This window comes from Netta rufina, assembly GCF_964035555.1.
Source record: "Netta rufina genome assembly, chromosome: Z".
NCBI lineage: Eukaryota > Metazoa > Chordata > Aves > Anseriformes > Anatidae > Netta > Netta rufina.
The window spans coordinates 650,367-722,205 of NC_140126.1; the positions used below are offsets into that span (position 1 = coordinate 650,367).

General features: G+C 44.2%; 1 protein-coding gene across 1 annotated transcript; it reads right to left on the bottom strand.

The window, feature by feature from the left end:
- Nucleotides 1-887: 887 nt before the first annotated feature.
- LOC311221244 (urea transporter 2-like) lies at nucleotides 888-37,982 on the bottom strand (the record flags this gene model as incomplete). The annotated part of the gene is made up of 18 exons (XM_084305110.1): nucleotides 888-1,064; nucleotides 1,727-1,776; nucleotides 2,623-2,757; nucleotides 3,353-3,500; nucleotides 4,433-4,625; nucleotides 5,555-5,683; nucleotides 6,197-6,386; nucleotides 7,108-7,270; nucleotides 12,911-12,969; nucleotides 14,563-14,658; nucleotides 27,262-27,520; nucleotides 28,431-28,480; nucleotides 29,056-29,190; nucleotides 30,779-30,926; nucleotides 31,771-31,963; nucleotides 34,919-35,047; nucleotides 35,333-35,522; nucleotides 37,817-37,982. The coding sequence occupies 18 exons, from the start codon at nucleotides 37,980-37,982 to the stop codon at nucleotides 888-890; spliced, it is 2,610 nt and encodes an 869-aa protein (XP_084161236.1).
- Nucleotides 37,983-71,839: the final 33,857 nt, after the last annotated feature.

The window sequence follows — 71,839 nt, forward strand, 5'->3', positions numbered from 1 at the left end:
CAGTTTGCTGCTGTCCCCTCCTTTGCTAGCCTGTGACCAAGTTTGGGTAATTCAGAAAAAATTCAGAAAACCATGAGATAACCATAAAACCATGACTTTTTTTTTTTTTTTTTTTTTTTTTTTTTTTAATAGAAAAAGATTATTTTAACTGGTATCACCTTTCTTTGCCTTGAGCTTACAGACTTTCCTCTGCAATGGTGTGGGTCTGAAACATTTTTTTCATGAAGTGTTAGAACCCAGTGCAAACTTCAACACCCAAAAGCTGGGGCTTATAGCTACCCTCTCCACCATTATTGTGATTTTACCACAAGTCTTGCAAGTGTTAGCAACACTGACTGCACTTCATCTGTGTCCATTCTGCATGTGATGATTGTTAATTCACATATTTCTCCACCACGCTCGAGATCCTCCAGGCACATTTCTTCATCACCTATTTTCTACTTAGCAAACTGTACTCTTTATTCCAGTTCTCCGCTACTATGAAGCTCCCTAAGATGCATCCTATTGCTGTGGTAAGCTGGGTTTAGCCATTGATTAGGAGTCCCATCAGATGCCGAGAGATGCTCTGCTCTTTATTGCTTTATGTTTGATTGCTGTAACTTGTATTTCACAAACAGATTTTTCTTTTTGACTGCTAAGTCATTTCCCCGCTGTTTAAAATTCAAGCATCTTTTCAGGCATATGTGCTTTTAAATCACTACAGATTAGCCTTGGGAAAGGTCCCTCCAACACAGCACAGCCCTATCTAATCAGGATAGAACAAAAGATTGCGATGCAAAAAGTCTTTTCATTCAAAGGTGGTGGGTTTTTCTGGTCTTTTGACTTTATAGGGGGAATACCTTGTGCTCTTGCCTTACAATCTGCGAAGTATCTCTCTTCTTGGGTCTTTATACATCACAGCAAGACATCTGATGTTTCTTCACCCTCAGGTAATATGCTCGGTTAGCTTCTGGATAGGTGACTTTGGAGAGTGGTAGCTTGTAGATGGCAGAGTGGTTTGTGGTTATTAACAGGAAGGTCAGTGCAGATAAGCAGAAAGACCAGGTTCCTGATGGCACCCCAAACTGAAAATTAAAACCAAAACCCATATTTACTATATATTTGTCTTTTGTTTGGCCCATCAGCAGTCCTGAAAAAAAAAAGACTCAGAACCAGGCAGCTTGGAATAAATAAGCTTTCTCAAGGAATTCTGGAATTGGTTTTGCAAAGAGGATCTCCCTGGAGAAGCAGCATTTGGGATCTTGACATTATGCATTAACCTGTAATGTCTACTGGCTCTGGCGAGAAGGATGCCTCCTGTTTGTGCATCTGCAGAGATTTTGGATGGAGCTGAGGTGGGAGTGGATACAAAAACATTTATCTTTACCCTGGGCTGTTGCTCTGACTGCCTTTTAACACTTCAGCAAAGGAATTAAACCAAATTTGAGGCTTTGTTTCCCATGTGGAGGGATCTTTTCTCAATCACTTCAGGCAGAAAGTATAGCCATGTAATTATTTCAGAGCTGTTGAGGGTAGATCTATGGAAGTTTGTGCAGGCTCATAGGATAAGGAGTAGTAAGTAATGACTGCAAGTGCCATGTTTCAGTGGTAACCACACCACCCCCTGGGCAGATTGCGTTCCCTCACCCAGCTCTGCCCTGCCTTTGGCTGAGTTGTGCTCTGAGTCTCAATGTTTTGCCTCAAAGCGTGTTCAGTGAAACAAGCCTTTAGCTAATAAACTACTTACCACAGACAACATGTTTGTCATTGTTGCTCCCAGATAGGCACTGAAGAGTGCTGTGAAAAAGAAAGATAATTCTTGGTGAGTTCTGTTGCTCTCAGCATGGAGGAGAAACACCTCTCACACAGCCTTGGGTAGGTCAGGCACCACTTGTGACAATGCCTGGTCAGGCCCCTCTTAAAGATCTGTCCTTTGCACAGTGTACCCTCCAACACCTGGAGCCCACGGAAAGGGCAAAACAAAAAAGATTGAGTGGTAAAAAGTGTGACTATAGAAATATAGGCTCTTGAAACATGTATGGAAAGTAAGTAGGTTGATGGATGGAGTTAAACGGGAAAATAACCCTTCCATCTCTCCTGCCTCTAGGGCTAGAAGGGGGGTCAATGAGATACAAAGCTAAATCTTTTTTATATGCACACTGAATGAGCAATAGTTTCACTCCCAGCTCCCTGTGATATTGAAATTTCATATGGAATTGCCTTATAAATAATTCTTCAATCATTCTGCATTGCTTAGCTCATGCCTCTGGTATCCATTTCCACAGGCTGGGGAAGCTGTATTTTCTATTTCCAGGTTCTGATTCATCTTGAGCTCCAGTTTTCTTAATGTACACAATTAATTTCAAAGCTAAGTACCTGATTTCAAATATGTTAGTTAATCCACTGGTCGCTTCTTTTGTTTTGAGCACAGCTCTTGGCTGGAAGTCAAGTCACTGCTTTTATTTTGTCAGGGTGCGTTAGAGCAATAGCTCCAACATCTGCCTCAGTCCTTCGTCAGTCTCACCCGAGTCCATCTGCCTGCCTAGAGTTGGCCATCTGGCTTCAGCCCACCTCTAGCAGCAACACATCTTATCTCATTTCAAAGGGAAGTATGGCAGCAGGGAAAATCCATAGGGTACGTACCACAGGCAATTGCCAGCAAATGTGTCTGCCAGGTGAACGCGTAGAACATGCCTCCGATGGCGATACAGGAGAGAGAGCTGTTGTAGCTCCACAAGCCAGAGTAGATTTTGCTAAAAGGTGTTGCTAAGCTCAGCGCTGCAAAATAAGTCAAAGATGTGTCATTCCTTGGCCCAAGAGATAAAAGCAGCTGAGAAATGGCACAAACCCAAGTTTTGAGGGCTGAAGCCTGCATGTGTACGCTGAGTTCCTGCTTGTGGTCATGTTGCCATGGTCTAGGAATAAAGCTTTTCAGTCTAATGCAATCACTGCAGACTTTCCCTGGTGCTGCTGAGCTGAGTTTGGCCTCACGGTTTCACCAGAAGACATATGAGTGAGCAAGTGTACATTTGAACTCTGAATGCGTCCCTGAGGCCTGCACATTCAGACTCGTGGCAATGGCTTTTATTAAGCTGCTCCTAAAAGCATCCGAATATATCCAGAAATTAAGTATTTCAGGATAGAAATTCATTTCAGCCAAAAATGCATTACTTTCCTCTGAAGGTTTCCGCTGTCATAAAATGAGGTAAGAGAATGCGGAAGTCAATCAAAAGAATTCTTAAAACAGAAGTGGGTATTTTTTTTCAAGCAGCCATTCTCCAATGGAAAACAGATTTGTGACTGTAAATGTTCGAGTCCCTCCACTTCCTCCTTTATTCTCTGTAGAAAGCTGTGACACAAATCAAATCCTTACCTGCCAGCATCCCCACTGCTGATCCAATTGCCGCGTGCAGACAGATGAGTGGAGATGAGATAAATACAGCAAGCAGGAAAATTCCCCCAGTCCAGGGGTTATCGCAGCCATAAACCTGACCCACCCCGACTGGAATGGATTGCAGTAGCTGTGTGAATGGGGAGGAAAAAAAAAAAAAGGCAATTTGTTATCCACTTTGGTGTTTCATTTTGTTTTAAACCTAGTTTTGTTGGCTGCTTTCAACCTAATTTGACTGAGTTATAGAAGTTGTGCTTGTTTCAGGAGGTTTTGTAAAACTAGTGGCTTGGATGGGAGGAAACAGATGGACTAGAGTGGTCCATACCAGAGGGCTGTGCCTTCCCCTTAGACAGGTGAGAAGAGCCCAATTTTATTGCAGCTATAGAGATGGTTTTGAGATACTTTTCCCCAAAATATTCTGTCCCACCCATATGGAACTGTTCATTTTTGGTCCCCATAAAACTTTGTGTCATGGTAAAGGTTCTTTTGGAAATGCTACCAGAGTGGATTGCTATTCAGTGTCAGTTAACTTCCTTAATCACACCTGGGAACCCTTTAAAATAGTCCACCGAGCCTTAGGGGAAAGCGCTTACTGTAGTGTCTGTGCCACTTACTGTGCTACACAGGAGAATAAAGTGTTTCTTTGGAAAGGTCCCACCTGAATATTAACTGAAAGTATGTGAACATATGCCTGCACCCAAGTTTATAACAATTTTGTTGTGATAATACCTGCTTGCTCATTCCTTATCTGAAAGACTGTGCTTTGATGCATTTTTAAAAACCCTTTCTGTGTGGAAAATTGCAAATAACCTATGAGTCAACTGGTAGCCTCAGCGTAGCCTTAGCTATGGAGTGGTGAGCAATATACCCACCGCAATGGAAAATTAGGCTGCAGAGGCTTTTTGAAGTTGGTAATATACACATTTAGATACAGCTGTAAACAAAAGATACCAAAACAATTCTCATTTTCAAGCAATCCAAAATATAAATACCTGGAATAAACCCTTATAGATTGAATAATAGCTGTTTTATAAATGCAATGTTTTATAAATGCAATTCTACCATTGACATTTCAGCTTCTGTCCAGGTGATGTTTGGTGTTGCTGTTGCAGGCTGAATGATGGTTGTAGGGAAGAAGAGGTTATAGGGTCCTGATGCAGCCAGATAGAGGGTCAAGGCCAAGTTGAAAGGCAAGGTGAAAACAGGCAGATCCCACTTACAGAAGACTGAGCCTAAAGCGCTGGTGAAAACAGGGCTGAAAGAAGAACAGAATGGTCTCACTAGGAGCTCAGCAAACTCCCTGCCCTCCACACACCAGTTAGCACTATACTGATTCCTGCTGACTTATTCCATATGATACATAGTGAATTTGGTGACCCTAAGGGGTCCAAAGCGTGGAGGATCCAGAGATGGAGTTATTCCCATGCCTATCTCAGTGACTTATTAGTACTTAGTGACTGAATATAGGACACCAGTGCCAGGTCTAAGTGACCTGGAAGGAAGGCTGCGTGTCCTTGTTCAAGCTTATGGATCATCAGAAGTAAAGGCTGACATCAAAGGAATGATTATTAAAATGAATATATCAGTACATGGACTTCAGACAGACAGATGATATGCATGGTCTAGCAATCTCCAACTAGATATTAGGGGACCAAAGACCAGCATTCAAAAATTTCAAGTGTCCAAATACCTAGCAGATTACGGTGTTGTATGAGTAAAGTATTATTGCTTGTTTGTTTTCATTAGCATCAACCATCATGTCTTGAGATCACTGAGCAGCTTTTGTGCCCAGAGAGGTAAATTTTTGTGACACTTTTATATGGTGGCTTAAATAGATGAAATGCTTGTGGTTGATGATGGCAGGGAATGCTTCTCTTGAGAAAAACATGAATTAATGCGTCACAGCAATATGGCTAACATTAAGGGCATTGAATTACATATGATCAACCATCAATTTTCCTTTTATCCATTTGGTTTGTTTGTGTGATTATGTGAGTGTTTTATTTGTTTTGGGGTTACGTTCAAGTTTAAAAGTGCAAATAATTATCCAGATTTAGAAGCATGGATATGCCAGTTATGTTTCTTTTTTATTGTAGTCTGTATAGCACAGAAAAATACAGTGGCTCAGTCTCAGTGAGGAAACACTGGGATTGGAGTAAGAAGCAGTAGAGATGTCTCGCTTACCACATCATGGATACCAGTGCTACTGGCAGTAGAAGCCACCAGTGATAGTCTCCCTTAGCAGAGAAGACTGCCATGAGCAGTCCCACCAAGACTCCGTTGTAGCCATGCAGACCTGCTGCTATGGCTGCTCTGTGGGAAGAAAACAACTGTCTTGAAATCTTCTCCCCTGCAAGTGCCTTGCGTGCATCATCTCCTCCCTCCCTCCCTCCCCATGCAGATGTGACTTTGTGTGATGATGACCTACCAAGTCGTGCACTGACCGACCTCCAGTTTCACACTGGCTAGAGTCCTGTGTCCCCTCAGAACCAACTACTTTTTCTGCAGTTATCACAGAACGGCTTGGGTTGCAAGGGACCTTAAAGGTCACCCATTTCCAACCCCCCGTCATAGGCAGGAATGCCATCCCCTAGTTCATGTTGCCCAGGGCTGCATCCAATCTGACCTTGTTTCCCTCCAGGAACAGGGCATATGTTTAGTGGTGGGGTTATGTTCAGTGTCCCTACGGACCAGATGCAGCTGGTGCTGGTGGGAAGACCTGTCTGGCCCTAACAGCTCTAGCTAGGGCTAAATTCATGCTTTTCATCACTGCTGCTTATTTAACATATGGCAGTTTTGTTTTGAAGGGGCAAAGGATGGACTTACCTGTCCTGGCCCAGAATAAGTGCTGTTAATGTTGAGACCACTGTACCTAAACAGCCTGTGAGTGTCCACCAGGGGTTCTGTACCAGGAAGCCAGCTACTACAACAAGCCCACTGAGGGGATTATTGACAAACATCACCTGGGATATCCCACGCAGCACCCAGTCGATAAATTGGATCACAGTAGGCTTGTCTGGAAGAGATCAAAGTAAGCAATAAGTATAACTAAAAATGCACAGATGCGACTGATTTGGGATAGTTTTTTTTTTTTTTTTTGAAACTCAAAAACAATTTTGGCAGTGGAACTTGGCAGCATGACTGAAGCAATGAATCAACAAGACTGTAAAACCCGACTGGGATTTATTATGGCCTATATTGAAGTCTTGCAGCTGGAAAGCTGAGATGAACAGTGTGGTTGCCAGAGTCCCCTGTTGTAAAGTACCCCAGACCAGCTTCATATGAACTGGCTAATTTATGACGTCTGTGCCTCAGATGGCAAATTGTGTGTGTATCCTGTTGTTGATTTATTATGGGGACCAAACACACTTACCTGTGTGTAATTTAGCTTCACAGTGGCATTAGGCTTGACAGAAACTGCTCAGCTGATAGGGGAGGGAACATTACGAGGAATGGCAGAGCACGGAATAACCATCCCAGGCTACGTTCTGTGGGCCTAAATTCAGTTTGTACATGGTGTGTTGGGAGGTAAATATCACCTCAGCCATCCTCAGGATTTAAGCAGTATGTGGCTCTGCAAAAAAGCTGAACTTTACTCACTAAAAAGACATAAATCAAGGCAGATGTTGTTTCTGTTCTACTCCAACTTAAATCCCATTACTGAGAAGTTAGTTATTACTCCTCTGGTATAATTCTTCTTTGGAATCCCCTTATTAATTATGGCGAAGCAGCTTTACCTCTTAGCCAGGCTCCAAATTCCTTCATGTCTCCTGTGATGTACCCAACAGCTCTGCAGATTCTCTTCCCACCTTTGCTCAAGGGACTTTGTTTTCTTGGTTTTCTTTCCCCGTTATTTTCTATCTTGACATCAACACTGTTTTCCATGGTGAGGTTTTGACCCTGTGGTGGAATTCAAGAAAAAACAAACACGTTCATTACGATGCCTCTTACTCATCCCTGCTTATTCTCCCTACCACATATTATTGCTCATTGCCTGTTATGCTGGAGCCTGAAAGAGGAAAATCCTTAGTGTTAAAGCCTGATTCTTGTGTCTCCATGAGCACATCCTCTCTTCGTGCTCTCTTGGGGCCCTGTGCTGTCCTTCCAGATGTTCATGCAGCAGTAGATTTGAACACCAGGAGGAACACCCGAGCCTTGTGTCATAGTGGTGGTTCACCTGGTTTTAACACCCTGATCAGCTGTATCACATTTTCCAGAAATCAAGCAGTTCTTGATGTAAGGGCTGAATTCAAGAGCAGGGTGGCATTACCAGACACTGGCTTCACAAAAGTGGAAGCACACCTCAAAATTCAGCTTGGTCAGAGATTTTCCCACACCTGAGAAGCTGCTTCAGTGATTGATTACATTTTCCTTGCTGCTTAACCTGTACTTCCAGTCTGAACTTTTCCATCAGCCATCGACAATGGGTCCCTAACGTTAGGTTTATGGGGTTTATGCCTCTATATAGGCACGATGGTGATCAGTTCAACCTTTCTCATGGGTATGGGCTCAGCTTATGGGTTGTTCATGGAGCCTTACTCTGTTATGCATAGGCTTACATGCATCGTTTTCTGCTCCACTGAATTTTACTTTTAGCTGCTCTGTCTTCAGAAGTACCCAGCATTGATTTAAGAAATTAGAGACCATGCTGAGAGTGCTTGCTCTCTGATCTGCTTTCTCTCTGCCCCATGACGTGCTAGGTAGTCTGCACCAATCTTTCTTCATCAACATAAGACAAGATAGGTGAGCACAGCCTGCAATAAGAAACCCTCAGGGAGTAATGAAAAGACTTATTAAATTTAGTACACATTGTATCAAGCCCTAGATAAGGCAGGAGAGCACTGTATAGAGGTGCTTTGGCCTAGATGAGGAGTTTGGGGCATCCTCATGGGGCTGGCAGATATGGGGTGCCATATGGGAGGTGTCTTTCAGATCAGGAGCTGCTGCAATGCACTGTGGCACATCTTACAGCTCTAGACAGCTTCATTCAGGTACGTGGATCAGAAACTTGCATCTAACTGAAAACATTGTTGTGTTTTGTTTTTTAAAAAAAGACTTGTGGCTGGCTTGTTATTTGTTTAAGTGCCATTTCTCAATATGAAGGCAGCAAATTAAAAACGGTAAAACCTTTCCCTGGAGTGTACTCAGTTTTCTGAAGAGTAGGACTAAATCTGGGTAGTTATCAAGACAAAGAAAACACAAGACGAGGTACTGCTGTTGAATGAATAGAGAACCAGAGCTGTTTTGGTTCTCCCCAGTGAGTAACAGCTTGTGCAAGAAGTAAAGCATTTAGGCTGTGGGTTAGTAGCCTAAATAAGATGATACCAGCACGTAAGTCTTGCAGTTAGTCCTCGACTCGCTTGTGACTTCTTGGCAGCTGGGGAAGAGAATTCACACCTCAGAAATGAAGGTGCTGAGTAGTTAGGCTGAAACAGCCTCTCCCCTGGGCATTACCCTGCAGACCTCAGTGTGTGGTGAAGCAGCTCGGAGTCTGGCTGTGGGAATGGGTGCACCCCGGCCAGTCCCTTGCTGTGTGATGCTGGAGGGCTGATAGCGACATTTCACCAACTAGTAAATATTTGCAGAACTAATACATAAAAATAAGCATTTTATGTCTTCTGGGAAGGCCCAGCTCATGCAAGGATGTGTGAAAGTGGCTGAAGGCAGGACCAGTATGTAGAAGAGTGTGGAATCTGCACTGGGACAGGGCACAAAGGCAAGGAGTTTAGCTAGAGGAGAAAGAAGAAAAGGATGAGAGCATTGTTAGGGACAGTGTCTTGGTGCTGGAGGGCTTTTTCCCAGCTCAGTTATAATTCATTACCTTGATTCATTAACCTTCACTTTTCTCATATTTTATTCTGAAATAATGGAATAAGTGAATTGGATGCACTTTCAGTTAAATCAAAATTTCTAGCCAAGATAAATGCTCTTCATTTGGTGAAAGTGCATTTACATTTTCAATTTAGAGTCTTTCTCTTTGTGGAATTTTGGCTTTCTCTGTAGCTGATTCCTAAAAGCAAGGCTGTTACAATTGCATTTGTAGAGAGCTGCTGTGTGTCCAGTGCTAGCATTCCTGAAATGCTTCTCTGCATGCTGAGCAAGGAGGTTTTTTGCACCACAGTAGTCTGGAGATGTTCTGGGACATAATGTGTGTGCACAAGAAGTGTTGGAGCCACTGTCTGCTCTGTTCACACAGTGGAAAAGGGGGTTGTGTTGCAGACCCTAGTTCATCAAAACACATACCCCATAGGAATGCACTTAAATGCCTGTTTAACTTCCCAGAGGAGCTACATGAATTCAATGCTTTACTGTGTCAGGGCCAGAATGAATGGGAATGAAAAGGACTTCTCCTGCAGTGAGTGTCTGAGTAGAGCTTCATTCCTTTCTTATGCAAAGGAATTTTTACCCTTGGATATATAATAATTGTGTGCTCTGAGCCCCTCTGAGAAGCAAAGCCTTCTATCTGTTATCGAGACTATTTGGCATTGACGTGGGCTGAGCAGCTGGTGTGGATACAGTGTAAGGCAGCACTGCGTGGTGCAAATCTGAGCCTGGGGACTCCTTCGCTCTGGGTTTTCATGGGCAGAAATGAATTCAGCTCAATGCGCTGAATGGCAAAAAGGCCAGGTGAGTCACTCCCACCATCCTGGCCTGATCTGCACCCTTGATGAAGGCTGTGTGCAAGCCCTGTGTATTTGTTCTTCCAGAATATTTACAACTGGAATGCTCTGCGGGTGATCACGGGCATCTCTTGGTCAAAATCATGTCATTTTGTCCCTGTCTACCAAGTGATGTGTCTCTCAAGAGTGGGCTATTGGAGGGATAACATGGACATTGATTCATCTTCCCTGTCACATAATATATGCTACAGTGGAAGAAAATCACTATGAAACCCCACCATCACCTGCAGAGCAGCTCGATATGTAATCACTAGCACACTGGTTGATGGGTGGGGTCTTTGTGACAGCATAAAGTTCCAGATCCAGGCCCATTGGCCTCACTGCTATCCTGACTCACACCCCAGGCACAGTGTGCTGGCTGCCTCCTGCTGCATCAGCTCGTTTTGCCCACCCCTCCTGGATGATTTGCATTTTCCCTTCACACAATTAATGGCAAGATGGTCACAAATTAGGAAGTGTGCACAGGTATGCCTGTCCTTCCCTGGGAACTCCCTTCTGTCCTGAAACTCAGAGCATGAGGTGCTTACACTACTCCTACTTAGTCATCCAAAGAAAGTACAAATCATCAGTGAAACACGTGGAGACTGGCACCGGCTGAGGTAGAAGAGTATTTCTGGAGCCACTTTAATTACTTGTGTCACTATAAGAAGCACTTGCTGCCCTGTGTGTCTTGACTAAGGGTCTGTTAATGAGTTACCTTTTTTTATAGAGTAGGCAAAAGCAGCTCTTTAAGAAAGGATAAACGTGTCTCATCCCAGAATCGTGGGGATGTTCAAGGAATTTTAAGACAGTGATGTCCGAATTTTAATTTCAGATTAAAAGTGTGTGTTCTGATGGGGATTGCAAGAAATCCAGTCTGCAGCAGGTCTTTTGAAGACCTGCCATTGGAGTTAACATGTGGTTTCTAGTCAGGGATCTTTTTTTCTTAGTGCACAAAGAAGGAAAATGGAAATAACTGTGAAAGGACTGTTCTGCTGGAAGAGTGCTTAACTTCTGCGGGGGGGAGGACTTTTTATTGCTGTTTTTTTCATGGCTTATTTTCATTAGTCTGGGAAAATGGTTTTTGATCCCAGATTCTTAAGACCATAGGTTCTGCTCTCAAATGCACAGCATGAAGTGCACTGTGTGCTCTCATGAGCTCCGGAGGGAGAGGTGCTCCAGACATGCATTTGGTAGGAAATTCAGTGTGGGCTCCCGGTGCTGGTGTGTAACAGCAAGTACTGATTTGTGCTCTGTTATAAGTGCAGAGTAACTGTCTAAAACTCTTTTCCCATGGTGTACTGCGCTGGGTGAGAGCTGGATTTGGGGCATTTATGCTTCTCCCCAGTGACTTGAGATGTTTGCTGCCCAACCTTGCCTAGAGGTCTTTGTGCTGCTGGGTAAAGGTCTCACTGCCATTCTCACTGTACAAATTTTGCAGCTGAAAGCATCTAAGTACTTTTGTATTGGCTATGAAGTGAACCCCTGAGATTAGGAAAAAAAAATCTTTTGCATGAAAATGAAGTCATCAGAGGGCCAGGAAACATTTATTTATTTATTTTTAATAATTTGAGAGTTAACGAATCTCCCGTAGCAAAACACTGATGTTATGCAACTTCATGTCTCCCTAAATCAATTTCTCTTCCCCTTGTGTGTATTCCTTCCATGCCACGCCACACCTGCGGCATCTCAGCAATGCCTCATTAAAACTGCAGCACAGCAGACTCCTTGCTGGCGCTGCCTTCCTGCAACATCTGGCCTGCAAACAGGTTTCTATTCACTTGCTGACACGGTCACTATGTGTTATGCGTGGTAATAGTGGTGCTGTGCGTGCAGCTGGGAAAGGGACAGAGGTTTTTATTTGGCTTAATTGTTTTTGGACTCACAGGTAATAGTTATTTCCAAATTGGTGCCTGTGTTGCTAGGCGTTGGGTTTTATCTCGGAAAATGCAGCAAAATTATCTGCTGTTTTCTCCTCTTTCTGTGCTTTTCCTTTCTCCCTGACAAAATTCAAGTTCCTTTGTAAATCAAAGGGATTTAAATTGCTGAGTGGTATTTGTGTGTCTAAGGAGCTGCTACTGCACAATTACAGTCATTGTATCTTGCATTCACCAAATTGGTGCCTTGCAGTGTGCAGGCAGCCAGCTCTGTGTGCAGCATGTTTTTAAAGGGATTCCTGCACCCGAGCACAATAGGAGGAAAGGGCCAGATCCTCAGCAGCCCTGATTCCAGCCTAGCCTGAGTAATGTTACCAGGGGTTTAATAAAGCTGGGTAAGTGTTGTGTTATGTATAGGGACACATGACTGCACAGGCACACTCCCTGAACCAGAGAGATTATAATGCACTTGACCCTCACTGAAAAAAGTTCAGGTTTTCCCACAGAAGACACATTTCAAAGCAATAGTTCAAAAGGAAACTCATCCCTCAGATTCAAATATTCATTAAGCGCATTCCCAATTCAATTTTCAGAGATCTGTCTCTCTGGCACAGAGAGATCCAGAGATACTATCACATTAACTACATATTATTGCTATCTGGGCATTTTTCATTTTGTGGAAGGGAAAGGCAGGAAAAGGAGATGCTAAAGAGTTACTTTTTTTTTTTTTTTTTTTACCCCCTCAAAGTTTTCAGCCAAACGTGCTAGGAAGTACTAATAAATCCTCAGCCTGCTAGAAAGTTGTCAATAATTGAAATTCCTGTGACATTCCCTAGCCTCTGCTTTCTTCTTGAGCCTTAGCTGCTCTGATTCAGGAGGACTTCTTAAAAGCTCTTTGTTCAGGGGTTTGGGGAGAAAGATCTAGGTAAGCTGGTCAGTAAGGCACTTTTTTTTTTTTTTTTTCTTTTTCTATGCGATAAAAGGAAGGAGCAATACAGTCTTACCTTTTGGCTGAGCTCGGGGTAGCTGTTGCTTTGCTGGCTGGTACAGAGGGAAAGCAGGGCTAAGAGAGTGGGGAAAAGAAAATGCCCCACCAGCTTATATAGGCTAGCATGGCTCCTGTCCTGATATTACTAATTAGTTTGTTTCTCCTCCCACTTTGTGAGCTCCAAACAAACATCAAGAAGGTTCCCTCTTGAATTCTCCACCTTTCCTCTTGTTCTGTCCTTGGTCTCCTGCCAGTAGCCTCTCCAAATGTCCTCTTCCCTGCTGCTTTTGTTGTTGTTGTTGTTTTGATTTGGCTTTCGTTGATGTTTTCTTTTAACTAAATCTCCCTTAACTCTGTCCTTTCCCCTCCTTCATCACTTAGAAGGACTCCAGGCTTCAAATTGGACTCTCAGCCTACCTGATCCAGTCCTCTCTGCTGTTAATCTCCTCATTCAGGACCACTCAGCATCTCTCCCTCCCTCCCTCCCAAAACGTTGTTGGCTCTACAGCGGAGAAGGAACCCAACAGCAGAAGCGTTGCTTGAGATGTCCCCTCTGTGGAGGCTTCAGACACCACAACAATTTGCAGCCTGTTGAGTTCAGCTGTTTCTGGGTGGGTTTTGGAGCCACTATTCTGCTAATGCACTGGAGCGAAGGACCTGGCTCCATTGTTTAATATATGATTCTTTTTACCTTTTTTTTTTTTTTTTTTTTTTTTTTTAGAAATTCATGTTTTTGTTATTTTCCAATCTTTCTTTTTTAACCTGGCCTCCCTGGCTCTCTGGAGGAATCTGGACTATCAGAAGTGGCATATTTGAGAGGTTTATAAGGCTGTGAAATAGCCATGAAAGGCAGAGAGGAGGCTGGAGAGGGAAGTCTTGGGAGGATGAGTTATAGGAGAAAGGGCAGAGAAAAAGCTTGTGAACTTAAGGAACCTGCTAGGCTAATTTCAACCACAGCTCAGTTCACTTTAAGACCCTAGAAGAGTGACAGCTTAGAGAAGTGCCCTTGCAACTTCCCCTGAGTGCAGGGGCCAGTGGTTTGCTATTGAACCAAAAAAGCCCTCCAGCCTTACAGCTTTGCTTCCAGCTCAGTGGAAATACAGCATCTGCTGCGAGAGCTGAAGTGATGTTATTCTCATTGCATTCATTCCCAGGGTGTCTCTCTTTTGATGGAGGTGTTTTTAACAGGAGACTGGATGCCTTTTTATGCCTTTTCCCTCCCTAAGAGCAGGCTGTCAGTTTAGCACTGCTGCACGAAAAAGTGTGTCTGATCTCCCAGGCACCGGTGGATGTGAGAGCCAGATGCTGCCATCCACCGACTTTGTACCCAGCAGAACATTTTACATGAGGCAAGAAAACATTTCCTTGCAGGGGAAGATGCTTCTCTCCACTTCAGTAAAGTTTTTTCCCTTTACTGTTCATTACTCCCTGGGCTGCCTCAGCTTTCTCTCTAGTAGAATGAATCCATGCATCTCGAAAGGAGGGAGATTCAGGGGGTAATTCAGCTGGGAGAGCCTTATGGACAGGCTGGTAGGATTGAGCTTTAGATTTCACATTTCTCTTGTTTCAGGCCTGGCCTCAGTGTCATTAAACACAGCATTTTGTCTGCTCTTGGTGAAAGGGCTGCAGCTCAGGGGGCAGGCAGGGATGGCTGTCGGGCTCTGTTACCTCCACCTGCAGAGCAGTGAGGTGGATCTGCAGGCTTGGCAGCCACTTTTGTCCTCCAGAAGACCAGGTTCAAGGCCACCATGTCCAATTCTGGCACTTTAAAGAGGTCAACACACTGGAGGAGATTCACAAAGAAGCCAAAGTATTGCAGGTGTGGGGTGGTTGTCTTGGGCTGAGGCTTTGTTCAGCTTATCAAACAGCTGGTTAATAGCTGACAGGATCAGTCTGCCGATACCTACGTGGGAATGAGGTCTCTGGCACAGCCTGCACCGAGAACTGGGGGCAGAGCAGTGATGAGCTCCACGTGTTGGGATTACTGGATTGTAGAGGGCCAGCTATGGGGAGGGACTGTCCCAGGTGCCAAATGCCCCAGGTGGAGTTCAGTCCCTGCCAAGTTGGGTGCCCACCACCACCCCAGGCTGAGCTGCCCCTGTCTTTTGGCCTTTGGCTTTTCTGACCTCTTCCTGAGGTCTGCTCCTGTCTTTTGGGGTTTGAGATGCAAGGTGGGGAGACTAAAACGGCAGAGTCCAAAAGGACCAGGACATGCCATATGCCTGCTATGGAGCCATCCACCTACCTGGGAGAGAGACACCAGCTCTGGGTGAGGTGATCAGGTAATGCTGTACAAGCTGAGCATGCAGGTGACACTTCCAGGTGACTACTGAGTTGCCTGTTGGTTTTAGGTAGCCATGAAGACCACTTGGTGGACAAGGAGGACATGGCAGCTGGGGTTTGTGTCTCACACCTAAATCCTGTGTGATTTAGGAACGCTGAATCCATGATGTAACTCATCTCATGCCAGTGAGGCAGGTTGATGTTGGACTTTTTTTGTTTTATTTTTGTTTTTGCCTGCTGTGCTCTGCAGGAGGGTAGCTCTGAAAATACCTCTTGGCGTGAGCTCAGCTGACATTGTCAGAAGAAGGTTTGGTGGTTGGATCCCAACCAGATGCGGTACCTGAGCTGTTTGGAGGGATGCCTGAACGATCCCCAACTGTGCCACCCCACTGGGCAGGAGCTGAGCTGGCTGTGTTAGCTGGGTGCAGTGCTGGACCTCGTCAGCTCTGCCAGGAGACACCCTTGTGGCCCTCATCCAGCTTCACACGCTCTGTCTCCACACCCCTCCCCAGGTTCAGTTGCCTCCAAGAGGTGTTCTGAAAACCGCTCATTAGCAGGTTGCCATTATACTGCTGCTTTTGGCTGTGTTCCTTGGCTCTGGTTGCACGGCGTGGATTAGGTGTGCACAGGGAGCTGCGCTGGCTCTTGCACTCCAATGAGTGCTTTAAAGTGACGCAAATCCACGTATGAATGTTGCTAAAAGTCCTGCTAGGCTGGGCTGTGGCCGTGTGAAATGTAGGTGGTATTTGTGAGCTCCTCATCATCCCTCAGTGGGGTGCGGGGCAGTCCCAGGAGCCGCCCTCCTGTTGTAGGGCACCACCAAGAAGGGCTTGGCTCTGCCTTCATTAGAGACATCGCTACACACTGATAAGATGTGAACCCCAAGTCTTCTCTTCCCAGGCAAACCAGTCCCAGCTCTCTCAGCCTTCCCTTCTAGAACAGGTGCTCTGATCCCTTAATCATCTTCATGGCCCTTTGCTGGATTTGCTTGGTACGTCCCCATCTCTCCTGTGGCAGGGAGCCATCTTTGTGGCAAGGGTACGCTGCTGGCTCCTGCTCAATTTGCTGCCCACCAGGATCCCCAGGTTTTTCCTGCCAAGCTGTTTTCCAGCAGCATGTCCTGGTGTCTGGGGTTGTTCCTCCCCAGATGAAGGCCTTTGCACTTCTCCTTGATGAACTCAATAGATTCCTGAGTGTCCCTTTCTCCAGCCTGCTGAGGTCCTTCTGGGCGGCACCCCCTGATGCACCCACCACTCCCTCCAGTTCGGTATCTTCTCCAGATTTGCTGAGGGTGCACTACCCCATCACCCAGGTCATCACCAGGAGGTGATGCTCATCCTGCTTGCTGATTTGGGAGGCAGCTCCTCCAGCCAGAAAGGGCTGAGATGTCCTGGAGGCAGGGTGCCTGGACAAGCAATATCAGCAGGTCTGTTTCCATCAGCATCTGTGGCCACGTTGCTTTTCATCATCTCGTTTTTATGAGCAAAAGCAGAGTGGAAAAATCTGTTTCACCACAGAGCATGCAAGGGATCTGTCACAATCTCGCACTTGTTTGCTGAGGGAAATAGTTCAGGGTTTATATAGAGCAGACCAAAAGCCAAGCTGGTGCAGGCTGCTTCTGCCCCTTCATTTTGGCCTGTAAAAATTCTCTAGAGAAAGCTGTTATTTGACATTCCTCTGCACAACAACTGGCAGTGTTTTCTCTAGCTAATGGCTATCAGGAATGCTGGAGGGCCCAGCTCTGCTGTCCGTCTCCCTCTCGTGGTATGTTTCTGGCACAGTCTCATGTGCATTACAAAAATCAGAGCAAATACTTAGATGACAAGTTTTAGACGCCTCAGAAACACCAGTTCCCTGGTACTGTCTTGTCCGAATCTCCCCATGCTTTGGGCTTGTGTAAGCCTCTGGAAACTGAAATATGCCCTCCAAATTAATTACATCTCATAGTGCATGCACACTACTTCCCTCCCTGTCCACCTGCTCTGGAGTCCCATTGTCCTCTCTGTCCAGCCTGACCTCCTCCCAGGGCTCAGCTTCTCTGTCCACACGGCTAGAAGTGTGCATAACTGGTGTGTGGAAACCTAGTTATTGCTCCAGAGCCATCGTCTCAATATACTGGGATAGGAGTGGGGCAGGCATGTGTAAAGAGGAGGTCAGAAATGGTTTATGGTTAGAGTAGGGTGTAGGAAAGCTCTATTCTGTGTTATCATGGAAATTAGGCACCAACAGTAGGCAGAGGTTCAGACTCTTCCTGCAGGCTGGAACAGTGGAGTGCTGGGTTAGCAAGCAAATTGTTTCTTACTTGCAGATTTTTCAAGAAATTTATTTAAAATGTTGCTGCTGAAATGAAGAATGGCTTGGGAGTGTGCTAGCTGGCCAAAGCCAACACCTTCCACAGATGCTGCTGTGTGGTGGCTTTACTGTGCTAGGCAGCTAGACACAACAACCGCCCTCTCACTTCCCCTCCTTAGATGAGGAGGGGAAGAAGTAAAGGAAAGAACAACTCATGGGTTGAGATAATTTAATTAAAGGGAAAAGAAATAATAATTATTAAGGAAAGGTTATTATTAACTAAACAATTTAACTAAAGGAAAAAAAAAAGGGAAAGGGGAAAATGGAGGGGAAAAGGGAAAAAGCAACTAAAGGCTATGTAGAAGTGCGGAGGAAAGAAATTACTTCCCACAAATGAGCGATGCTTGAGCACGTCCTTGAAGCAGGGCCTCAACGCATGTAGTCGGTGTTCAGGAGGAGAACCGACTTTTTCACAACGAGAGCCCAGCCTCCCTTCTTTCTTTTTCCACCTTTTATTGCTGAGTGTGACATCATATGGTATGGAATATCCCTTTGGTTGGTTTAGGTCAGCTGCCCTGGTGATGTTTCTCTTCGCACTCTTTGCCCACCCCCTAGGAGGGTTAGAGAGAGGCCCAATGCTGTGCCAGTGCTGCTCAGCGGCAGACACAACCCTGGTGTGATAACACTGCTGTTCTAGCTACAAGTGCAGAGCATGGCACTGTGTGGGCTGCTGCAGGGAAAGTTAACATCCCAGCCAGACCCAGTACAACCTCCAACCTTATTCCATAACATTTGTGTCACTCTCAGATCCCCCATACTTTAGCATATAAGTATGCTCATCACCATTATTCCTTGTCCTTTAACAGATTAATAGGCAGGTGTATCTTTTCATTCCATAGGTCTTTCTTGGAAAATGTTCATAAGAACTGTTGATGATTTGGTCTTCATCTGCTAAACTGGTTGCTAAGGGCAGGCGGAGTTGGATGTCTGGACGCCAGCACCAGCTTAGCTCAAGTCCTTGTTGCACTTTCCCGGTTCCTTGCAAAGTTGACCTGTCATTCTCCCAGCATTATCAGGGTCAGGGCATACGACTCTCAAACATTCTATCAGGTTTTTAGGATTTTGCACTTGTTCAGGGGTGAAGTTCAAAACTATTGGAGGAAACACCCGTGACAGGTACCCTATATCCTCCCACACACCTTGCCACCTGCCACAAGACTGTCTTGAGACAGATTCCCGGGTAAGCTTTCTAAACTATCGACTAATCTTAGAGAGAAGAGGAAACCTGTTATTCAGGATTAGAAACAGCAATATTGGTTACACATGGATATTCAAAATACTCAAAAGCTGTTGCAATTAGCCCACTGTGAAAGAAGGAGGAGGTACCATTCCTGATATTATTCATAAACTGACATCCAGATGAGGAAAGGAAGGCAGTGTAGTTCTGAATATTCTCTAAAAGATAGTTTCCATGAGACCCAAATGATAACAGTGCAGAGCCTGAATGCCAGATTAAACTCAAGGTCAGTGCTTGTCAGCACAGCGAATTCAAAACAATGAACACAGATTGTAGCACATTCTCGGATCAGATATAGAGGAGAAAGGAGAACATGACATGGGTTGCATGACATACGATCAAACAAGCCAATATTAACAGGACACTGAACATGGTGACTAGTGAGTAAGTGTGTTAGTTGTATGAGTTTTAATCAATTCTGTTGTTATCTTAACCCTTCGAGCCCCACGTTGGGTGCCATCTCGGTGGTGATGTGCACTACCTGGCACCACTCCGTACTCTAGTGTAGACATAGCCGTGGTGTCCAGCATGGGAGATATCTCCAAAGCCCAAATTAAAACCAGGGAGTCATCTGTCTCAGGAAGCCTTGTGAAATGCAAGTCAAGGAAAACCAAGTGCATTTATCTGGCTGGGTCCCCTTGTTTGGATTTTTTTTTTCCTTGCTCCAGGCAGCACTGTCCCTTTTATTATCAGCAATGGGCATTACGTGGCTGGTCTGGAAGCCTGTGGAAATGAGATGGAGTCACACGCACCTGTGGGACCACTGGAAATCATTCTTTTCAGCATTGTGGTCCCAGCTCTGATGACCCACTATGTCCAGCTGGGTCCCAGGACAATATACACCTGTCTGGAGGTCACTGGCCTCTGGTACAGTCGTCTTCAGCTTCAGACACCTTCAGATCCTCTCCTCTTTCCCTGTTGTGTACTTCTGACCTGGAGGAGGGCGTATCAGTTCTACTGACACTTGGCACGATCCTGTTTGTGTCTTTGCTCCAGGACCTACTCTGGTGGGGAGCAAAGCTCTCAGCTTCGCGCTATGAGTCTGAACCTTGAGGCTGTTTGTTTTTGTGGTTGCTTAAAGCTTTGCAAACAGCATCAGCCAGATTGAAATGTCCTAAAACAGTAGAGGGTTTTGGAAGCCCAAAGTTAACTGTATCAGAAAGTTAACTGGGTTTCAGAACTGGAGAGGAAATTGCAACTCAAACAGTTCTGAATTCCAGCCTCATACCCCTGTTGTGTGCTTCTGGCACCAGGGGTGATCCCGGATCCAAAGGGATTCATTTTCCAGACCTACCTCAAGAGAGCACTAGCCCCACAAGAATGACAAAGCTTGCCTCATTTTTTATGATACAAGGGAATGCATTTTTCTGCTGCTTCATCCCCTTTTGCTATTTCAGAGCCAGTTCCCTCAACATCCCTGCATCTGATCTCAGCTTAGTAGAGTTTCACTCCCTCTCTGCTTCTTTGGCCCTTATGGTGGGTATGTAAGTCCGTGCCTACTTTCAAGGAAATAATCCATTCTCACAAGCCGAAATGTTGTAGGATATGAAGGTGTTAGGCCTTAGGAAAGAGCAGAACACTTCCCTGGTTCCAGAAAGAAACTCGACATATAAATCCCTGTGGTTACCATGTTCTTAGCAAGTAGGTCTTAACAGAAGTGGAAGGTGCTATACTGTACATTGTATGGGTTGCAGCTCTGATCAGCAAGATGAAGAGGGCTGGTAGCTTCTGGAAATGGACCAGCAGACTATAGGAAGAGGTAAAAGCTAATAATCGGTGTGATGTTTAATGGTGTAGTTGCACTGGCTGTAGATGCTTATGAGATTTTGTAAGCAGTACTGCAGAGCAGCATTTTTATGCACATACACAAACACATAAATCTATTTGCTGCAAAGATTCACATTTTGTAGTAGGTAAAAGAAAAAAAAAAAGTCACGTGTGCTGGACAACTCAATTTCTGGGAATGGAAAATGCCCTGAGTGGGATTTAATTTACACAAGTGAAATAAACTCCTTCAGCTCCAGTAAGAAACCGTAGCTGGTTGATAGTTCGTCATCATCTTTGCCTTCCTGATTCTCTCTGCAGCCAGGAAGAAGCTGCCTGGCTTCTGGCTGCGTGGCTTAGCATAGCAGAGGTTTGTGGATGAGAGGGAGGAGCTGTCAGCGCTCAGCTGAAATGAAGGAAAAGGAGAAAAGCAAGGTCAGGTGCAGGCTGGAGTGCCCTGAAATGAGGGAAAAACAGGCTCTGGATCATGCTAGTTGAGCAGTTTAAGGGTGTCTCTTTATGTCTGCCTTGGCCTTTTGCACAATTTGCTGTGTGGCTGTTGAGATGTGCGAAGCAGCCCATACACCTGCATCTCTGCATTTTGGGTGGGTAAGGTGGCTAGGTGTCTTTGGAAAGTCTCCTATCTGTCTTTGAACCTTGCCCATTCTGTGTTGAGTGAAGCTGCGTGCTTTTGGAGCATGGATTTGTGTCTGTCTCAATTCTTTGTGCAAAGGGTAGTCCCTGGAGGGGAATGTGAGGATGCAGCTCCATGGCAGCTTAAACTGCTAAATGCTCTGAGGCAACCGGTAATGCTCAGGAGGTGCTGAGCTGCAGCTGGAGGTGCCCAAATGCAAACTGTTTGCTTGTTCTCAGGAAAAGTGTGGTGGAAGAAACCTTTGCTTCCCACAGAGCTTTCCCCGGTGTTCTCATCTTGCCATGGGGATGTGTGAATTCTAGCTGTTGCAGCAGCTGCAAGAGTTTGCAAAGGACCCCATGAGAACTGCAAAACCAGCTGCAACCAGGGTTTGTTCCCTGTTTGAACTCTCTTTCCATCTTCAAAATTAAAACACACCTGTCTGCGTAAAGGGAAGCAGGGGGACAGGGTTTGGTAAAGGAATCTCACCCTTAGAGTGTTGGCATTTCTGCTACCCTGGCAACCTGGTCGACAAAAACAAAACAAAACAAAACAACAACAACAAAACAGTTGGGGAATATATACATCCCTGCAGACCAGGGCTATCTGGCACTGACAAAGCACAGAGCAACTTCCTAGCAGCTGGAGAGTTTAGGGCCTTGTAATATTTGAACATGCTGTAAAGTTTTGTTTTTGTCAGCTCATGCTGAGAGCCTGTATTACTGGAGTACCCCTCTGGAGCATAAAGCCCTTCCAGATACTTGCTGGATGCTGCCAGGATGCCAGCTGGGAGCTACACCTGCCCTCCCTGTCTGATGATTTGGCTCTCCTGCTTGCACAGACACTGGTCTGTAGTGGTGGCTGTGGGAAGAAGTGAGGTCAGCATTGCACAGGGGCTTTGAAAAGAAAATACATGAGGGGTTCTTGGATGTCAGTGAGCTGCAGACCTCACCGTTTCCATGTCTGAGCTCAAAACATGGCCACACTGTGTGCTGCAGGCCCAAATCAAACCTCTCTTACTCAGGCCAGTGAAGCACTTAAAACATTTTATAGCACTATTTTTTTTGACTTGTAAAAGCCTAGCAGTGAGCACTCACTCCATTTCCCAGCTAACGCGGAGATCCTGCTGCTGTGTGCTGAGATATGTCTCCATGGGAGGTCAGGCTTTGAAATTGTTCGTTGTAGCTTTGGGCTGAGCTTCAGCAAAATTCAAGAGGAAGTAATTTATGAAATGTGTTTTATTACGCATTGGCAGGAGGCATTTGAGGAGGCATTTGAGCATGCCTTGTTCCTAAGAGCCTAAAGACGTGTGTGGCCCCAGACCAAGCCCTGACCGACTCAAACAATTTCTGTTGCTAGACTTTCTTTCCGAAACATACCCTAGCGAGGCCTTCAACGAGTGTTAGGTGGCTCATGTCACAATTTCCACTACCAGCTCCTGTCAAAATCTCTGCTGCTGGAGAATTCCCTTATATAAAGGGGTCTCGGATAGGTCTCTGATAGCCTTTGGCTAGAAATCTCTCTTCTTCCTGTCAACTCTTTGCAACCCGCCCCTGCCTCTGACTTGTCAAACTCTTCCTGAGGCGAGTTAACAGCTTCAGTCCTAACAAAACTCTGAGACTTGGCTTCAGCTGAACTTACTGAGGAAAGCAGGAAGGAAAGAAACATCTCCAGTCCCCTCCCCCTTACAAACTATAAATGGCTTCACAAAAATATAGAGCTACCCTGTTTTAAGTGCTCATGTTTAACCTGACTCTTGCTACAAGATGAAAATGGGTACAAGGCCCAAAGTAGGTGGGGTTTTGCTGCAGTCTGGGCTGTGCAAAGGCACTGGGGAAGGGCTGGAGGGATTGCATTTGTGTGTTTCATCAGTGACTTCAGATCTAATTGAAGGCCCTTGCTCGAAGAGACAGATTTTATAAAGCCCAAATCTCCTTTGAAAAAGGCCATCAGGTGAAGGGAGCTGACTGTGGGGAATGAGATGCTCTGGTGTGGATGGCAGCGTGGCTCTGACTTGTGCCACCAACGTTCACTGAGATGGCAAATCCCTTCCATGTTACCTCAGCAGAGCTTTGCTGGTTGTTCATGAAGAGTGATTAACAGATCATTCTGGAGTGATCAATACCCAAGCCAGGACATCCGAAGCGCTCATCTCAGCTTTTGCTGTTTGAGGCTCTGCAACAGATCTTAACAACAGAAGCACCTATATGTGTGTGAGAAGAGATGGAAATGTCATCTCAAACAGCAAAGGTGTTTTATTTATTTATTTTAAACTGGGGGGTTAGAAGCAAATAGAAGAGTAAGAAAAAATGACATTTAGAATAATAAGGTAAGTATTTTTCTTAGAGCCACATGGTGTAGGTAGTCTTACACTGGACTCCAGTTATCACAGAATAGGTGGTCCTCTCTATTCATGGTTCCTTCGCGTTTCTTAGTTTGCTCCCATTTGCCATTGTTTGGTTTTTGAAGGCACGTTTCCAGGAAGTTGTTTTTACATATGCCAGGTGTTTATTTGTGCATGATTATTCATTCCCTTTCCCTTTCCCTTTCCCTTTCCCTTTCCCTTTCCCTTTCCCTTTCCCTTTCCCTTTCCCTTTCCCTTTCCCTTTCCCTTTCCCTTTCCCTTTCCCTTTCCCTTTCCCTTTCCCTTTCCCTTTCCCTTTCCCTTTCCCTTTCCCTTTCCCTTTCCCTTTCCCTTTCCCTTTCCCTACCCCTACCCCTACCCCTACCCCTACCCCTACCCCTACCCCTACCCCTACCCCTACCCCTACCCCTACCCCTACCCCTACCCCTACCCCTACCCCTACCCCTACCCCTACCCCTACCCCTACCCCTTCCCCTTCCCCTTCCCCTTCCCCTTCCCCTTCCTTTTGGCAGAATTAATTTATATTAAATCTGTGGTGCTTCTGGAAATGGCTGCAACTTATTAGTTGCATTAAAAACTAATTTTTTCTTTCTCTTAACATCTTCTGTAGAACTTGATAGCCTGCTCTTGGGGTTGCTTCACTGATAGTTTCAGTCAGTGATTTTATTGCCTACTGCTCCCATCCAGGAGACGCTTGATATTTGTCTTGTCTGTTTTCAAGAATTATTAGTAGTGGGTATAGTTATTCACATCTTTTGACTGCTGTTTATTCCCTATTCTTTATGGATGGTTTCAACTCTAGAAATTGTTTTGCTAATTGATTTCAGGATGGATTCTCTTGTGGCTGAGGAATTAAAGTTTGTAATGGCTCTTTCATGACGAATTCTTTCCAGTAACCATATTGTGCTTGGACTTTACTCTTATTTTTAAGAAAATAAATAATATGCTTGGCATAATTAACCACAGTTGATATTTTTCTTAGAAAACAAAACGTGATTCTAGCATTATTTTAGCTGACTCTATTACAGTAATTTTTGTAACTGTTGCTACTATTCAATTCCTTCTTTAATGGTGGATTGTGTATGAGCTAATTTAAATTATGCAGAGCAGATGAACAGGTCCTGCTATTTCAAGTGTGTTTAATATTTCATTGGCTATTATAGAGGGAAGGTGTTCAGACAGCCGTGTATCACCTCATGTGTTATTCTGCCTTTGTTTTTCTACAGAATTAGTAACCTTGAGATGTCTTTGATCTGTAGTGGCTGTACAGGACTGCTTTTTTGCTAGTGTTGGTTTGCTGGTATTGTGGCTAAAAGGATGGGTTGGCAACCTGTGGCACTCCACCACCTTCTCTGCCCACTGACACCTTTTCTGATGGTTTCTTTGTCCTGTGTTGTTTTTTTCTGGAATCACCATGCAGGAATATGCAGCTGCGTGGACAACCTACAAATGCCATTTGACTCTGGCTGAGACTGGAGATCCACCTGCAGCAGCCCTTGCTGGTAGCTTGAAGGCATCACTGCTTTTGTCCAGTGTCTGGGTAATGGATTGCTTCTGCAAACAATCTGTTTCTCCTATATCACTGGTTCCCCTCCCTTGGTCTTGTGTTAAAGAAATACATCTGTGCCTGCAGCTTGTAAGAGCTCAGCATCTCTGGGTAGCTGCTGGGATTTGCATGGGAGCCAAAGGCAAATGGATTTGCTTTTTGACTTGCTGCTGTTGGACGTCTGTCAGATCTTTCTCCCCTTAATAGAGGTAGGCAAGGTGTCAAGCTCTGGTCAGTCCCATTCCTCTAAACAAAGCAAAAGTCTCCTGACTAACATGTTGGGCAGGCTGCTGGGATTCTTGGTCTTTTATTAGTCTCTGAGAAGACTTGTGGCATGCAGGAATGCCAGCTGGTTCCCTTGGTGCTTTCCTGGAGGGCCTTTATATGGTTGGATTCAGAGGTCAGCCTGAGGTCTAAAATGGGATGGAGGTGTAACATAGGTGAGAGTCTGTGGGATGGAGCAGGCTCAAAAACTCATTGGGTTCCTAGATTTTCAATGACAGAGTTATGCCTACTGAAATTTGGTCTTGTGCATGTGTGAAGCTGTCCTACCCGGTGGAATCTTGAATCTGTTGTAATCCATTTGGGGGACCTAAACTTTACTGAAGTCCCTGGAATGGCCTAACCTGTTTTAAGTATGTTCAGATGCTTTTTAATAGCACCATAACTTTGTCCCTCAGGCTGAATTCAATCTTGTGTGCCTCTGCTTAGGGGATGCTTAGAGTGGCAGTTTCTGGTGCTGCTAACTTTATAAAGTTTATAAAGACACAGACTTTCCCTTGGACAGGGCTCAGGCCCACCTTTTTTCCAAAAGGTTCAAGGTAGAGCTGGGCTCCTATCTGTTTGCTCAGAGAGCCTCAAATAAATCTGCAAAACAGCCCAACATCAAGAGGCTGAAGGGACAACAATCTAATCTGAACATTGTGTGGTGTCTCTCTGGATTTTAACCTTAAATCTTCAGGTTCATTTGGGTCCATGATTTTTAAACTGATTGTATGAAGTGGCTTTAGATGAGGAAGCCTTTCTGGTAGGCTTTTTTTTTTTTTTTTTCAGTGGCTTTGGAAAAGGTTCCCAAGGATAGTACTCTTTTGGTTAATTAGCCCTTCCCTGTCATAAGGACTTAAGAGGAAGCATAGAGTGGCAGTGTTCTTGTACTTTATGTCTGCCAGAAACCACTCCCCTGGGTGTCACAGCACCAAGGTCCTCCTCAGTTTCCCATGACTAACGATGGTGGTGTTTCACGAGGTTTCTCTGGGACAGCCCAGATACTGAAGACCCATGAGAAGATCCCAGTCCAAGCCTCAACAGACACCAAGAGCAGACTTGGACTTGTTCATTGCTTGTGATTTAATGCAACAATTTCCCTAAGAAAGGGAGAGAAAGGACTTTGGTAATTGCTGCCAACAGTAAATGTTTATATCATTCTTTATATAAAAGGCTCCTATTTCCCACCAGATGCATGTGGGGATTCAGATCTGCTATCCTGCAGACTGCAGGAGATAGATCTTCTACTTGCAAGACAGACAATGATGCAAGGAAAAGAAAAACATTAGATCATTGCTAGCTAGTCACTTTTCCAGTATGATTAAAGCATGTATATTTAGACCTTCATTGTCTTGGAGCTTAATGAGGAGTCAGAAGATGCAGCAAAAATAGTACACACTGTAAGAATTTACCTGTGTGTGCTGTAGCTGTTAAGAGGGATTAAGAGGATTAGACATTGATGAGACACAAGGAAGTAAGAGATCAGTCTGTTTATTCCACTTTCAGATGTACATGTTCTTAATTTAAAGTGCAGCACTTGATTTCTTACATTATTTATTATTATTATTAGATGCCAAGTCTCATCTCAGTATATTTATTTTTTTAAATTACATATCCAAGATTAAATGCAGCCTCTTGCCAGTGTTTATGTTCTTTTGCCTATTCTTATAATTATTGTTGATAAGAGGTGGCTTTCAAGTTAATAACATGTGGATTGATAAGGCAGCTGTTATTATGTTACCTGAGTGCTTTTTGGAAAGCTTAGCTTAAGGGCAAATCATGTTTCCTCCAGCATACAGTGCCAAATCCCTGGCTCACAGACCACTGCCAAAGGTGGTGGTTGTAGCTGCAGAGCGCTTGGCTAGCATCTGACAAACTGCCCTGATACTGCTTGCTCTTGGTCACTGGAAATCAGTAAGCACGGCTGTTTTTGGGGGTGCACAGGGGGGTGCCTCCTGTGCTTATTTTAGAGCCACCTGAAGGTTTCTGCTCCTTTCGTTTCTGCTCTTCTCTTCTGCTCTCTGATGCTCTTCTCATCATTCTCAGGTAGTAGATCTGGTTGGCTTCTGGGTAGGTGACTTTGCAGAGGGGGATTTTGTAGAGGGCTGGGTTGTCTGAAGTTATCAGCAAGAAGAGAAGTGCAGAGAAGCAAAAAGGCCAGGTACAGAGTGGCAGTCCAAGCTGGGAGGGGACAGGACAGACAGATGAGTGCACTTTGAAACCTCTCACCATCCTGTCAAATACCATGTTCTGAGAGTACTACTCACACACATTCACAGTCAGTGCCCATGCGTTCCTGGCATTGCGTCCAACCCTCAGTCCTGCACTGTGCTCTCACCTCCTGACCTGGCTTTGAGTTTGCCAAAACTGAGGTCACAAGAAAAGAAATAGGTGTCCTCTTCCCTGATGCATCCCCAAACCAGGTGTGGTTAACAAAGCAACGCCTCTGCATGGACCTATGCTCTACTGAGAGGGTGCCAGATGAATACATTTAATGCATTTAAGCTTCTAGTTCTATTTTTTTTTCCTTGTAAGTTACTAAATCAATTTTATTAAAATATGGTTTTGCTTTAGTCTTTCAGATCTTCAAGAAGACACAAAGCATGGCTGTTCTGGCTTCATCTCTTTCTTGAGCTGTCCAGATACAATCAGTTTATGTTTAAGAGAGCAGTGGCTTTTTTATTTTCATTTTTTTTACTTGTATAGTTCTTGTTGCCAGACCAAACTTGGGGAAAAAAATGGTGGGAGAGTGTGGAAAAAGACCTTGGAAAAAGCAAGGAAAACAGTAGACTGCTGTATTTGTTTAAAAATGCTGCCTGTAACTAAATCTTGCATCTCAAACTACAAGCTGTTTCTGGAATTCACATATATATGCACACTCCCACTCCAAAGTTTTTTGAAATCATATTTGCAGCTGTAGTCTGCAGGTGCACTGTTAACTGTTGTGAAATCTATAAAAGACCTGCTGCTGGCTGCAGCATTCTCACTTCAATGCTGTCAGAACTGACAATTTGGAGGAACTTCCTTGGCTTTATATAATGATAAAATCAAGAGTACGGTTAAACAAAACCCCCAAAATAACTAAACTTACCACAGATAGGGCATTAGTAAAAGCTGCTCCAGAGTAGGCACAGAATAATGCTGAGGAAAGAAAACCAAAGACAGCTCAAGGTGAGGAAAGCCTTGCTCATCTTTCCAAAGAAATTATCAGAAATATTAAAGTGTCCAAATGCATGGGAAATGATCCTCCCAGCTACCTGATGTGAGATTTAATGTTAGAATTCAACAATTAGTTTTTTTTTTTTTTTTTTTTTTTTTTTTTTTTTTAACTGAATTTGTGCAGTAGCTCTCTATTTATGATGCATTTCCCATAAGGGTACATATAGGTCTGAAATGGCTGCTTCTATAAATCTGCCGAGTTTTGAATTTGTTAGGCTTCTGCTAATGGCAGAGCTGTGCTTCTTTCACAAATCCTGGTGCTTCTGCCCCTTCTAGATGTTTCTGTGCTATCAGTATCTAAAGACCCTTCCTTCCGCACTTGTGACTTGCAACCACTTGTGACTAAAATCTGATGCCATCACCGAAATAACTTTTGCACAGTAACATGTTTTGCAGCAAACAAAACGTGGAGTCCACAGTTGACTCCAAGCCTGTATTGTTCATAGACTGTGTGGCTGCATCAATTTTTGGCTCCCCTTAATGTAAAAGATACATACCACAAGCAAGTGCCAGCAAGTGAGTCTGCCAGGTCAGGGCATAGAACATGCCTCCAATCGCAATGCATGCGAGTGCACAGTTGTAATTGTGTAAGCCAAGGTAGATGCTGTCAAAGGGTGTTGCAATGCTCAGTGCTGCAAGACAAAAAAGCAGTGGGTTGAGGTCAGGTATGAAAAGTATCTGCAGGAGGATCCGTGACTTGCAGGGAACCCAATCCCCCTTCCGTATGATATCCAGACATTTAACTGGGTTCACAGTTGCATGACAACCACGTGCAGAAAAAAGGTGAAATAAAATGAAGTTTATGATTTTGGTGCTATGATGATGTCCTTGGGGTTGGTGTTTGACTCAGTCTGAAAGGTTTCTTTCAGAAAAATTTCCTGCTTATGCCCTGAGTGTGTTGTGGTTAGTCCCCCAGATCTCCAGATGGAGGATCTAGCCAGAGTGCATGAGGGATTTCTGGCTTAGCTTTACTGCTTGCAGAAATCTGTGCTCACGTATATTGTTTAAAGCTCATGCATACCCTGAGCTTCAGTATTGGAGGAACAGCTGAGTGTTTTTTTTTTTTTTTTTGTGGGAGGAAGCAGAATTTTCCATCTTTTCTGAGTGACCTTTGCTAAAATACTAAATGTGGCCACTCCATCATTGCTGTGGAAATTCTCCAGTCGGGTGGGAGCTGAGGGTCTGCTCCAAACCTGATGTCATAGGTACTTCTACAGGACTTCTCATAGGCTTCAGATGTACCAATAAAAAGGATAGCACAATATGTAGCACACAGGCCACCTTATTTTTAAGATCAAGACATTTCCTGCTATAATGCCCTCATTCGTCTTCTGTTCCTTTTCTCCACACTTATTCCCACAGACTTTCCCCTGACCTTTCCCTTCTAGATTAAATGTCAGATCTGTACCCAACTTGCCAAATGCTCTTAACTGTACAAATTGTGGATAGTTTTGTTTAAAAAGACAAATAAAGGCAGATGACATCTTGTATAAAGCTTTTCAGAGCAGAAATCAGAACTTAATGTTGCATGTCTGCACCTTTTTTCAGAGGTACTTGCCTCAGACCACGCTTATTTCATCATAATTTTTTTAAACTAAAATTGCTCTGATAAATGGCATTGATCTTGTCTGTCTTAGCTTAAGACTGTTTCCCAGAGACAGGCTATTTTGGGCAGCATTCATTGAGCTGCTTTTACAAATCTGCAGCAAGGTAGAATGAACTCCATAGTAGAAAAGTCTGTTTGTTCTCATTGACTGGTTAGCTCTGAGGCAGATCTTTGCTTGTGGTTGTAATTTAGCATACTTCTGGTGGCAAGAGATCAATGAAATTATTTCTTTACTTTACTTTACTTTACTTTACTTTACTTTACTTTACTTTATTTTATTTTATTTTATTTTATTTTATTTTATTTTATTTTATTTTATTTTATTTTATTTTAATCATCATCTCCATGGGATTCATCAAGGTGGAACAAATACCTGCCTGAATTACAAATCTAGTACCAAGTTCAGAGCTTAAAGAAAGTATGCTTCTGTTCTTGCCTTCACCATGTTGAGTGACCTTCAGTAAGACCTTTGGAATTTAGAGAGACTTTCAAGGATAGGAGTGTATTCCCAAGTACATCTAAGCCCATTCATCTATTAAGTCTGGACAGAATCTCCTGACATCTTGGGTTAAGGTAGTCTAGTTACAAAAATGACTTTGGTAAATATTTCTTACCTGCAAACATCCCCACTGCAGACCCAATTGCAGCATGCAAGCAAATAAGTGGGGAGGAGATAAGTAGAGCAACAAGGAAGATACCTCCAGTCCAGGGGTTTTCGCAGCCATACACTTGCCCAACACCAACCGGGATGGATTGCAAGAGCTGCAGCAGCCAGCAGAAAAGGGCATGTTATTCTAACTCTGAGGACACAACAGTTATTTCATCCAAGCTAATGTTTAGAAAGGAAAGGAAACAATCCTGGCTCTGAGTGAGGCTGCTGGGTAAATGTGAGTATTTTGTCCTTCAGTGTGAATTAGTTCACTGTTTGGTCTGAACTTCCTCAAGTTAAAGATGGACTTTTGCTTCTTCTGGGATGGTAACATGGTCTCTGAACAAACACACACAGTGTGTTGGGGGTGCTTTTAGTGGAAGAGAAACAGTAACCTTCCTAGGCAGCAATACTGTGGTAGGGTTGATTTATTATATTATATGAAATATACCAATTATCTTTATGTTTCTTTGTGAGGGTGAATGTAATAAAACCTTTTCCAGTGCTAGATCTGGCCTGTGGGGACTGGTTGTAAATGAATTTCTGTCCCTTTGATATCATGATGTTTATTCCCTCTTTTGATATTGTCATTGACTGTCCTGCTGATATCCCTTTAAACACAGCTGGGCAGTGGGATTGAATATCGAGATGTACTTCTGTATCAAGAGTACTCAAGCCATGTTTTAGGGCAGTCTAGCTTTAGGTGGAGTGAGAAGTTCAGGATCTTTCTTCCTTCAGCCTTGATCAGCCTTTCTGCTGGGTCAGCCAGGACTGTCCCTGGGGCTTTTAGGGCACTGTCTTCTATGAAATGAACTGAGCCAGGACATTTATCTGTGAATTGCTACAGGCTGTACATATCATACGCCCATTCTGACCTATTCAAAACCGTTATCCAGAGCTGAATGTCTTCACGTGCACATTTTTAATGAAATATAAACTAGTTGGGAAGAAACTTACCAGAGGCACATTGATTGCAGTCCAGGTAATATTGGGCACTGATGCTACAGGCTTGATGAGGGTTGTAGGGAAGAAGAGGTTGTAGTGTCCTGTGGCTGCCAAGTACAAAGTCACTGCAATATTGAAGGGCAGAGTGAAAACGGGAAGGTCCCATTTACTGAAGATGGATCCCAATGCACTGGTCAGGACTGGACTGAGTACAAAAGAAGAAAAGAAACAAGTATAGCTTGTTCATAATAGTTAAAGTGGTGAAACATCCTACTACTTCGGTCATAAGCTCTTGTAAACACAAGTGTTTTAGAAACGTTGGGTAGTTTCATGTTCTAGACAGCATCAGATCAAAAGTTAGAGAATGCTATTTGTCTTTTTACAGCAATTATCATATACAATTATTGGATATAAGGGTACGTGTAGTGTGAGGCTGTTTATTCGTTGAAGGAAAAAAATGTCTGACTAAGGGATACACAAAAATGGGTTAGTGGGAGGGTGGCTGATGAAGGGGAAAGGGAACAACCACTCAGAGAGGTCCTGATCAATCAGTGGAAATATACACTGACCAGATACCTGTACAGACTGATAAGGAAAGAGATGGAATATGGTAATGTTGATTCAAGCAAGGTTGCCTGACTGAGGATTTCTAAATTGGGCTAATAATAAAAATTAGAGGGAACAATAATCAGAATGCTGAGACATGGACCCGACAAAGTAAAACATAGACAATGACCAGAAACAAACCTCACAGTCACACAGGTTGATGGGCTTGCAAACTAGAGACCCGCTTCCAGGAAGATAAAGCTGGACTTTGCAGCTGATAAGAGGGACCCAGACTGGGAGGGTGCAGAAACTGGGTGCCATGAGGTGGGGAGGAGGGTTCAGGGGAAGGGCAGCAGAAGGATCGAAGAGGAGTCGGTAGAAAGAGTAGGGAAGGGCTAGTTGTGTATAAAATGGGGCAGTCAGTACGCTTGTCTGCTTGAGCCCTGTGCCTGGTCACTGCAGTTTGTCCCGTGCTCTTATATTTTCTCATTAAACCTTTTCCCAACTCTCTCTCTGTGCGTTCACACTCCCTCCCATATGTGTGTGTGTCCCACAGGGACCTGTGTGTGTGTGAGTGAATTTAGTGCCAGCTGCTGGAGCCAGGCTGTGGGGCGTAGGCCTAGGGCTGTGGTGCCAGCTCTGGAAGTCAGCGGGGCCCTGCCATCAGCTGCTGGAGGAGTGGGGTCTTCTCCTCCCAGCCCTGGATGGGAGTGGTGTGTGCTCCCCAGCTGCTGGGGGACTGGCGTGAGGGAGGAGTGAGGGCTGGAGCAGGACCATGGATCACAGCCCCTGTGTCTGAGGCTGGCTGCTGGCACTAAATTCACTTGCAAAACCCTGTGTGTCCCTGGGGTACGTGCCCAGCTTTTCTACCAGCTGGGTCTGCAAAGGGGAAAGCAGCAGCCATGTCCCCTGGCATGGGCAGAGGCCCTGGATCCCAGGCACCGGTCTGGGCCCCAGTGGCTGGAGGATGCAGCCATGGTCTGCACCTCGCTTAACAACAGGTGATAAAAACGCCATGCTGTCCTCTCAGGAAAGTTGGCTAGTGTATGGGTGCTCTGCTAGTTATACCAGGCTCAGGGAGACAATAAAGAAAAGCATCCAGAACTGTATGTAGGCCTGCAGGGAAGAAGGTGATCTGGCCTCTACTCCTGTAGAGAAATGTAGCAAGAAACAGAAGAGCAGATTTTGGGGAATACCACAGGAACAGCCATGGAAAACTCTGGTTGGTGAAAAAAGCTCCAGTCTTGAAGAGACAAGAGAGAAGAAGGAATTATAAAGTTGCATTTTGTGTGTTCAAATGGTTTGGGGAGTACCAGAAGTGGTAAGACAATTCTGGAAGAGGAATAAAGCAGGAGAGGTGATCAAGCAGGACGGAAAATCTTAATTAAGAGATGTAAAATATTAAAAACAAACACAAAATAAAAACACACACACAAAGGAAAAACAAAACAAACAAAAAATCCCACTACCACCACCACCACCACAAAAAAAAAAAAAAAAAAAAAAAAGAAGTATTTGGCACTTCAAAAGCAACAGCTTGTGTCCTGTTGTGTAGATACTATCAGTGGAAAAATGCTTTGTTCTCATTTTATATTTTCAGATGAAGCCTATTCTTTTATGACAAATTTCGTTTCCAGAGCAGTTACAGATTTCCTTGTCACTGTGCAAAAGAAAAAACACCACTTCAGTGAAAACAGTGTCCTAATTTCTGTGTTGAAATACAAAGCTTCTGCCAGTTATACATCTTGTCAGGAAGAAAGAAACAATTAAAGAAATGCTGACTTCCAAAGCTGAAATACAAAGTACCAGTTGAAAAAAATCACTGAAATGTCTAATTTTAAAGTCTTTCAGCTCTTCCCTCAAGTCCCTGAACTAGAAGAATAAGGAAAATTTTGAATAAAAAGCCTCAGGGAATTCTGGCAGGCAAGACAGACTAAACATTCTTGCAACATGTTCTGGGTTTTGAGAGGGTGTCACAAAATGACCTTCGCTGAGAGTGACTAATGAAATAAAATATTGAAAAATCTGATTTTAAAAGCAGTGAAATGCAATAATGATTTGTGTCTTATCACTAGCAGTGATTAAAATGTGACTCTCAAATTAATTTCAGTTGAAGCTGTTAGGCAGATTCTGCAGTGCTGTTAAGGTCTGTATTTAGCATTGGTAACTAATCCTTAAAGGACATTGTCTGGCATTTGGAGCTACTTGGAGGAATTAATTTTGCTCATGACTGGTTGCGGATCTGAGATGGGGAAGACTGAATTCAGCCTGAGGGAGAGCTCCAGGTCAGTTCAGTGCCTGGGTAAGGGAGGACGGTTGGGGTGCTGAGTGCAATGACACCCGCCCTGAATGTGGTCTGCTGATGAGGGCCATTTGCAGAGTGTTGAAGTAGAGCTGCTTTGTCCTTCTGCTGTGATTAGCTTTGTCAGCGCACTCGGCCTTCTACCAAGGTGTTTGACAAGCTCTGTGCATCAACGAATGCCCTTCCCAGCACTGCTGTGGCTGGAGCTACTGATGTAGGAGACTGGGCAGAGGCGACTTGCAATGTCTTTAAGATGCACACAGCAGGATTCCTCATTCTCTGAGAATTGTCCCTAGGAGAAGGGATGCTTACCACGCCATGGATGTAACTGCCACAGGAGGAAGAAGCCACCAGTAGTAGTCCCCTTTGTCAGAGTAGACAGCCATGAGCAGTCCCACCAAGATCCCGTTATAGCCATGCTGCCCGGCTGCAATGGCTGATCTGTGATGGAAAGAAACGTTTGCAAGGCAGAAGGTGACCTGTCACAGAGACCCAATGAAATACAACTTAAAAATGCCCTCCTTCTGGAAAAAGGACTGTAGGGAGAGGATGGAAAAAATGCTGGATTGGTGTGCCGAGGGAGGAGGCAGTTTGGAGCCCACTGAACCGTGATGACCCACAAGGGAAGCTGGTCTGCTGGTTCTGATACACCTGAACGTGAGGCTGTGACCCCTCAGCAGGTTCCTGACACCATAATGATCATCCCAGCCACGAGCTTCCACCTACCTGTCCTGGCTGAGGGCCAGTGCTGTTAACGTTGACACAACTGATCCAGCGCAGCCTGTGAGCATCCACCAGGGCTTCTGGATGAAAAGCCCCACTAAAATGAACAGCCCGCTGAGGGGGTTGTTGACAAACATCACCTGGGAGGTGCCTCGCAAGATCCAGTCCACCAGCTGAATCATTAGGGGCTTATCTGGAGGAGATCAAATAAAATTGCTGGTGATAAGGCAGCATTTCAGCAGGGCCTCTTCAAAGCACACTCAGCTCTACAGTTGCTTTCTGGCCACAGAACAGAGGCGAAGTATCAACAGGACTGTAAAAATGGTCTCTGATTTATTGCTGTCTGAGCATATTTTGCATCTGGCACTTGAAACGCTAACAGGGGTGGACTGGGCACTGCTATAAAGTCCATGGAGAGATTCATAAAAAGTGGTTTATTTATGGTGGTCAAAAAAATAGTCTTTCTTGCACAGTAGGTTGCATAAGATTCTGCTATAAATGTAACAAGGAGATAGACCCTTTTCTATGTATAATTCAGACAGAGAGGGACTTAGGCAAAGGCTGAAAGCAATCTGTGTGGGGATAGGGAAATATAAAAAGAAACACTTCTGCTGTTTTAGGGAGAGAGTTGGCAATCCATGATATGGAGGCACACTATATACAGGAGATGGGATCAAACTCACGAAGTTTAAAAATATTATATATAAAAGTACTTTGGGAAGTGAAGAACCTGAATGAAGACAACAGTTACTATAGCTCAGACTGTCCTCAGAGAAAAGAGGCATTTCCAAAGCACAAAGGGCCACTGCCCTTCATGGAAGCCTACTGGACAGAGCAAATGGATCCCGAGCTTGAGTGCCTCAGGTGAGTGCAGGGGCAGGTGGGATGTGCGTGGCTGTCTGAGCGTATCTCAGCACGGTGCTCCTAGTGATCTCCGTGGGCAGAGGAGGGTCTTGCAGCACTGCAGGAGCTCTGTTGCTGGCTTTTCTATTGTAAATTGACCTGAGGGCTTTTGCTGCCAAGTTTGAGGGAGAGGTGTAAATGGTATTGTGCTGCTGTGTGTTAATAAGCATGGTGTAAGGAGAAGATATGAAAAAGAAGGTGTGCTTGCATGTACAAGATGTTCATAAAATGTGTATATACATTTTTAATCTTTGTAAATATTTAAAATTAAATGTTTCTCAGTTTACATTGTTAGTTAGGCACAGTGCAAAGTACCAGGCTACTTATTGAACCTGGGCAAAATCTTTTTCCTAATAGCTTTCTCTCACCCGCTTTTCCACTTCCCTTCTCTGTTGTATTTATATTTGAGTCTCAAGACCTGTTTTCTGAGGAGAGAAGCTTAAATAGAGGATCTCTGAAGGGCTGGGTACCATCCTGTATCTCTTCAGCATCCCTGGGAGAGCCCTCCCAAAAAGCTGGAGTGCGACTTAAGGGATGGCTCTGCAGGCATCCCTCGGGCGGTGTGTTGGTGTGGAGCCAGGCAGTTACAACCAGGAGTGAATGAGCTCCTTAGAGAAAAGTGATTGGGCTTGTTTGGGAATTCTTACTAAAATTCACTGTTGCGCTATGAAATATATCAGCAGTGCTCTTGGTGTTAGACACCAGTATTAATGGTATTGAAATATGGTTACAGTGTGTAGGGGTAGGAAGCTTTTTGGGACACTGAATAATAAAAGTGGTCTGCCAAGCACAGGCCACTGGAGTAAACAAAGAGGGGATGTTTTCCCATGGCTGGGGACTGTGCTGAGCCCCCTGCATGGAGGCATCTCAGCCCACCTCCTCCACCAAGGATGGCCACTGCGCAGCCCAGCAGGCTGCACACAGCTGTCTCTTATTCTCTCCCCTTGCAGGAGTCGTGCTGCTAACGAACCTAGCCCTGACAGAGGACCCACAGTCTTGCATAGCCTCCCAGAGCCCCTAATCCCCAATAATTCTGGGTAACACAGACCATCTGCTCATGTATTGTTCCTACCCGGACATTAAATCTTTTGAGATCAGGACTTGCTTTGTACTTTATCAGAACAAAACACCCGCGGTGCTTACTGCTCCCCGAAGAATGGTTATACAAGAGCCTTTGCCCGCACATGCAGGAGCCAAGTCCCCACTGCCAGCCCACACGTGGCCAAGGAGATGGCTGCTGATCTAAAGCACTTACAAATGAGACCAAACTCCCAGCCCTGACGTGTGATTCTGGGCACCGCCGCCAGGAACATGGTGCTAATGACTGATTAAGTGTAAAAGACATCTTCTTGCCTGTGCTGAATTTTGTGCAGCCATGGTAATGGCAAGAGCATGCAGTGAGATTCCTTTCATGAGAATAGAGTAATTTGGGCTAAAAGGACAGAAGTTGGCAGTGAGATTGGGCCATGCCTCCCCAGAAGGTGAAACAGCCCCTCGCCTTGTGCCCCAGCCCTATTAGTGCTAGTGGTGACATAGCTGCTCCAGCTCGCTCCTTGAGAGCCCCAAACACATTCCCATGCTTACTTTTCATCCACTCCCCATATTCTTTCATTTCTCCCGTGAGATACTTGAAGACTCGGTGGATTTGCTTTCCATTCTTCCCCAGCAGGTCCTGGGTTCGTGGCTTCTGCTCTGCGTACAAATTCCTCTCGCCCGGACTCCCAGTCACTACGATTTCTCCGAGCTCCATCTCCTTTGGGTGGTGAAAAGAAGGAACTGTAAATCACAAAGTTTGAGTGTTAGAAAACCTCTTGGGTTGTGCTCTGGCAACTTTCTGCTGTAGGTTAGAGCCCCTTGGCGATATCATTTTTTCAAAGATGGGACATTTCATGGAAGACACCTGCCTGAACCAGTGCTGGGAGCAGCGTGAGCTGCCACCTGGCACAGCGGTTACTTGCTGTGGTTGTCTTCTCCTGAGGATGAGGACCAGGAAATGACCCAGTGCTGCCGTGGAGCTGTGGCACAGAGCTGTGAGGTGGCAGAGTGGATATGGCACGGGTGCCCTGGAGCATCTCACCCTGATATGTGACAGGTTGGACAGTGGACATGGTGCCCGAAAAGTAACCAAGCAGTGCCTGCCTGCTGGCCAGAGCTGCCTGACCTGCTGGAGGGAAGCAAAATGAGTTGCCAGTGAGGTAGCAGGCAGTAGGAGACAAGAAAATACAGTGCCTGAGCCCCTCCTGGTGTTTTGATTTGGAACTGTTGCACGACACGGCAAATATACAGCCTTGCCATGCTCCCCATCCCACATCTGCCTTTGATAGACCACCACGAGCAAACTGGGGCAGCGTCAAAGAGTTATGCAGAAATTGGTGTCCAGCGCGGCTCTGCACAAAGACAAGCATCAAAGCTCCGGGCTGTAGGCTCTTTAATTAGCCGGTGAGCATCCAGGCGAGATTATGTGTTTATTAAACTCCAAATAACATTTGCAGGGCTCCGTTCATGAAAAAGCCCGTTCAGATATAAACGCTTAAGAGAAAATACACCGCGCCCCACTGAGCTACACTGCAGGTGACACCTTCGTAGCTGTGTGTGTGGGTTTCGAGGGGTTTACCGAGAGCCTTCCCCGCGTTTTGTGGAATACGGGCACCACCTTCTGGTGGGATCTGTTTTTTTTTTTTGGGGAGCTCAGGCAGGCTAGTGCGCAAAGAAAGTAGGCTGGGAGGGATGCCTGGCTGAGGGGCGGCTGTTTTTTCTGGGAGATGGGAAAAGGCTCCGTGGCTCTGCATGCCCTGGGAAGAAAATCCTTGACCACCAGAAGGCGTTTTCCCTTCACCCTTGGCATCACGATGCTAAATGCAGCTCTGGAAACGTCAGGCAGTGCTTGCTGCCTTGTGCTTTGGCTCTCTCTGCCGGCAGCTCGTCCCTACCGCACGCCGCTCTTCGCAGTGCCCTTCGTGCACCACCAGCACCGGCAGGGGCCGGGCGCGCTGGCAGGCGGTGTAGCTACCTGTAGCCGTCAAAGCTGAGCCTAACAGCACTGCTTGCTTGATCCTGAGGGTGAGGAGGATTGTAGAAAGGTATTTGGACCATCTCTTAGGATCGCCAAGTCACAGGGATGTGTCGCTGAAGCAGGGGTAGTGGCCCTTTTGCTGCAAACGATGTCTGTGATCAGCGACAGAGTGCAGCTGTAACCAGCAGGGAGAATAAGTGCTGAGTAGCTGTCTGTCTTCTTGGCACCTGAATGGCTCATGGTCATTTTAAACCTTACCACAAAAAATACAGTTGGGTTTTACAAAGGGGAACTGTCCCTGCAGAGCTTCTAAAGTCGGGATTTACGGGACTGCGTTGCTCAGCTCCCCCTGAAATTGAGATATGGGACCTGTATATGTCTTAAAATTCCTGCCCTCTCTCACACAGTTTAACTAGTAGGGGTTAAGTGCAAAGCAGTCGCGTGAGAGCCTTTTGCCATCGGTACAGAGAGAGGCTAGTACCTCGGGAGAGTGATTCATGTCACTTTTGTCATGTGCCTGTATTAGCTGTGGATAAAGGGGTGCCTCTCTCTTTCCGCTGGCTGTAGAGGGAGCCTGGCTGCTGAGCTTTGAGGGCTATTTTTAGGTGAGCGAAATTCCAGCCTAAGAGCTTTTGCCAAGGTCAACCTTAAAGTTTATGGAAGAGGGATCTGGAGTCCCAGGCTAGTGCTTTAAATCACTGAACCATCTGTAACAGGCCTGTAATCTTCATCGAGAAGGGCACCCGAGCTGTGGGGCTAAGAAAAGTTACGGTCTCATGATTCCTGTTTGCTGTCGCCCTGTGGATCAGAAGGGAATTAAATCTCTGTTTGCAAGAAGCATGCTCACCCACCTCAGCTGGGGAGGCAACCCGGGATGTGACTGGAGGAGATGCCTGAAGAATTACCAACTTTCTGGGGAAGAAAATGATACCAGAAAGATATGGGGATGCTGAAACCCTCCACACTGGCACAGCAGTGACCCTTAAGGCTTTGTAGCAGAGCAGCCTGAGGCGCTGCAAGCAGCTAAAGGAGATCCCAGAGGGCTGGGATGGGCACAGGGATCCCTGCAGCAGTCACCCTGGAAAAATACATTTCTTTGCAGTGAGCACCTGTCAGTTGGCAGCCGTGTGCTCAGTGGTACAGGCTCCAGGAATAATAGAGAAATCATTTGAACAATTAGCTAATTAGGGCTAATGAGAGCCTGAATCACTTATGGCACACCTAGGGCTGATGGGGAATTCCTTGAGAAAAGGGCCTTTTGTCAGCAAACAGTGATTCATCACTGGTAATGAGCTATCCTGCATGTAGGAACATTTGTCAGGCTGCAGGGCAGTGCCTAGTACTTGGGGCTCATCTCTGGACTTTCCTGTGCCCAATCATTCCCAAACAGACTGCTGTTACAGCGTGCTTTTGGGGTACAAGGTAACGATAGCACAGCTCTTTGTATTTTTAAGCCTCCTAGAGAAAGCACTGGGTTTCTCTTTGGCTTTTTGTTACTGGAGTAAACATTAGTGGTGTAGCACCCTCATACATCCTGCAGAGACCTGGCTCCATAAACAAATAACAGTACGAGGGGGCTGTGAGTAGTGGGATGGTGCACGACCAAGGTGTGAGTGGATACCTTCAGGATACCTGAATCCAAAGCTGGGCATTTGCTCTTTCCCTGTTTTTATGAGCCCATGCTGTAACCTCCCTCCTTGCAATGAGAATCCTGGCTTTAAAATTTCGAGGTGCTTAAACAAGTACTGGGTTAGCACATTTGCTTTCAGGATGCAAATCTTTTCTCATCATGATTTCTAGCTGTGTAATCTCGCATGGTAGAAACTTCAGTTCTTTCTAGCTTGAATCCCCTGGTGTCACCTGGCTCCGGGGTGTGGAAATTAAAGGGAGCCAGCAGGAGAGCAGGGAGGGCTGAAAGCATAGAGGTGATCAGAGAAGTGTTGACTTCAAGGGACGTGGCCTCGCAAGGGCCTTGAAAAGGAGCAGTTTGTAAAAGCATGTTGGTCTCAGAAGACACCATAAAGAAATAGAAAAGAAAAATAGTGTACAGCTAGAGGGCAAAACTTTGGGATGGTGACAGAATGCCTGGCTGAGTCGTAATGGCTTTACCGAGCAGAGCTCTACCAGGGATCAGTGACACCGAAATGAATGAACAGAGCGGGGTATTTCAGAACAGTCATGGAAGCTGAATGCAGCCCAGTGGCAGAGGTACAAAACACCTAGACACAGCCCTTTAAATAAACAAAACAAAGCAAACAAACAAAGGGACCCAACAGAAACACAACACTCAGGTAAGCTTGTTTCCCATCATAGGCATTAAATGAAGCCACTTTCCAGAGCAGTTCTGTCATATCTGTGCAAACATATCTGTTACATCCAGATTTAGATGCTTGGCTGTTATGATATAGTCCTGGAGTCCTTCTGTATCTTCCTTTCTTGGTCTGTATATTTAATAAAGCGGTGCCTCTCTTTACTGCTTCTTCATTTCCCCCTGTTGCAGCAGCATCTCCCAGACTGCCCAGTGGAGGCACAGAATTTAGCTGAAGGATTGTCCTAGTGTCTTGGGTAGGCAGCCTGCTCATACCATTCCTGTAGGGGCTGTACATACACATACATGTGTGTGACAGTGCAGAAGGAGAGCTTGACTTCCTTACCACAGGTCTCCTAAGTGACCAGCCGTGGGTATCTCCAGTGTACGGGTCTGCAGCTGAGCAGCTTAGCTTTGTAGTGGGGACAAGCTGGTCAATATATGGATCTAGAGCATGGCTCATCCCCTGCCATCCTGTGCAGATAAATCGTGGCATAAACTGTTGCATTTGCTGTCTGCAAAGGGAAAGACAGCTCACACAGCTGCACCGCCTATATGGAGGGAGAGGGACAACGAATCTCACCAAAGTGATTATCCCAGGGTCATCTGGGAAATTTGTAGCTGGCTGGGGTATCAACCAAGGACATGTTAATGTTTGAACTGAGCATCTAATGTATAAAGAATTTTCAAAACACTCACTGTTTTTTTTTAATAATAAAAGTAGTCAGACCAGGTAGATATTTTAAGATGCAAAAATCCTGTTTTCTTGCATATGGTTTCAGTTATAAAACCAGAGGGGAAAACAAATAGAGAAAATATGAAATATAAACACCGTGGCTTCTAAACAGAATGTTTTTCAAAGGTTTCCATGAGGTGTTGGCTGCTCTGCAAAGCAGACTGTAAAACAACTTTACAAGCCACATTTATTCTAAGAGCTCCACTTATTGAAGTACAATTCAAACTCTTGTTCTGTGGGCCAAGTTCCATAAATTAAACACTTGTCCAATAACACATACCTCTCCGCTTGGATCCTCTGTTTCTTTTTGGCTTTGTGTGTCTGTGTCTCTCACTCTTATTCAAAAATTCTTTGCAAATGGAAACAACAACAACAAAAAAAGGTCTGCTTGTTTTAGGAATGAATTTAAGAAATGGACCAGTAAAATAAAAATAAGGAGAGGAAAAATAAAACAGGTCAACGTTTTAGTTCATCTGCCTCAGACTTTCTTTCCGTTATTTTGCATCTTGATGATGCTGATTTAGGGCCAGGGCAAAATCCACAGCGTGGAGCTGCGTGGTGTCAGACCTCTGCTGATGGGGTGCCTCAGCTCCCTGACCCTGCATGGGAAGCTGGGTGTTCAGAGCAACCAGCAAAGCAACCTGGAGCTGAGATGGGGCATGGGACCTGTGCCTGCCTTTAAAGAGCCCCCAGTTTCCCTGTGATCACTTCCCAAAGGGTTATGGCCTTAGAGATGTGATTTCAAGCAGGACCAGCCTTTGATTGCAAAGGAAGGGACAGGCCTGTTGTGCTGTTGCTGGAGAACTGAGCAGTGGTCTGAGATGTTTTCCATCCTGTCTGACCTGGAGCAGGAGTGGGTCCACGGATGTGTCATGGAAAAACCCTGCCCCTGGGCTCCCTGGGGCTTCCCTTTCCCGTTTCTCCTGCTGCTCTCTGTCATCACCCCTCTCCCAGCCTGTAACTCTTGCTGCTCTTTCTGCTCAGTGCCTTGCACCCAGGCTGTGCCCAAACCTTGCTGGTTCTTTCTGCATGATGGCTTTTGAAGTCTGATTGTCTTATTCATCCAAGGAGCTAAAGCCCTCACCTCATCTCTCATCGTAGCACTTCTTTAGCACAGCATCCATCTCTCTGGGCTTAGCAGCCATTCCTACCACCGTTCTCCCAGCCTTCACTCTGATGTGGCCCTCTGTCCTTCTCCTTCCCATTGACCATAACCTGCATGTCTTCACTTTCAGAACCAGTTATTGCTCAGTCTCACCAGTGGAGAAAAATTAATTTCCACATCCACCTGACCTGTAATGCTTTTGCTATGAGTATTTCTAAGGATTATAGAAGTGCAGAGTTGAGGTTGGAAGGGACCTCTGGAGGTCATGTGGTCCGACCCCTTGCTCAGGGAGGGTCACCTAAAGCCAGTTGCACAAGGCCATGTCCAAATGGATGCTCTTCTGGTAGACAAAGCTTAGATGTCCTAACAAGAGCTACTTCTGCCTGGCTGAGATACTACAACAGACAGGAATGAACAAGTGGATGAGGAAGGAAACAAGCTTTTAGGATATTTCAGTGTGGAAGAAACCAGATTTAATTCAGCTGCTACTCAAGGTGCTTTTAGGAAGTCTGTTTGTGTTGCAATGAAGCTGTAGCAGCTATTGGGGTCAATCCTAAAAGCTTGAGATGTGGTTGTTAGGGGTGGTGATGACTTCTTAAACCTCCCATCTGCTCTGCAGCAGCAGGGCTGCCTGAGGTCAAATAAAAGTTTTCTGATATCTCCCCCTGGCTTCTGAAGTGAAGCCTGGGTGCTCTCACTCCCTGGAGCACCAAGGGCATGGTGGGGCTGGAGGATCTGTGTCTACACCACCATCCTGTGGGGCCTAGGTGATCTTTGTCCCATGTCACTTATGTGCACACAAAACCCAACTGTGGAATATATATTTGGAAACCATTTCTATAGCAGACAGGGGTAGCTGGTGGCTAAACCTGTAAACCCTTCTGCTGGTTTCAGAAAATCTGTACAAGTCATCTGCAAAAGAACCTCATTTTGGTGTGAAATATGCTGCTGTTTTTTAGCTGAGTGAGGAAGAACCAAGCCTCTCTCCAAGAAAGCTTTGCCTGTAAATGTTTTAAGTGCAGGAACAATCACAGGGTGGCTGCTATTCCTGGGTCGATTCAGCTGAGTACTGGACTGCCTTTAACAATGCGTGGTAAACCACAGGCTGTAACGTGCTAGGTGCTGTTCACAATGAATGAAAATGTCAGAGCTTGGCCAATATTTGGTTCAAACTTGAAACAAAACACACAGCATTTTAAAAGGGTAACCATAAAGGCATTTCTCCATATATTTCACGTTGCTTGCTCTTTAATAGAAAGTTAGTAGGGATTTTCTTTTTTAGATAGCTACAATTTATCGTGTGTTTCCCTGGTAACTACAACACTGTGAACCTTCCCTGAAAACTCCGTTGGGATTCCTGCAATGTTAGTGAGCGTAATGAATGGTAAATGTAAAGCAAACCCATTGAATCACTTTATTTTAAATTCTGGCAGAGACATAATTTCCCACAGTTCATAAACATTTATAAAAATGGAGTTTACATGTAGAAAAACAGTTGTTTTTATCACTCGGATCAAAGAACACGTTTATCTGGATGTACATGTGCATTTGCAGCCAGCGTTTGAGAAACTCGGGTGACAATCTTTAAGAAGCTTCACAGGCTAATACCAAACCTTTGAAGTCTGCAGCTTTGCTCACCTGAAAATACAGACATCACTTCTGCTCTCTGCTTTGCATGAGTCTGAAGTTTACACTTCAAAGATTACAGACGACAGGCCAAATTCCCCAAGTTGCTAGCAGCACTGGAGCTTATCGACTAGAATGAAATGGAAAAGTAGGGCAGGTTTCAGGACACAGGACTTCGCATCCACACCCACGCAGGGATTGTGCTGCTCGCAAGCCAGATGAACGGCACTTGCGCCCTGGAGAAGTGGCTCTAAGCCTTCTGAAAACACAGCGGAGGGATTTCTGTAACGCTAATTACCTCTGTATCAGACCCTAGGATGGAGTAAGCAGAGGAGCAAGAGCTGCAGATAAAAACTCAGTGGCTGCCAAGGCTCCTGGCAGACCCTGGCACCTCTCCACGGCCTGGGCTTCCTTTTGTTGCAGCAGCGCAAGTCTGGCATTTGCTGGATGGAGTCTGGTTTCCATCTCCGGATTTATTCCTCTGTAGTTAATAGAATGCCACTAATATAAGCAAGAGAAGGGTCATATCCATCAACCTCAGTGGAACTGCTCTGGATTCGTGCTGTTTTACATAAAAGCTGTTCCTGGTGCTGTGAGCAGGTGGGGGCTTGTTTCCTACAGGGACAAGCTGACTTTCCACGTGCTACTGAAGCAGCACACATCCCGGGACAGGTCTGCACCACCTCCAGCACTGACTGCATCTGCATGCAATGTCTGTGTTACGAGGCACACCTAGTTGCAGCCTGAGAGTGTCAAGAATGGCTGGCATTTGGGAAAGGGTTTGGAAATTTATAAATGGGGTGTTCTGCTGAGGCAGAGCAACACCCTCCTTTATAAAGATCTCCAACAAGAAAAAAAAAAAAAGATTATTTTTTAATTTTGGGGTCTTTCAGAATACTCCATTTTGCTTTAATCTTTTAAAATGCAATATATCTGTAATATCGAGTTACAAATAAAATGAAGTGTGGTTTCAAAATGAGAAACTGGAATACTAGAGGCTGACTAGTATTAGAGATTTTCAGAAGAAAATTGCTGTGTCCTGAGATTTCCACATTTCTGTGGAGTTCTTTGTTTTGTGGCTACATTTTTTTATTTTTTTTTCTCCCTGGTGCTTTGTTACTGTGTTGTGAGAACTGTAATATCGTGTAACTGAAACATCAAATACCTCCCACCATCAGAAGATGTCTTTGGCATATTGTGGTGGGCAATATGTTTGTGTTCAAGCAGGATGCTCAAATCACACACAGGGTTGTGACAAGGATCTAATAAGGTTGAAAGCACATGAAACCCGATTAAATGATGTTTCTAATTAGAGGCGGGTATTATTTATCAGAAATGCAAAAAGTTTTTAAATTAAATTTGGGGGCTGAGAGGGTCAGATGACAAATGCACAAATTAGTTTAATCCTAATTCTTGTATGAATGGAGCATGTGGTCGAGGAATCTAGGAACTCTGCTGCAGCAAAGCTATTAAATGAGGGATTTGTGGAGGGGGCAATGGAAATTTTCACCCTCCCAGCTGAAATGCCAGGGAAATTGTTCATTGGGTGGGTCAAAAGATATTTTGTGAGGGCCTCCTCTGAAAGGCACTGCGGGGTACTGGGATAACCTCCCATCCCTAATACTGAAAGGAGAAAGTGGGATGTGTACCTGCTTATTTTCCTGGCATCCTTACGGGGTTTGCAGGATTCATTCAGGGGGAATCCCTAGGATGTGTGCACACTGCAGGCTGCATGGCACAGCTCGGCACACGGGTATCTTCACTGAGGGCACACCACTGAGCTTGCCCCAATGCAAGCTGGAGCTGTGGTGGCCCCATTAATATTCACATTTGCTTCCATTCCCATAACCTTCAGCTCTGTTTCTCTGGTTGCTGTATCACAGCCCCAGTTCTCAGTTCCCTGCACCTTCTTTTGCTTCCTAGACCTGGACAGACATCCCTAAGTGTCTGTCATACCTAAGATCCCAGGTGGATGATCTTGCCTAGGAGAACTGCTCTAGGCACTGTGATGCACATGTGCCTTGTGAGCTGGGTGGCAATGGGGACATTGCTGGCTCATGTTAAGGCCACCTGGGTTGTGTAAGTTGTTGTCTGAAGTTCAGACCTCCCAGTGGACACATGTGATGTTATCTCAGGGTGCCAAACAGCCTCCTGGTTGAGGACTTCAGCCAACACCAGAATGTACCTTTTGTTTTCTGGAGACTGAGTTACGAACTTAGAAACAGGGGTATGGTTTGTGACATTCAGGGCTGCACATCCCAGTTTATTGATTTATTTTTCCATACTGAGGGCATTTTTTACCAGTTTGTCTTGGCTACAGTGGGTGCTGGGGCCAGGGGGTGTGAGCACTGGGAGTGGGGTTAGTGCCCTCAGTATGGGGGATTGATGAGACTCAGGTTTGTGCAGGGATATATTTTAGATGAAGCACTGATGCTCATGAGGAAAGGGACGGGACAGAAAGACATAAAAGAGCATTTTGCCAGACCTCCTTCTGTATTTCATTTGCAAGTGTATGTACTGCAAAGAGCGCAGCCAAAGGCTGGAGATGTATTCAGACTGGGCTTCCAGAGAAGAAAAGCTGGAGAGCCAGGATTAGGTCAATTCTTAATTCATGCAGAGGAAAGCAAAAGAGGGAGTGGGAGAAGGAGAGGGAGTGAGACCTGATCAGAGTTATGGCATGTGAACAGGGAAGCAGAGCCAAAGTCATGGCCAATTTCTGTAGTTCATACTCAATTATTCTACTGGAAAGAGGTGGAAATGTGTCAGTGTCTTAGGCATGTTCCCAACTTCACCCCATGTGTGTGAATAACACCCTGTTCCCTCTTGGTGCTGGGCAGGCAACCCAGTTTGAGGCCTACCCCTAGGCTGGGCAGGTTTGTGGTTAGTTGCACGCATGGAGGGGATTTGGAAGAGCATGGTGGCAGATCTTGGGAATTTAAAATTTAATTTTATTTGTTAAAAGTTATTTTAAAATTAAAATACAATTTGAAGTTTTAGAATTTGTTCAGGACACGTATCTTCAGGATGCATGTTTTAAAAATAAAATTCTATATTCCTCGTTTTTGGTTATAAGTGTGTCCCTGCAAGGAAGTAGTCTTCAGGTGGGGTTGTGGTTGTGAAAAATATTGCTGCAGAATGAGAAGCAGAGCTGAATTTTGTTGATCTGACTTGATTTCATTGTCTTATTGTGAATTTGTGCTCAGTATGTATTCTTAACAGAGGCTGGTCTTAGATAAGGGATAACCTTTATGAAACTGTTGATTACAGAACTATGGTTATATTCTTATGTGCTTCTCCTGTGGTGGAGAGTATTGGTATCACTTTATTTGAATACCTTAACTTCAAGTTTTCTGTGGTGCTTTATGACTTTTTTATTCCCTATATTATTGTTCAAGTTACTTTTACAGGACTTGAAAGAAGCATTGCAGATCCAAGCTTATAGCTGAACTTTGGCATGACAGTGAAGGAAAATATAAAGTTTGCATCAGCTTGTTTTACTTGCAGTGAATTTTCACGTGGAAGAATATTCCTTATCTATAGCCAAGGTGAGGTTTAGTGCTAGATTCTATTGTAATGCTCAAAATGCAACATTTTGTTTCAATGAAGGCTCCGAATTGTGTGGAGGAAATGTCTAACTGAACTCAGCTTATTTAAGTGCTGTATTCTTAGGCTTGTGTGGCCTTGAGTGCCTTGTTGACAGCCAGTGCTTGGGTAATTTAGGGTTTATGAGACTAAAGGATGCATAATGAGGCTTATAATATAAATTTGCCAGTTGTACTGAGGCCAGTGCAAAGGTTGTGATTAGTTTGGAGGGTCATGAAAAGTTGAATTGGAAAGCCAGGGGTTTGGCTGTAGTTTGCCAGCTGCAAAGCGAAGAGCCGAGGTCTGCTTCCACTTGGTTTGAATCCCTTAGTCTGAAGGCCTTGTCTGGAGCCAAAGTCAAGGGTGGATTTGGGGTCAAGATGCACTCAAGGGTCCTTGTTATGCACCAAAATACTTCTCCATGAGGCAGCTCTGGGATTTCCTATGTTTCTAGGAAGAGCTGAAATGCTATGGTGACACCATCAATGAAAAAAACACACTATCAATAATGTTGTCCTTGACATCATATGTCATCTCTGGGCCATGGATTATGTTTTCCCCATCTGTGGTATAAGCAAAATCCCAAGAGTGATCCTCGTGTCCCACACTATGAGTAAATACTGCTTTCTAGGCTGGGTACTCTGACTTCCAATCCATGCCATCCCTCTGGCAAAGCCACAGAGCCCAATCTTCCCTTTATGCTGTTAGGGGTGGTGATAAAGCAGAGCCTACCTCAGAAGCTACCAGAGAGATTTTAGTAAATATTTTAGAGCATCTTAGCTAAAATGTTCATGAAGGACTAATGTATCACTTTGTTTTGTGTTATGAGAAGAGAAGAAATGGTTAGATTTCCCTCTCTGTCTCTTTGGATATAGAAGAATATTGTTTTAGGTAAAGATGCATTTTATTGCTAAAAAAGCGGTTTACGGTCACTCCACATATAGCAATAACAGCTGTATTTAGCAGAGTACTTTGTCCGAAGAAAACAAAAAAGATCAAATGCAGGGAGGGAAAATCAAAGAGTTATGATTTAGTTGTTTTTTAAAGCCTAGTTTAGCTAAATTCAGTGATAATTTTTCAAAGGAAAAAAGTACCGCAGTAAAACATTTATTGCATTTTTGTGCTTGTTTTCATTCCTTGGAGGAAAATGAAATGGTTTCAGACTCATCTAATGCTATTTATTTATTTTTTTCTTTTCTATTTTTTTTTTTTTTAGTTCAATCATTAAAACCAAAAATCAATTATTCACACAGTTCTCATTATAGATTATACTAGAGGCAGAAGTTGTAAGATAGCTTTTTGGATGGCCTGACCCAGAACCATTTCAGAAGACATCATTTGGTTTAAACGGATGTTGGCAAGATCTGTATAAGTATGTGAATGATTAAAGAAAGCCAGATATTTTAAAATAATAATAAGAAAAGATCTGAGTGTGAAAAGTCCTACAAGACGTGTGTGAGAACTAACTCAGCTGCATGGCTTGTTCTCAGACCAGTTTGGTGGAGAATTGTTGAGGCCTCAGGCACAAAGAAAGCTGTTTGGGCAGCAAAAGCCAACTTGGAGGCTGTAAAGTGATTTGTTTCTATTTCCTTGTATCAATTTGAAAAGTCAAGTCAGCTTTACAGCTCTGAAATAAACACAGTTGGGAGTTTATGTGAGTTCAGGATGGCGTAATCTGTATGTTTTGGCCATGCTAGGGGAAGGAGAAGAAACATTTGCAGCCAGCTTGCCAACATGTTCCTCATTTGACATATCAACAAGTTGGTTGAGGTAATGGGAGAGATAAGTGTTTTAAGTTGTAAATGCTTAAGAAGCTGAGAGTCTTGAAGAGGGAATTAGTTTTGAAGTTGAGCAGTCTTTTACAGCCAGATACATGGGATGGTGTGAGGGGACTTGGGCACTTGTGAAGACCTTGATGCCCTCTGGCGTGTCCTGAGGCAGGTGCCCCAGCCGGCACATGGGGCATGACGTGTTTGGCTCCCTGCAGGGCAGACATTCACAAGGCAGAGGGCAAGCAGGAGTCCCTCTCAGCCAGAAATGTTCATCCCTTGGGCTGCGGACAGCCTGCCAAAATGTTCAACCACCTGGCAGCTGCCTCTCCCCTGCTCCCGTCCCGGGGCACAGGCAGTGATCTGCAGCTGGATGAGCTGCCCTGGCCCGCAGCTGGCTCCTGGGACCAGGCCTTGCTGTGCTGGGACCAGGCCTGCTCAGAAACACTGCTCCTATGGAGCTTCCTGGACAAAGATGGAAGAATTCCTTGTGTGAACTGAGATGATGATGAGGGAGATAGAGGGAAAAAGGGTTACCAACACTGATATCATGCCTGCATTAAGTTCACGGTTTCTCTCAGAAATGTGGGAGCTCAAGGGCTCCTGGTGCCCACAGGGTCTGCCCAAAGCTCCCGAGCTAGTCTGTGACTCAGAGCCCGGTTCAAAGCCCGGTGAATTTGGAGGAAATGTGGATTGCTCTGTGATCCTCTGTCACTCAGCCACTGGAACAGGCCACCCACTGAGCGGAAGCTTTTGGGTTTTCATCAGTTTTAAAAACTAATTGATATGAATCACGATAATGTAGATCTTGCCTTTGGCAGTCAGCAAAACCACTTACAGAACTGCAGCCTTTATACGGCTGGAGATATCTCAGCCGTGTCACTGGAACTCAAGGGCAGCAAAACCTTCAGGGATTTATTAACACAGAGCAATTTTTCCTGGTTCTGAAAGCCTCTTAATACTTTCTGCAGCATATACCTTCTTTTTATCTCTGGACTTTCAGATCATGTTTCGTCTTCCATTGCCTAAGGCCTCAGCTGGCTCTAGAAACAGCCCTGTCCTTGATTTGGAAAGGCACGTTGAAGTGCCTTGTTTTCTGTTTTACAGGTGGGGAACCTGAACGTAGGGCCATTTAAGGCTGGCATGTTTGCCAGTGATTATGGAAATATCTGTAATTGCACATCTTAACAGTCAGTGTGATTTTATGATGTGTGTGTGTGGTTTTAAGTATGTCGAAGTCAGCAGGAGGCAGGGAGGCTTAGCAAGGAAGAAAATCAAGCCACACATCTCTGGGTAGGTGTAAGGATCAAACACCCCTATTTCAGCCTACTGACTTCAGTCTTTCCATGATTCAGTACTTCCCTCTGCAGTGTGAAGCCGTGATCACTCTGCCGAGAGCTAGGGATGGGACCTTGGGGGGCTAAAAAGCTCTTCAACCCTTTTTCTCCATCCTGGCCACCCGCTGCATCATCCTGGGAAGTGCCTCCTGCCTGGCATTGCCGTGGCTGCCAGGTTCCCCAGATCTGATGGCGATTCATCGAGCTGTAGGGCCAGGCTGGCTGTAGGTACCATGGGCTGTCCTATCTGTGGTGGGCTGATGCCAGACAGCCCTCTCCTCTCTGCCTGCTCAGACCCAGAGGTTCTTCTCATTTTCACATCCAGCTGCGAATTTTGGCTCTGCGCCTAGTCCCTCCTGCAAGGCTGCTCCCATATTTACAGCGTATTTCTGAATCTCAGGAAAAGTAGCTGGTGAAATTTGCAGAGGCAAGCACAGATAAGTGTGCTATAAAAGCCCCGTTTTAGATGCTTAAGCAGGGTTAAAGCATCCGAGCAATCTGATGTAAAAAACGAAGATACTGGAATTTTGGTATTGCTATTGGTAAAATAAAATGGATTTCAGGTCTTTATTATGCAATCAAAATACTCGAATCACCATTTGAACTAAATGAAAGTTTACTGTGTACACACATAATTGTTTTTCCTGCTACCTATTACTTGATTGGGGTTGGGTAAGGTTAGTGAAAGAATTAAATTAATTTTCTTTGAAAGTTATGCATTATGAAGTAAGAGGTATAAAAGTTACATTACACATGGCAAATGTCTTGAGGGTTTGGTTTATAGACTTGTTTATATTTTCATTTTAATGTTTATTACTTTCTCGGTGTCATTTCCACTTTTGCATCTCCATACTCATTACACTTTTATTATCTCTTTTATAAAATCAATGGCTGCAAACCAGAGAATTTTGTTGTTGAAATAAATAGATCTAAATATATCTATCCATAAATTAAATATCGAGGCTGTGAAAAGGACTTTTCTGAAGTCACCAAGCTTAAACTGAAGCCAATTAGTAGCTGACCTTTCATTTTTATGGACCGTGGCATGCAGCACATCCATCTGACTTGGCAGATTTGAAATTATCCAAGTGATAGCTGAACTGCATTGAAAAATACATTAGTAAAATTAGTGCTCATGAAAGGCAACAGATCAACAACCTCAGAAATCGAATGCTCACAAGTGAGATGCAAAACCCACTGAAGTCAATTGTAAGTCTTTCTCTTGGCTTTAGCGGGTTCAGGGTAAGGACCTTTTGTTTAGTTTAAGGTCCACATAGTTAATAAAGCCTTTTCAGGGGCTTCACAAATTTCAGCTAGTGGTTGTTCACTGCGGAATTCAACTGATGCATGCTCCCAAACATGCCATGAGACCCGTGGGTGGAAGTGCTGTCACAAAGCAAGGGAGATCTGATCACAAAACCCAGCAAGTCAAAGAGATGAGAGGACAGAAGAGAGTCACTGGGCTACCTGGGGAAATCAGTGAAAAAGGAAACGCTGCCTTAGCAGAAGTGTGTCCAAACACAGTCACCCATGCCAGCATTAGGGAAATTTTGTGCCTGGTCAAGCAGCTAGGGACTGGTTAGTGTTAGGTCAGAGGTTGGGCTAGGTGATCTTGGAGGTCTCTTCCAACCTAGACGATTCTGTGATTGTGTGATTCTGTTTATTATTGCTCCTATTACAAAAATATTCACCATTGCAAAAATATTCACTGGCTGTAGAGACAGATGGAATGAGGAAGAGGTGTTTATGAACAAAGCGGTGAACTGGTAGCTGTTGTACCCATGATTAAAGGAGATTTATGTTTTATATTGCCAGGGAAAGTCCTGTCAATGTCTAGCTGAAGCAGAATCCAACTAGTTGGTGCCGGAAAAGCCCCAAACGTCTGTCAGACCTGTAGCATCACATCCAGGCAGGCACTTAGTGTAAACGTGAGGATTTGTGTTGATCCAGAGTCCACCTTATCCTGGGTATCTACCACATCCCAGGGGCTGGGCTGGGGGACGCGACAAGAAGAGTTCTCCTCCTTACTTATGAAGGCCTGTGGTTCCTTCACCAACTAGATATTGGACTGAACTTTCCACAGCTTCAAACCACAGGCAAAAATAAGACAGTCATCCTCCTTTTTCACACCAGAGCTGAGTTTGGGCTACATGACTTTATAGTTTCATGAGTGCTGGTGTTGACTGAGATCATGGTAGTTTAATTCATAGAATCATAGAATCATAGAATATCCTGAGTTGGAAGGGACCCTCAAGGATCATCAATTCCAACTCTTGACACTGCACAGGTCTACCCAAAAGTTCAGACCATGTGACTAAGTGCACAGTCCAATCTCTTCTTAAATTCAGACAGGCTCGGTGCAGTGACCACTTCCCTGGGGAGCCTGTTCCAGTGTGCAACCACCCTCTCTGTGAAGAACCCCCTCCTGATGTCAAGCCTAAATTTCCCCTGCCTCAGCTTAACCCCGTTCCCGCGGGTCCTGTCACTGGTGTTAATGGAGAAAAGGTCTCCTGCCTCTCGACACCCCCTTACGAGGAAGTTGTAGACTGTGATGAGGTCTCCCCTCAGCCTCCTCTTCTCCAGGCTGAACAGGCCCAGTGACCTCAGCCGTTCTTCGTACGTCTTCCCCTCCAGGCCTTTCACCATCTTCGTAGCCCTCCTCTGGACACTTTCCAACAGTTTCATGTCCTTTTTATACTGTGGTGCCCAGAACTGCACACAGTACTCGAGGTGAGGCTGCACCAGCACAGAGTAGAGCGGGACAATCACCTCCCTTGACCTACTAACAATGCCGTGCTTGATGCACCCCAGGACACGGTTGGCCCTCCTGGCTGCCAGGGCACACTGCTGGATCATATTCAACTTGCTGTCTACCACGACCCCCAGATCCCTCTCTTCTAGGCTGCTCTCCAGCGTCTCATCGCCCAGTCTGTACGTGCAACCAGGGTTTCCCCGTCCCAGGTGCAGGACCCGGCACTTGCTCTTATGTTATTCTGTTATTAATTATGTTATTATGTTATTCTGTTATTAATTCTGTTATTTTGATTTATTTGTGGAGTCTGCTAAATACTTGAGGAGGTGTGAGATGTAGCACCAGAAATTAGTGACTTTTCTGGTGTGCTTAAAAGACTTTTGAGCTGGAGTCTCCTTTCAGGGATGCCTGTCAGGGAAAAAAAGTGGTCCTGCCCCTCTCCCCTGTCCTGGTCTTGCTTCTAGAGTAGGCTTGCTAATTTGGGCTTCTCTTCACTGGAGAGTGAAGCAAATCTCTAAGAAAAACTCAAGTTTACATATTCAAAGCTAATGGGATGGACACCCTTAATTCCCTTCTGTGTTTCAGAGGTGCCATTCCCCTGTCTGTACACCATCAAATCAGTCTTCTGGTTGCCACCAGGCAACCCCAGAACAAATCTTTGGGCATATAAGGACCAGCCAGGTTTCTTCTCCTGGTGTTTTCACGGAAAGGCAGTTCTAGAGCTTCGTCACATTTGATATTAATCCATTCCCCCCCTATTTTCTCTTTTTCCCTCTCTCTGCTAGTCTTCTTCAGGCTTACTAGGAAAATGGGGTGGTTGTGAGGAAGCTAATCACCTTATGAGAAGTAAGTGAGCTGTAGGAAATTGGCCCAGTGGTCTGAACAGAGAAATGCAGCATTTGGTAACGATCAGGCTTCTGGTGTGTTGAGATCTTGCCTACTCAGCTGACCAGTATTGCCTTGTATTGTGTTCATGTTTTCCCATCTGTTTGTCTGTATCAATCTTTTCTTTTATTTCATGTTTCAATCCAAGGCTACTTTGGAGCTGGGCCATCTTTTTGGCTTGAATATGTATAACATCAAGCCCAGTGGGATTTATGATTACGGCTTCCATAAGGAACACAATATGAATAATAATATGAATAAAACTAGCGAATATAATTAAGCTTGCCATAGAACATCTAATACAAATCCTGTATCTAAAAATAGAATGCCACAAGCAAGAGAGATGTTCAAATTCATTTCAAGTGAATTTTTTTTTTTTATTATTTTTTTTTTTTCACTGGGGTTTGCAAGTGATGGGGAACTATATTTCAACAAACTTGCCTTTCCACTTATAAATTTTCTAATCTGGGTTTTTAGGAAATAACTGTTGAACTATGCCCATCCCTGCTACTCCACAGCAAACCCCCCAATGCATATTAAGCAGGATGCCAGTTATGATGTGGTCGTTTTGAATCGTCTTGTTGGAGGTTTGCCTGAGGAAACAGAGAAAGCTTCAAGATCTAGCTACTTGTGTGGTGGACAAAGATTTTCATTACATTTAAGCAATGAGCACAATGTTCCTTTTTAACAGTCATTATTGTTGTTGGAGAGGGAGAAGTAAGACTGTGATCCAAAACATCACTTGCCTTAAATGGGTTTTGAAGTAACGAATTACTGTGGTTGTTGGTAGTGAGAATTTATGGAGCTATTAGCTATTGCTGCCCATCCTAATGACCAGTATTTCGCCAGGTAGTGTTTGCATAGTGCTAGCACTTTGTGTGATGATCATGGAGCTGGGTGCTCTGGAAGATGCTTCTGCTCCCAAGAATTTGCAGCCCAATTACAGTAAAGTCTGTTCCTTACTGTGAGGAATGTGGCAATGGACACCTAGGTGGGAAACACAGCAGAAGGGTGGTCTGTTGACAGCCCAGTGGTCCAAGTGAAATAAATTAAGGGTTCAGCTGAGACAAGTGGCTCGGGAACTGTATTTTGGAATTATTAACCTTAGGTATTATCAAATTTGAGTTCTCTTTTGAATGTTGGAGCATTTTGCTTCCTTATTTTTGCCTCTGTAGTGGTCTGAAATTCTAAAAAAGAGTAGCATGGGGAATACTGTAAAGACCTGTTAAATCTTCATGATCTATATACTTGAAAACACTAGTCAAGTAAAGAGTAGTCTCTTTTTGAGAAGAAATGCTCTGTGTGCATGAGTAACTGAGGAGACATGGTCATCTGCTGGGTCTGACCAGAGGGTAACCTGACAGCAAGGATGAGACTACAAAAGGGACATATCTCCCCTGCCACTAGAGAGATGGGAAGAAGGAAGAGATCATCTTTTTTCAGAGGTAAATAGGATCCTGGTTTGACAAAAAGGCTTAAAACCAAGTCCAAACTGAGAGACCTGAGCCACAGAATTGCATAATGACATTTTTTACCTGGACTTTCTGTTTGTTTTGTTGTCTGTGTGAAGAACAACAGAGTTAGAGACCTTTGGAAGGTCTGTGGATTGCATTCCTCACCTCAATGGCACCTCTGGAAGCAATCTGTAAATCAGTGCTCAGGTGAGACTTGCACAGCTGGGGAGTCAGGGAGAGCTGGCGCTGCATGGCAGGATGTGACATCTTGCTCAGAGGTGGAAATGAGTGCTCTTTGGAGCCTGGTGTTAGCTCCACTTTACATTCTCTCCTGTCCCAGGAGGCTTTGGAAGGGTGGGGATTCATGAACATGCACGTTGCTTGCTGTCACCAAAGGGAGCCCTGTGCAGGACGTATCCACTGGTGTATCCCTGTCAAAAGGGTGGCATGTCCTGTGCTGATGGCTGTACCCAGAGAGGGCTGGGCTTGGTTAGGATGAAGCCAGGGGCCTTCCAAATTTTCTTTTCCCTCAGCTTGCTTACTGGATATCCAGTAAAACATCCCCAGACCATTTTCCACTTATTCCCTTTGAAGAGCCTTCCTTGCTAGAATGCAGAGAGGAGTAAATGCACGCGTCCTGTAGCTGCCACTTTGTATATTGAATTAGTAAAGCTTAATAAGTCTCCCATTAGTTTGTTGCACTATGGAGAATACAGGTGCTTTTCTGCATAAAATTTTCACACAACACAGCGGGAGTTGCACTTTAAGCCTAAATGGCATGCACTTAGTTATCTAATTTTTGCACGTTAATCCTCTCAAGATGTCTGTTAACATAAACCTCATTAATTAATGTTCCTTTAGCATCTGCAAACGTATGATTCGGTGTTTTAAAGGAAATTGGAAGACCACAGAGTATTGTATTATGACTCATAATCTCAATAACATTTACAGGCATGTAAAATAGCTTAGCTGACTCCTTGACACTGGTGGCACATGGCACAGAAATATGCCACCCTCCAGTCAAAAAAAAACACAAAAAAACAGAAGGTCTTATCTCTGCTAACTGCGTGTGTACTTATGTTCTTAAACAATCACAGCTATAGCAACACTTTGGCAATTATCTTCGTCTGAATGTGTTTTGTTAAAGAAAAAATGGGATTCTCACTGAAAATAAACTTGTAAAAAGACATGGAGGTCTGAATGAGACCCACTAGACTTGCTTTTTGGTCAGTGGAGATAAGCAAGCAGCTCCAGAAGGTAACTCACCTGATCACAAGCTAAGAGAATTCAAATCTAACCGTTATGCAAACACCAGTGTTGAAATAAGCTTAAGTTTAAAGCTTTATTTAGCAAAAAGTGAGTTCTTAAGGGGCTTGTGGCATTCCTTTGCTTTTCTTATTTTGAATGGGAAATAGCAAACAGCCTATTGTTTCTGTTTTGGCATGTCTGAGGCCAGAAAATGTGTCAGACGTGCACTGTGGTACTGAAATTCAAGCCTTTATTTCCAGTCCAGAGGGATCTTGGAATTTTAAGCAAATGGACAAACTTCTGGATATTTCTTTTGCAAAGCAACTTCCAAATTGCTCTAGCGCTTGCAGTAGTGCCTTGCTTCAGAAGATGTGAGCCCACTTAAGCATCAAACTTTTATCAATAGAAAACTTACACAGCAGAAATGGGAAAGATTGTACTGAAAGTATGATTATATATTCATGTATCATCACTGTGCATTTCTACTCAAAATCTTAAATGTTATCTGTAGATGGGATGGAGCAGACTTGACGGAGATAATGAAGAGAAGAGGAAGCATATTATAAATATTTTTGCTCAAGAAGGCTGGGGCTAAATCTCCTGTGGACGGACTTGATCACAGATATACAACTTAAATCCTCCCATTAGCAATAGTGTCTTAAGCCTTGTGGGTTATTTATTGCTGGTAATGTTTTTAACAGAAGGGCTGATTAGCTGTTGGAGCAAACTACCAGGGAAAGCAGTGGATTCCTCTTCTCCTCAAGTCTTCATCTCAAAATTGGAAGTCAACATTGCTATGCTCAATACAGCAGCTACAGGATGAAATTTACAGTCTGTATTACATGGGCTGAATGCTGAAATGTCCCTTCTGGCCTGAACATTTATGAATTTCTGTGTTTCTAAAGTGCCTACAGATCCCTGAATAAAAGGCACAATTGGAAGTACAACATATTTTATGGGAGAGCTCCATCTGCCTTGTCTGGAGGTAAAGAAAACCTCACGCAGTTGTACAGTGAGCTCAGGTACATGCATGTTTTATTGAACTTGTTACAACTTTCAACCAAATGGGTGCCTAGACATAAATAAGTAAGGCCAGACTAGTTTTACCAAAATACATACTTCTCTCACCTTGACAGGCATGCAACGGGCTGCAATTGCCTGCATCTCAAGGACAATTTTAACAGCAAGACCATTCACCTCAGGGGACCACTCTCACTTTTTTTTTTTTTTTTTTGTATTTAAAAAAAGAGAAAAGAAACCCAAGCTTAAACATATGATGGCTTTATTATGTGAAATCCAATAGGAAATGAAGTAAGAATATCAGCCTGCTTTCATTTGTGTAGTTTCCTAGCAAGAGATTTTGTTTTAACTTGGAAGAGGGAAGCTGTGTCGGAGGCTCGCTTCCTTTCACCTAAATATCAGGACCCTGAATTTAATTGTACGAAGGTCATTGGGTGAGCCGAGTGATACAAAAGGTAGAGCAGGCTTGATGGGAATTATCTCCCAGGGTTTGGTTTGGGTTCTGTGGCTTCAGAGAGGAAGGTTCAGCTGTAGAAGCAGAAGAAAAAGACCCCTCTGAAAGACTGAAGCACATCTATTGGTTTGCTGCTCATGTGCACATGGGTGTGTGTGTGTGTGTGTCTGTGCACACTCGCTGTGTAAGCCAACTAAATTCCATCTTCATGGACAGTTCAATGGAAAGTTAGCTTGAAAATGCAGTATATCATATTTCATGAATTTAATAGGGTTTTCATGATTTTACAAAGTGCTTCAACCAGACACTCACGGCTGGAGGCTGCGCAGCAGGAGACCTAAAACACTGCATCTGTGTTTTTCAACTCTTGCCAGAATCCATTGAATTTGATCCGGAATGACTATGCATCTTTGGAATGTACATTCACTTTTCTCTTGCCTTATCCAAATAAAAAAGGGAGGGGAAAAAAAGAGTCCTATGAGAATTCCATATGGAAACACTAAACTAGCATTATAAAGGATTTCCTATAAACAAAATTACGGTCACAAATTTTGGACTCGGACCACATTTGAAACAAAGGACCCTTTGTCTCCCTCTTTTTAATATATTATTTTATCTATGTTAACACACACTTTTTTTTTAATAGATATATATAAACACACACACACATATACACTCATGCAAAAATGAATGTATATATTAGTTTGAGGTCCATTTGTAATCTTTTTAATTTTATTTTTTTTTTTAGATTGTAGAACTCCTAACAAGAGCAAACTTTAATCGTTCTGTGCACTAAATCCCCTGAAAATAAATATCCAGGGCAACTTCAAAAGCCCTTAATTAGAAGCACATGTGTGGTGTTACAAATTTCTGGCTGAGGCGGCTGAGTTGTAATTTAATGTTATGATCTGCCATAAATATTATCCATAATGAGCAGACTTCGTGTTACACTTCTGTACGTCAGATAACTGCAATATTTTTGTCTGCTTTTGTTCAATCACTAAACCTTAAGTGAAGTTTAAAATTAGAAAGAAAGAAAGGAAGAAAGAAAGAACCAGTTTTCCCACCAGGGAGTTGAACATTTTGTCCTCCTCACTCTAAAGAGAGCTATTGATTTTATTCTGTTTTCTTTGTTATACTTTAGAAATGTGGTAAACAGATAATAATGTGGAGATGATGGGGGAAGGGGAATACTAGGGATGGAAGGTTAGTGAGATGACTGCTGGTTTTGAACATGTTTCTGATAGCAGCTTCCTGGAGTAAGTGCTATGTTTCCTCCTCTCAAGCCCCTCACAGCCCATTTCTGCATGAAAATCCAGATCATTTCTGTCCCTGCGCTGTGCCTGACCAAGGGGCAGTTGTCTATCATACTGCAGGAAGTTGAGGATAGGGGAGAAAATTTTCTATGCTAATTTAAGGCACTTTGTTATTTGGTTCTGCAGCCTTGGCATGGCCTACTTATGAGCACATGTATATATGTGTGTGTGTGTGTGGAAGGAGAGGGTAACGAACCAGCCGGTAAATTTACAGTACAAATATACAGCTGTAAGGATTATGCACTGGTTTCCTAAATGTGTGTGAAACGATGCAGAAATAGTGTGGGGCCATGGAACAAGTCCACAGCCTCATGACTCATGTATAAAAAGGCAGTGCGGTTTTGGACTTCAACCAAGAGCGCAGGCTGCATGGTTTTTCTCTTTGCAGAGTGCTCCAGACCCCCCCGTACCTATTTAAAATGACAAGCCTTATCTGGTGCTCATGACTTCAGGTATCTGAGCTGTGCTTTGGCAGCCTTTCCGTGTAGCCGCATCTTTTAGCCATGTGCAGGAAAGCTGCTCCCTCCTGGGCTCGCACTCCTAGACAGAAGACGTTGCGTGTCCACAGCCTACGCTCCCTCCAGCAGTCTGAGCATCTCCTGCATTTTCTCCCACTCAAACAAGCCTTTGGGTTGGAAAGTGCTTTTATGCCTGATCCAAAAGAACTACTGCAAGAATGAGCAAAAGTCTCCGTCAAAGAGCCCAGGGTGTGGACGTGTCTCCTTTATTGACTGCAGCGGCTCGACAGAAAACGTGGCTCCTGCAGCTACATGCTGACAGAGCCATTCAGAGCAGGGAAGCGGTGAGCAAGGACACAATGGCTTCAAGCTGCAGGCACTACAGGGCCAGATAGAAGGCAAAGGATAGCTGGAAACAGCACGCTCTGTGGGCACGATGGCAAGCAGTCGGTTGGCAGCATGGCATGGCTCCCTGTCTGTTCAGCTTTCGCCAGGCTCTCTGAGTGCCTGACTGGCTGCTGCCATTGCTGCAGGGCAGACACTGGGGTGTCTGGGGCAGCATCTCCTCCCAGGAGATGTCAAGCCCTCATAGGAACAGCTGTTGATTCCCCTAGCAGCAGGAGGAGCTGCAAATCCATCTCTCCAGGGTTTCCTCTGCATGATCTTGTCTCAGCTCTGCCCCTCATTCCTGGGATGCCTATACACAGTTTTTGCCTATGCTGTTGCATAACCTTGAGCTGGATCCTATCAGGTCATTGAACTTGCATCAGATACAGCAGGTCAGGTTTGTTCCCGGTGCTAACTCCCTTCAGTCTAGCCAAGTTACACAGTGATGAATTTGGCCACCTCCTTTTCCTCTTTAGGTGCTACAGAGCAGAAACAAGGCACGAGGCTGTAAACCTTACAGGTGACAGGTTATCTCCAAAAGCCTGCCAAGCTACTTTGTAAACTTCAGCTACATAGGAGAGAAGATAAAAGCTATAACGGTGCCCATCAATTCCCATGATGGATATGCTGCTCTGTTTCTGACCGTGTTGAATGTATCCAACCAAACCTTTTATTAAAGTCCTGAAAATAAAATACCTCTACATCCCCCTTCCCCTTCCATCTTCTAGTTTCTGGAACTAGAAGTGCCAAGATATGGAGAGGCTGTTGTCAAGATGTTTCTCCCAGAAGTGACGGAAATACCCATTTCTCTGTGACTGCCAGGATCGATTTGTAGGCTGGGAGTGTTCAGATAATGCCTAGAGACCTGCAGAGCCGCCAGTGCTTCTCTGAATGTAATCAGCACTCGGAGTCATCTCCAATAAACACTTACAGACACACTGTCCGGTACTTTGGGCCATGTACCAAACAAACCTTAAACCTAGTACTTAAAAGTATATCACTGGGGAAGAGTCTCTAAGTCCTCATTTCATTAAGTTATTTAACACTTTGCAAGTGCCTTCCAGCCAGGGATCAAGAAGTTATTTAAAAATATGAATCCTTCCAGTGTTTCAGAGCAGCTCTCCAAAGTCTCCCCCTGCCATCCCCCAGCTCTGGCTGACTGCTGGGCTGCAGGTGAATTCCTGGATGGGTGCGACGTGAGGCTTCTGGAAGCCAAACTTCTCTCCCATGTGTCTTCATTTGCCATCAATTATTTGGGTGACTGTGGCTGCAGGTAGGAGGAGGATTAGGTCCTTTTCAATCCAGGCCATTCTATGATTCTATGATTACCTGGCACATCCCCCTAAAGGCAAGCTTTGAAAAGCTGCGTGTGAAAGACAGGTTGAGAGACAAAAAAGCGAGAAAGTAATTTTTCAGCCATGGTCAAATAAATGCTTGTAGTGAGTTCGAGCCAACAGGGAGCTCTGATTTTGTGTGGCCTGGCCCTGTGCCCCCTGCCCTGCAGGAGGCTGCTCCTCTGCCCATTCCCTGTCTCATCCGGAGCTGCAAGAAGGGCCAGCCGTGGCAGTGCCCCAGGTACAAGGTCTGTGGGACCCACCAGCTATGCTCTTCCCAGGAAAAGAGCTACTGAAATGTGGTTGTGAGAGGCTCAGCTTAGCCAGGAGGTGAATAGGACCTTGTGGCAAGTTGTCAAATGTCAGCCAGCTGCTCACCCTCGCTCTGCCCTTCCCCATGTACCCCCTCCACTTAGAGCTTTGCAAGAGCAAAAAAAAAAAAGTGATTATTTAGGAAGAACGTCACAATTTGAGATTTTACAGCTTTGTGATTGGTCTCTGTTGGCCCACAAAGGCTTTTCACAATGAAGGGAGGAAAAAAAATGAAACAGCAGGAGAGAGGAACAAACGTAGTCCTCTGGCTACCCCTTCTTTCGTCATCATTGCTTCACATCTCTGTAGTTTGTCCTTTCTGCCACTGCAGCCTTAGTAGGGTTTGGGTCAGACGTGAAACCAGGCCATCTGGGGTACAATAATGGTCATGGTTCATCTTTTGGGTTGGCTTACATTCAGTTTAGGAGGAGCACAGTTGCTAATGCTGCCCCAATCCAAAGCAGGATTTCTATTTAAACGTCATAAAGTAAGGTTCGTCTGAACCAGCTGCCCTGAAACCACAGCGATTAGCCATGTCCCTCACCTGCTAAACTACAACATTGTCTGGCAAAAGGGCTGAGCGATGTGCTCCAGGCGGGCTGCACAGACCTGCTGCCCCCAAACACTCCTGCTTTAGGACGCCAATAGGTGGAGCTGAAGAACAAGGCAGAGCACGCGAGTGAGCACACACGGGTTGGTTTTGCTTTTCAGGGGATCGGGAAGGGATTGAGCTGGTGGAATGACAGACGTGTAATTGTATAGGGCATACGGGACACAGGGCTGCTCCAGAGTAAGGTGAAGGAGCATTAGGAAAAGAATGAGATGCATGGAAATTTTCAGCTGGTGCAAAGTATCTTTTCTCAGTCTACAGAACTCTCCACTGTATGTTCTTCGTTTGGTTTAATTTCTACACGTACAGTACCAAAATATTAAAAAAATACATTTCTTGGTAAATCACCTACAGAATGAATTTTAGGATATGATTTTGCATAGCTAGCTTGGACTAGGCAATCATTTAGTGCTTTGTGCATCAACGATGTCCACCTGGGGATCTAGATCTCAGTTACGGCAGGTCATTCAGGTGTGTTTAAAATCTCCCTCCAGCTACGTAGATTACTTTGTGAAAAGAATCCTTAGTATGCCATGTAAATAAGGATTCTCATGTCATGGTTTGCTTAGTCTGCTAATCAAAACATGTAGCTCTGAGCACTTTGCATTTAGTGCAGCTTATGAAAATCAAGCATCATTATTGCCGTCTGATACATTATCACCAGCAGCCATATAATGGGCAAAATGTTCCTGGGTTGGAACGAGTGCAATTTATGATTCTAAATTATTATGTATAAAGAAGGAAAAGTGCAGCTGGATATTCATTAGATGCGTTCAATTTAACGTATTGAAAACAGTAAAGAATATGTTTTAATTAATAAGCCAAGTGCACATGGCATGGAATCTGTAAAGAGAGCCCACAGAGCTCTGCTGTGCTCTCATACTTACTGGGAACTGAGACGGCAAAGCTCCTCTCTCGGGGGGGAATCAGCCTGCATTCATGAACAGACCAGCATTCACCTACTTCAGTTCTCCCTGCTTTATTGCCAGAGGTGGCTGATTCTGTCCTTCAGACCCACCAGAGACACAAAACACATCTGACGTTTTTATGCGCCTCAACGTTTGGCCATCCAATCTGCAAATCATTACCAGCTTTAGTTTCAGGAGGAAGATAGCTAGCTAGCGTGTTCCAAAAATCAGGACCTTTGCTCAAATTGTTTAAAGAAAGGGCAATTAAGAATCATTAAAAAGACATTAAAAACATTGTGAGTGTTGCCTCTGTTCTGCAATGTTGGAAGGAACGAATAGGAAAAAACAGGACATCTTCAACAGCTGTAGAGAAGTTCAAGTCCCAAGATGACCTTCAAAATTAAAACCTCATCACTGAAATTTCCCCAAAGAGTTTGAAAATGAACGGAAGATGTCTACCAAAGGGTCTATTTCTTGTGAGGGGTTCCTAAAAAGACCCTAATTGGAATTGTGGAATAATGAACAATTATTAAAGTTACTATTGGGACTGAAACTTTCATTCTAGCTCAAAATGCTTTTTGAAGGAATTTTTTGGCACCTGGAGTTAACCGAGTTTGCTATAAGCCAGAGAGTGAATCACCTTGGAAAGTCTGAGCAAAATTTCCATGGCTGCCATCATGCAAGGGCACATGAAATGTGTTTCCAAGTTATAAGAATTTTTTAACATAGTTTTTAGCTTACAGCAACTAGCTCAAAATCACTCAGTGCTTACAGTTTGCAATATGAGTTGAATCTTCTTGATTTTTATGATGTTTTGTTATTTGAAATAAAATAAGTTTGAGAATAATAAGAAAGTTTGCTGTCTACTCGTTCTGGGAAATGGAGATGGCTCCTGCTCACTGTCCCCTTCACATCATTCCAAAAGAAAGAGATACTGGAATCTGAGGTCCAGGAGGTCTATAAAGCAAGAGTGGTCAATAAGGTGATGTATGTACAGGGGAACATCTCAAAACCTCCTATAGGTGTCAGAGAGCTGTGACTAGCCCTAAGGGCCCATGGTGGAACCGACCCAGTCACTTAGATGACTTTGGGCCCTGATGGTATGGTGGGTCTGTCTCCAGGTATTGAACAGAAAGTACAAAGGACTGTTTCTGGTTCAGTTCTGCTAGCTTTGGAAAGGATCTTTCACCATCAACACAAAGCCAGAGGCCTCAATGGCTTTGTCCTGTGCTCCTGTGAGGCACCCAGACCACACTCAGATCTGTAACTGACCCCATGTGCTCACCATTCATATTTCAACAAGGTGAAACAGAGAAATGCTCATGTAAGAAGTTTGTTTGCATGCATGGTCCCAGAGAGCCACCAGCCTAAAATGTCTCTAAAAGTCTTGTTTTTCTGCTGATTGTATCATTGAGATTGACACTCACCGAGTACTGGAAACTACAGTGTTAATGGCAGAAGTCCCATCTTTGCTAATATTTTCAGCAAAAGTCCTAAGTGGGAACAAGTTGTACCATGAACAGCAGAATTAATGAAACTGTTTCTTGTGGATGGATCTCAGGCTTGAACTCTCTAGTCAAAGGAGCACGCCAACTGAAGCTTTTCCATAGTCGCAATATGAGTAATGTCTCTCTCCAGCATGGATTCTCCAGCGTCTGATAAAGGGTAACTGGATCCTGTCTTATTCTGGCTGGTGCAACTAATCAAGCCTTGTCTTCCCCCAGGCTGTAAATTTTCATGAAACCTGTACAATTCTATCAAATTTGGTTGAAACAGGTTCAAAAGTTGTCAGAGGGACACAAAGAGATGAGCTGATGCACACATATCTGGGATTGTGTAAGTCCTTATTTTCTTTGGAAAGCAGGATAGAAATATTCTCCGCAGGCAGATTTTAATGCAGAAAATGGCTATTTATGGAAATCTTTATGCTCTTTTGTATCTTATAAAGAGATGCAAGTTGGCTTCGCTCTTCTGTTTGATTTATGACCTATAGGGGAATGAGTGTTTAAAGGTATCCTGCCAAGGATTTTCAACAGTTGCCCTTCTTCCCTTTACAAGTTTTCTGAATTTTTGTTGTTCATTTTTTTGATGAACAAAAGCTCACTGAAAGATTTTTATTTTTTACCTCTAGTATTTTGCTGCTTATTCTTGCTGAGACTTTTTCATGAAGAATCTTTGAGCTGTTTCACAAAGACCGTGTGAATCAATTTAAGTGTTAGAGTTGAAATTTTAACACAGGCTTTCTAAAGATTAAAGTTTAAACACTCAGTGTTAAGTAAATGGTTAACGAAGGTTCCCCTTTCAGTTACCCTTCACCAGATAGTCTTCCAGCCTAGTCACAACCTATATTGACAAGCTGAAAATCAAAAATAAGCTCTATCAAAAACAATTTTTCTTTTTAATAAAGAAAGGAACAAGCAACACTGATCCAAGCTTTTTTGACTCTCAAAGGTCCTCTTTCTCACCTGAAGGAAGGGTGGGAGGCTTTGAATATATCAGCCTAAGACAAAGTCTAGTCAAATCCTAGTGAGATTTATTTTTCTCTTTTTATCTTGTATATGCAAATTCAAAACTAATAAGTGATGGGTAACACTAATGTTGGGATCTTAAACAGATCATTTGTCCCAGGAACAGGACCTCAAATTTCTATGTGTCCTAGGTACATCTCAAAAGCCTTGCTCTACAGTTCATTTCTGCTCTTTTGATTTTCACAGAGGCTTTAGCCAATTCCTGTTGTGGCCAGCACCAGTGACAAGGGAAATATTTATAGCTTTGAACTCAAAGGAGCCAGCACAAAGCAGTGCTAACATCACTCCATCACTTTAACCTTATTTTTCAAATAGGGAATGTAACTGCAGGCTTAGAGAGCAATCATCATGGTAAGAACATTTACCTCTTGGAAAGCTTGTCTGATAGGGCTTTACTTTAGGGAAACCTTGTTGTTTTGCATAATTCATGACCCTTTCTACTTCATTTTGAACATTGCTGGTTCAAACAGAACATTGGCTTTCTGATGCAGGGAGTGGTGCACCGTGCTATCTTTTGGCTTTTCTCATCCACCATTTCTGATGGCAGACCTTGCTCAGAATGGTTAGAACATTGTCATTCATCAATGCTGGTTTCCCTCCTACATTGTTCCTTAAACTTCTGAGGGTTATTTTTCTTTGTTGTTTGTTTGATATTCTCTCTGTTTTGTGGTACATTTTGTACCTGCTATGTTCTCTCTCCAAAAATGGCAGCACAGGACCAACCTCCTTCACTGAGTTCTTGTTTTTCAGATGTGCTGTGTTCTTTGTTTTGCAGCTGCTGAGATGGGCAGGTTGGATTTATAGCAAGTCATTGGGCCAGTTCATGGCAGCTGGGACACCCGCAGGTACCCACAGCTCTGGTGCCCTACTCCATATCCTCAGTAGTCTTAAGCCTATAAGCATAAAATTAGAAGATAACCTCTAACACTCCCCAAGCACCTCCAAGCACCAAAGGCAGGGGAGACATTGGTGTCAGGGGAGGAAGAAGGGCAGGCGAGGAGAGCCACGGGTCATTTGGGAGTGGAAAGAGCTCTAGTAAGTGTGGGAGATGCAAGCAGGAACTCTGGTGGAGTTGCCACCTTACAGTGAAGTTTCGAGGATGCAAAGTCTGCAGGGCCATATCTATTTTTTGAACCTGTCTTTCATTCTCCTCCAACCTCCTTGCAGCAATAACCTGCCCCAGGCGACTGCCTCCTCTGCCTGTACCAGAGCTGGCCCCGGCTGCACCACCTGGCCCTAGTCTGTTTCCTCTCCCCTCTGCTCTATCTGCTGAAACCCTGGCAACAGCTCGCCGTGGAGTGATGGGAGCCTGACAGAGGGTATGTGAATAGCTTGCTGCTGATTGACAGCCCCTCCGTAGCAGAGTCTGTCAGATTCATTATCGGTACTTCAGAAATCCCTGGAGATCCCATCACCATTTCACAGGGTGCTGTAGAGACATATAACAAAGATCCAGCCCCCTCTCCCCAAGAGATGGCAATCTGTTTCTGAGATAAGAGGGAGTAGGTGGAATCAGCTTCCTTGGGCAGCAAGGGAGGAAAATGGGTTTTACGATCTGGGAAAGACGTAGAAGCCACAGAGTCTGTCTGCTTCCCTTTTGCTAATGGCATCAGAGTTTTCCTGGAGTCCTCTGGAAGCAGTGGTCTCCAGAAATGGACCATCACCATCTTGTGCCCAGTTTGGGTGGCTGTTCCCCAGCCTCAGAGTTACAGGAGAGCATCCTGTTGGAGGAAGACCCAGAAATCTGGGTTCCAGTGCTTGAACCTGCAGATGTTCATTCTGTTGATAAAACAATAAGACTAAGATTTTATTATTATTATTATTATTATTATTGCCCAAGCAGCTGTCAAAGCGAATTTGGGGAAAGGGACTTTTAAGCAGTGTTTACATGAGGAATGATTACTCATGGAAAATTCCTCCTCTGAACTTTTCCAAATTCATTAACAAAGGAATGTTTATAAAGCAAAGCCCCACTCGACACACTGACATTTCTGAGTTTGGACTTGCTCTTGTAGCAGTTGAAATTGAGTTCATGCACCGGTTTGCGAGCACAAATCACATCCGGGTGGAACAAGGACCTGCTTGTTGCAGTCCTGGGAGAAATTAGTCCTTGTGTGGCAACGAGGCAAGAACTGAGAATATGAATGAAGGCATCTGAGATGTCTTGGTGAAAGCAGATTGTTGCTGAAAGTATTGAAAAAAGACATTATTAGTCTGGCCAAATAAATAACTGATTTTATCTTGGGCAAATGTTTACAGTCTCTGAAAGAGAACTGAATGTCATATCACTTGTTGCTATTAGTGACTGTTCAATATCCACCCTCAAACAGAAGTTTGTTATGTAAAGATGCGATTCCTGACACAGACTTTCCAGTTTATAATTTAATCCTTATTAAAGTTAGGCTAATCTAATTCTGTCATAATTATTTATTTATTTATTTATTGCAATTTTTTCTTGTTGTTTTGCCTCAGAAGAAAGAGAGCCAATGTTAAAAAGCCCCACTGTCCCTGTTAGCTACTGAATTATCCAAAGTCCAACTTGAGCCTAAACACAGCTGGCTAGAAGGGCAGTCCTAACCACTGATGGTCTCGTGCTGTCAGGTTATGAGTGGTACACTGAAGGTTTTCTGTCACAAGGCACTGCATGCTACTGTTGGAATTGCTCAGGGATATAATCACAGAATATCCCAAGCTGGAAGGGACCCACAAGAATCATTGAGTCCAACTCCTGGCTCCATACAGGTCTACCCAGAAATTCAGACTGTATAACTAAGAGCACAGGGGTTTGAACTTTCATATCCTCTTTCACTGAAGGGTGATGAGAACATTTTGCAGAGACAAGTGCCTTTATCCCCATTTTGCCATTGGGAAATGCAGGCTCAGCTAGGCCGCATGCTGAGGCCCTGGTGGAGTCAAACCCTCACACCAGCGCAAGGCCCTGCGGGACCTCGGGGTGGCATGGCAAAGATGAGGTATTTCTCAGTAGTCTTCATTTCTCGGTCAAGGGTCACCAGTTATTTCTAGACTCCACTAGTGACCATCTCTTCCACAGTGTACACAATCTGACAAACCAGGCGATTTTGATGGAGGTTTGGAGGTTTTTCATGAACCATACCTATTGAATTTACTAAGGGACTAACAACCATGGCAACTTGTGACAGCTGTGAGAGCATCAACATGCAGTAATGCCTTTTTTGTGTGTGTGTATGTGTGTGTGTGTGTGTGTGTGTGTGTAGTGCTTGTAGAAAAAGGCAAGGTGGATCTGTTAGCAAGAAAGTCAGATAAATAGGGCTGCAGAGAAAAAAAGAATCTCAATGTCACCTTCCTGACAGAACCTTCTCAGAAGATCTCAAATATAGCTTCGCTGATGCTAATGCCATGCAGACAGCAAGCTTGTGCTATGTCACCGAGGTACTCAGCACTTATGAGGTGTATATTTTAGAAGATCACGTGAGGAATTAAGCATGAAGGTGCCATTTAATGATACGTTTATGCACTTGCTTTTTTTTAAGCAGACTCTCTGCTGAGCATTTACTCCTTTGAGTTAATGACAATAATTACATGAAAATCCATTCGGGCTTCTCAAGATGCTGAATTTGCAAACTGGCAATACAAATACTTTAATACTCATTTAAATGCACTGTAATTGCACTTGATTCTAAGTAGTGGTGTTTTAAAAACCATGCCATTTGTAAATACTCAATTTCCCCCTTCCCCTCCCTTCTGCTGCAACATCAATCCTTAGCAATGTACAGTGTATCTGGTTGGTGTCAGTCTTGATAAATGATTCTGCTGAAAGAGCTGACCATAAAGAATAACATTTTCCATTAAAAATTAATATATTCCCTTGCCACAGGTCCCTGTGTAAGAGCAATACAATGGTCTGTATTGTCTGTCTGTCAGCAGCTCCATGCCTGATTTGCAGTTTACCTAGGTCCTACAAAGTCCTGAGAAAATTACAGTTTCGATACCTGCCATTGATTAGTAATATTTATATAGTTGTTCATTTGCACGATGGCAAGTGACACCTGCAGTATGCTAGCTGTCACACAGGCTCATAACATGAAAGAAAAGAAATAACTTTGCATTATTGAAGGAAAAGATCCAATTTTTGCTGCTTGGTTTTCCAAAGAGATTTCAAGTGGCAATCTGGCATTTTTTGCAGGACAGGCATAGCTTCTGTAGTCCTGTGGAAACCCAGAGCAGCAGAAGCTGAGTTGTGAAACCTAATTCTCTTGTAGTGAAGGCCCTAAGTCTCATCTCCATTCAGAAGCTGATTGAGTATCATGTCAAAAGCAGCTTGAATTTCTCCCCCCTCCATCCTTCTGTTACTATGGACATACTAGGACTTAATTCCTCTGGAGCATAACAGTGCTTTCCTCACTTCCAGCCTAAACAAAGCCTTGGAGAGTTTAAATGCCTCATTTATTTTGGTAATATCGTTCTTCACTTTATGTTACTTTTC